The sequence below is a fragment of the Balaenoptera ricei genome, chromosome 1 (genome assembly GCF_028023285.1).
Source record: "Balaenoptera ricei isolate mBalRic1 chromosome 1, mBalRic1.hap2, whole genome shotgun sequence".
NCBI classification, from domain to species: Eukaryota; Metazoa; Chordata; class Mammalia; order Artiodactyla; family Balaenopteridae; genus Balaenoptera; species Balaenoptera ricei.
Window position 1 is genome coordinate 101813160 of NC_082639.1, and position 71547 is coordinate 101884706.

General features: G+C 47.2%; 1 protein-coding gene across 2 annotated transcripts; it reads right to left on the bottom strand.

Annotated features, from left to right (window-relative positions):
- Positions 1 to 6729: 6729 nt before the first annotated feature.
- Positions 6730 to 56752, bottom strand: NGF (nerve growth factor). 2 transcript variants are annotated; one of them, XM_059901254.1, is made up of 3 exons: positions 56731 to 56752; positions 14317 to 14440; positions 6730 to 7626 (listed from the first exon to the last, which is right to left on the bottom strand). In XM_059901254.1, exon 3 carries the CDS (start codon positions 7612 to 7614, stop codon positions 6889 to 6891), a length of 726 nt encoding a protein of 241 aa, XP_059757237.1. In that variant the 5' UTR covers positions 7615 to 7626; positions 14317 to 14440; positions 56731 to 56752; the 3' UTR covers positions 6730 to 6888. The 2 variants fall into 2 exon arrangements, with proteins under 2 accessions (XP_059757237.1, XP_059757227.1); XM_059901244.1 differs by lacking the exon at positions 56731 to 56752 and adding an exon at positions 56570 to 56640.
- Between the last annotated feature and the right edge of the window lie 14795 nt (positions 56753 to 71547).

Consider the following 71547-nt stretch of genomic DNA (forward strand, 5'->3'; position numbering starts at 1 on the left):
GTATTTGAGCCTGCTATCATGGGCTGTGTGTGTGTGGCTATAGATATATCTAGACTAAAAGCTGAAAGAAAGACCAAAATCCTCTATCCAGCCTCCAACTCAGACATAGAGTCCTGGAGGACTGGGGGCCCCATTTACCCTCTGTCTACTCAGGGCCTAGCAAGACACCTGTATGTCACTGATGTGCAGTTGATCTCTGTTCAACTGAATAAGTCCCCTCAGTCTCTCCTGTCAGTCACACAGCTTGGGTGATTATAGTGGAGAGGTGCCCCTGATTCTGCATTTCCCTCTGGAGTTTCCTGGTGAGATAAAGATATTTTGTTATCTTCTGTAGCAAAAATCACCCTGCTGGATCAGAGAGGAACCAGCATTGGATTCCTTGAGAGTCCAGGCAGTGGCCCAGAAGGCCCAGGCTCCCACCTGGGTGGTGACCCATCAACGTGCCAATTCTGCAAAAAGGAAAATAAGCCTGCTGATTCTTGCTATTATCACTGAAAAGTTCCTGCCTAGATGCCAAGTCCAGAGGCTTGCTGTGTACCTGGGAATCGTTACTGCCAGCCTCTGCAGAACCTCAGGAATGAGCTCTGCTTGCAGCAGTCTTCTCCTGGCAAGAGTTAATGCTAGGTGCAGCTGAAAGAATGTGAAGGCTGGAGAGCCAGCTCAGGGGATTGCTGTTGCAATCAGAAGACGGCCCAAGTCCGAGTTCCAGAGTCCTTTGAAGGGATGCCAGCTCGGACACGTGTTTCCAATTATCATATGCAACCTCTAGACAGTGTGCAAGTTGCATTTTCATTATGTCAAAGTGAAAGGAACGGTGAGGGCGAGATGAAGGGGAAAGAGGCTGCCAGGCCGGATGGAGACTGCACTTGGCCATGGCACCAAATGTCAGCCAGGGCGTTGAGCTGGCCTCCAACCCAAGTCTGTACCTGGAGCCAGCAGTGCATGGTGCCCACTCTGGGGACCTCTCTTTTTCCTACTTATTTTGAGTCATGGAAACCCAGCTGATAAGGCTGGAGGAAGCCCCATATTCACAAGCTGTTTGACCAGCTCTTCAGCATCTGGTTGAATACAAAGACTGTGTGGACAGCATACGGGGACCTTACGTCCACCCACGGGATTTCACACTGTTATTCTCTGAGTTTTCCCAAGGTCTGTGTTTGCAGGAGAAGCTGGTTCCTTTGCCAGTTTGTAGTTCAGAATGAGGTGAGAGCAGAGGGGCGGCTCTTCTTTCTCTCCCATCCAGAGCTGGGCAACCTCGTGTTTGGGTTTTACCTTGTTTGTAGATCTGGAAGAAGTCCCAGCGCAAACAATAATTTCACTCAACTTCTTTTTCCAAACAGTTCAGAGCTGTTTCCTTCAGAAAGTCTTCCCCGGTTTACTGTTTCCACCTGATTGCTTCTTATCACTGTGGCCATCGTTCAGAAGGTTTATTTGCACTGATTCGTCTGTTGCTCTGTGTTTTTAAGTCAGTGTGTGGGTGCGTGTGAGTGTGGAATGTATACGTCCTGGCTGCTTCATAGCTCTCGGGGGCTCTCTTTGTGCATGTATCTGTATATTGTGTCTATATGCGGGCATCGACGTATATATAGCTGTATGTGTATTTACCTAAGTTTTAAACACAATAATTTACTATGTGCCACACACTGGACTAAGTGCCTTTCAACTCAACAAAGTAGGTGCTATCGTCATCATCTGCATTTTCCATATAAGAAAACTGAAGTGCAGAGGGTGAAGGTAACTTGTCCGACATCACTCAGCCCAGCTAGTGGTGAGGCCTGGGTTTGACTGTGGCGGTCTGACTGTGCTCTTCATCATGACACCAACCTTGGAAAGCTGCTCGGATGACTCCCAGGCAGTGGCTTCAGGAAAGACCTTGCCTTCAACTCAGACCATTAACCCATTTACTGCTGACACAGGGCGGGCACAGATGGGGTGGGGTGGTGGTGGAGAAACAGACGGGAGCTAACTTCCATCTTAATTACCCTGGTTGAATGCCTGCCACAGGCAAGGTCGGGCCAGGTGCTGAGGGGACACAGCTGGAGCACTTCCTTGATTTTAAGGACTAGGCCTGGGTTGGAGGGATTCTCCTCAGGCCGCTGCTGTGGGAGGGCCCGCCCAGCTTCATCTTGGCCCTGGGGGCCCCTGAGCCATCTCCACAAACCCAGGTGAACTTTGAGAAGGTCAGAGCTTTCCAGTTGCAGACGCAAGTGGATTGGAGCAAAACAGAGCCCACGTGCTTGACACGTGGAAACTCTCAAAAGACAATGGTTTATAAACTTGCCAAGGGCTGGGGAAGTAAACACATCCCAGAGAGCCAGGGAGCAGTTCTCTGGCAGTGATGCGTGCAAACAGAAAGCACAGTCTTCCTTCTCCTTAAGGTGGTCTTGGTTTTAGAACGCAGAGGCTTGCTCAGAGCTAATCCACATGAACTGCTTAGTGCCGTGCTTGTGGAGAGCAAGCTCTTAGTAAATGTTGATGGTCGCTATCAGCATTGCTTGTCACAAAAGGAACCTGTGATACAGCTGTAAAGCTGTCTGTTCAGGGTGAGAGAGTGTCATGGACATATATACACTACCAAATGTAAAATAGATAACTAGTGGGAAGCAGCCGCATAGCACAGGGAGATCAGCTCGGTGCTTTGTGACCACCTAGAGGGGTGGGATAGGGAGGGTGGGAGGGAGGGAGATGCAAGAGGGAAGAGATATGGGAACATGTATATGTATAACTGATTCACTTAGTTATAAAGCAGAAACTAACACACCATTGTAAAGCAATTATACTTCAATAAAGATGTTTAAAAAAAAAAACAAAAAAAAAAACAAAAGCTGTCTGTTCACGAAACCTCCTTGCCCTGTTGAAAGCTGTCCACCCCATTCTAACAAACTTTCAGGGTTTCTCAGCCACCTCTACTTTTCAACACTAAAATTTATTATACACTTCTTAGGTGTATAACTATCTATCTATCTATCTACACACATATATATTACTATTATTATCCCCATTTGACAGATGAAAAATTGAAACTCAGAGAAGCAAAGCAACTTGCCTGAGGTCACACAGCCTAAGCAGAAGTACCTTGCTTGTCTGATTCCAAAAGCCCATGCTCTTAACCATTACACTAGAACCTCTAGAATCTAGGTGGCCTTCCCGAGCCCAGATTCAAGCAGAATCTGGGCTGAAGAGCTGCTGTTCTTGCTCTTACCCTTTGGGGCCTGGCTGTGCCACACCTGTATTCCATGATGTCCACGAGTCAGAAGATTTCCTTTACCCAATCTATATATCTGCCAACAAACATATCTTTAGTGAGTACTAGCATAATTGTCACTCTCCTACCATTAATTAACAGAGAAATTATTAAGTTCAGAGTAAATTACTTTGCCTTACCTTTGTATAGAACATGACTGTTTACTTTCAAATAGTTGGTTTTGCTTCATGCTCACAACTCTGGGATCTAGGAATGATTATTTTCATTTCACAGCTGCAGGAACTGAGGTCAAAGAGGAGCTTGCCAAAGTTGCACAGATTGGAATGGGGGAGCTGAGCCTAAAAGCTAGCTGACGCCAAGCCCAGTGTTCTGACCATCACACTGGGCTGCTTCCTCAGCACCAGGGCCCCGGGGGGTTCCCACTGCTCCAGTCAGGCCTGTGGAAGGAAGAGCGGGGTCACTGCTGCGTGGGCCCCTGTGCTCTCTATAGCCACGCTTCCACTCAGGTCTGCTCCAGTCAGGCCTGTGGAAGGAAGACCGGGCTCACTGCTGCGGGGGCCCCTGTGCTCTCGATAGCCACACTTCCACTCAGGTCTGCTCCCCAGCTTCACCGTCCCCTTCCTCCAAGGGGACGAGGACACCTGGCCCTTCCCTGTCCTCTGCGCTCCAGGTCTGGGCAGACCCTCTGCCCCTCATGCAGATTATGCTGAGGGGAAAGCGGTGAGATTTAGGAGGAGCATTCCTGTGTTTCATGGGAATGAAAATAGCCCTTCGGTTGTTGCTGAACAGCTGTATCCCCGCGGTAGGTTTCCCGGTAGGACGGAAGGCAGATCTAGGGCAGGCCGGTGCTGTGGTTGAGGGAGGGGGAAGTCACAGAGCCAGACTTGAAATATACACTAGAATCAGGCACCATATTGCTCTTGTCTCCCAGAACAAGGAGTCTTGCCTCAAGCTGAGGCTAGCACGGGCCCTGCTAGGAGGGCTGGGCTGTGTCAGGCTGTGTACGAGCCAGGGTCTGCACTCCTCTCTTGGGCGGGCGTGCTGGAGGGGAGAGGGAGCTGGGCTTTTGGGGACCCCGGGTAAGAAGACCTCAGTGAGGCAAGTGAAGGAAGAGTTTGCGGGATTTGCAGCTGCTGCTCTTCAGCAGAATATAACGGGCAGTTTTGAGCTGTTTTTCCAATGTGTTCGAGTGTCTGGGGCCCTGGTGACCTGGCCGGCCTCTGGGGGGCAGCCTGGGTGGGTCTGGAAGCCAGAGCTCCCCGCTGTGTTGGGGGCAGGGTACAAGCTAGAGAAGCCACCAGCTCCGGATTGTTTTTTGGTTCGTTCCGACTCTGTTCAGCCAAACTGATATTCCCTCACATTGTGTGAAAACTTTGGCTCCCACCCTGGGACTCCGGAGCTTGGGCTAGAGCAAATGTTGCCTTTGGGGCAGGCTGTGGTGTTGGTGGGGAGTGGGGGGACTTGGGGGGGGAGACCTCCTCTTACCCCACCCTCAGCCTCGGTGTTTCCTCAGCGGCTAGAGGCTGCCTTCCCTTTAGGAAGGCGGTGGGGTCCAGGTCACCCCAGTGTCCTGCAGGGCTGGCGGTGGTCCTCCAGACTCTCTGCGACGGTGTAGCTGCTCGCAAACATAGCCTCCCTTCCCCGCAGAAGCTTCCTGAATGCCTCCCTCAGCAGCCCTCTCTCCCCACATCTAGGACCCAGCAGGCTTGTCCAGCCCTCGGAGGAAGGGACCCCAGGACCTGTCTGTCGGAGGGGCCAGGAAGGCCAAGGCCACTGGCACTGGAGTCCAGGAAAAAGCCACAGACACAGGTCAGTGGGAGGGCTCCCTCCCTGCAGCCTTTATCTGAGCAAGTATCTTAGCACAGAATGTTCTGGTTGGTGTCTCTTGTACATAAATCTTTATTCCAATTGCAGTAGCTTTGATAGGAAAAACAGGGCCCATTTCGTCACGCTTTCACCTTAATCAAATGTCTCTCATGCCAAAGCTCTCTATGTTTCTAATTTGCCCTATTTGGATTGGATTTTGGGGCGGCAGGCTGTGGGACAGGGAGAGTTACAGATGAATGAATACCGCCATTTGCTTTTTTTGTCAGAGGGACAATTTGGGCCTGTTCTTACACAAACTAGATAGGCATTTTACCCTGGGGGGGAAGGGGAAGGGTAGGAAAGCAAAATTTCCATTTCAAGCTAAGTGCTCTAAGGGGGAAAATTTTTTGCCTTTGTGGAAAATACAAAAAACAAAACAAAATACAGACAAATAAAAGTTGCAGGGGAAGGTAGCAGCTGGAGAATGGGTAGAGCCCTGCTCCAGGCTGTACCCTGGAGTCCCTGTCGTCTCCAGCTATCTCTAAGACACTCCTGATGCAGTCAGTGACAATGAGCACATCCCCCGGCTTCAAAAACAACAAAACAAAACAAAAAGAGGAAACTACCCCGGGTGTTGGATTTCTTGGAAGCCTGGGGACCCTGATGCTGGTGAAGATGACACATCTTTCTCCTCTTTCTGCCCGTGCTCCCTGTCCTCACACCCCTCTCCTCCCTTGTCTCTCTCTCTTGTTTAGTGTCCTCTGTCAGGGAGGAGCAGAGAGTCGTGTTCCCTTCTGGCTTGGCCCACCTCTCCTCCACCCCTTTCCCGCTTATTTGTGTTGGTTCTCACTCATCTTTGTCTTTTCTCCCCACACCATCTTCTCTGCAGTTCCCATGACCCCATCCACCTTTGGTCACTTGTGGAAGTCACCCAATTAGGAATTAAAAAGTTTTTTTCAGGCCGGCATCTGGTTCCTCTGATTCTAGGCCGACGTTGGGGCCATTGGAAGTTGCTGTGGGGCCGTGAATGGGTGACAACAGCGTTGGAGGCCTTCATGTTTTCTTGGGTAATGGAGTCTTTCTGCAGGAAGCCACTGGGGGATAAATTGAGGGCCAGTCATTAGAACTAAGGCGATCTTAACATGAAATCAGATCTACCGTGACAGGCCTCCTGAGATTATTTCGTTACAAATCTTCCAGGGAGCTTTTCAGCAAACAGCAGATCTCCCCCTAAAAAAATGAGCCAGCCTTACGGGTCTTTGGTGCAAGTCTCCTCCTATCTACCTGGTGGGTCCCTGCAGGACCCAGCCTGGGCTCCTCTGAGGTCAGAGGCAGCCCTGTGCCCGGGCGGCGGGGATCTGCCTTCTGGTAAGGCTCCACAGATTTCCCCGAATGAAGCAATCAAGGCTCGGGAATCTGGGCCTGTGGGGTGGGTAATCCAAGGATTAGGTAGCTTTGGCTCTGGAATGCAGAACAAAGTTGCAATCCCAGCAGACTTCCCTTCCTAATTACGCCCGGCTTAGGCTAATTTAATCTGAACCCGGTTAGCCTTCCCTGAAGTGTGGCAAGGCGGGCTGGGGGTGCAATGGGAGAGTGAGGGTTACAGGTGGGTCTGAAGGAAAGCCAGGGGGTGCTGCGTACCTTTCTCCCTGCAGCTTCCATCCCAAGGTTTGCAGATGGTCACCCTGGGCAAAATGACTGGAGGGCCGGCACACAGGCTGCTTCCAAAAATTTAATAAATAATGGTTCTTTAAAACTGTATAAACTATAAATTACCATGCAGTCCTTATAATTTAAAATAATTTACAGGTTGAGGTAGGGAGGGGCGCCGGAGAGCGTGGAGGGGGAGCGGGGAGAGGCTGAGGGCCGTCGGCCGGTCAGGCTCTCCTCCCAGCTTTCCTGCTGAGCACACACACGCAGGCCGTGTCGATCCGGATGAACCGCCAGGCAGCCTGCTTGCCGTCCATGGTCAGCGCCTTGACGAAGGTGTGGGTCGTGGTACAATATGAGTTCCAGTGCTTCGAGTCGATGCCCCGGCATCCGCTGTCGACGGGATTGGGGTCCCGGCACTTGGTCTCAAAAAAGTACTGTTTGAATACACTGTTGTTGATGTTCACCTCTCCCAACACCATCACCTCCTTGCCCTTGATGTCCGTGGCGGTGGCCTTGTCCCCCACCCACACGCTGACGCTGTCGCACACCGAGAACTCCCCCCGGTGGAAGACAGGGTGGGACGACGACCGCTTGCTCCTGTGAGTCCTGTTGAAGGGGGCGGCCCCGCCGGCCTCCAAGTCCAGATCCTGAGCGTCCGCGGCCACAGGTGGGGGCTGGGTGCTAAACAGCACGCGGGGTGAACGCAGGCGCCGCTTTTTAAAAAGTTTGGGGTCCACGGTGATCTTGCGGGTCTGCCCTGCCACCCTGGCGGCTATCGCGGCTGCCGGGCCGCGGTGGGCTCTGCGCAGGGCTGCGTCAAGGGAGTGCTGAAGGTTAGTCCAGCGGGCTTGGGGGATGGCGTGTCCTGCTGGGACATTGCTCTGGGTGCGCGCTTCTGCCTGGACGCCGATCCAAAGAGCTGTGATCAGAGTGTAGAACAACATGGACATTACGCTGTGCACCTGGAATGAAACACAAATGGGGATTACTCCACGGAGCACTGGGTGGGGGGCAAGGGCAGTTTCTGGGTCCCTCGGAGTTGACCTCCCAAGAGGATGATGAGGAGGTTTCTCCTGGTGGCTGAAAGCAAAGAGACCCTGGAATTGACCATTCAAACTGAGACGCTTCTGAGAGTGAAGGGCGGTGCTACAACAGTTACACTGGGATGACAGGCTTAAACAGGGCTGGCTCCGACAACCTGGGTGTCTGGGCACCCCATCTGGGGGGTGCGCTTTCCCAGGAAGGGACGGAGCCCCTGAAATTCTGCCCTGTGGTGTGGTATGAACTCGGCGGTGCTGGTTACGGAATTCTTTGAGTTCTCTGCCTGCCAGCGAGACAGCCATGGGCAGGCGGTATGTGTGCACCTGCGTGCAACAGGATGGCTGGGGGTGAGTCTGACACCTCTCCCAGTGCTGTCTCCTGCCCAGCGGCTTGAGTCCCCTGGGAAGGCAGTGGGCAGGGCTGCTGGGGACTTGTCTTGAAGCCTCAGCACTGAACACACCCTCTTCAGACAGTAGCACCGGGTCAGCTCTGAGATCAGGTGACTGAAAGCCCACGAAGCACCATGTTTGGCAAAGAAAGTGAACATAGCTCTGGGACCATCTTAGCCAGTCCGTCTATTTAGTCACCAGCCATCTATTCGCATCTATAAACGTGATACTGGTAAAGGGTTTCTCTTGGCGTGAGTGATGTTTTTCAGCTTTTCAAATGCATTCGCTTCTAGTTTCTTATTAGTCTGTGAGTTAGGTTAGGATTTATCATCTCTCTTTCATATGCAAGGAAAGTGATCCACAGAAATTAACTAATAGGCCTACAGCTGCAAACAAAAACTGGACCAGAAATAGAATCCAAACATGACCCCTTACTAAGCCAGTCTACCCTTCCATCCTTCCTTCCTCCCCCACTTTCTCCTTCATTCTTAAGTGTCTCTTTTTAAAAATTATTTGATCTTATGTGAGAGTAGACCAAATGGCATAAGTCATCTGTCCCCAGAAGGCACTGCCAGCCCCTCTTAGGCATGTGCCAGATGGGGCTCTGCACTGCACTGTGCTGCTTCCCCGCCAGCAGCCACCCCCAGGCCAACTAGCTGTGAGACTAGCTCTGTTCTTGAGCTCACTTTCAGTGAGCTCCTGTGCACACCTGTACGTGTGTACCAGCCATCACCTCTGGAAAGCTTCCCCAGATCTTCCTGGTAGGGTAAGAGGCATCCCCTAGAGAGGGTGTTAAACTTGCAATTTGATCCCTCTCCATCTCTCTCCCCACAGGTCATTCTGCTCCCTGCCCACTCTTCCAGCCTGGCATGGGTACCACTTCCTCCTTGAGGTCTGCTCAGATCACCCCAGCGAAAAGCCGTCTCTTCCTGTTCTCAACTTCAGAAGTGTGTGTGTGTGTGTGTGTGTGTGCGCGTGCGTGTGTGTGTGTGTGTCTGTGTGTGTTCTCTCCTACTAAATCAGTGTAGTGGAAAGACCTCTGCACTGGATCTGGGGTCAGGAAACCTTGTTTGGATTCCTAGCCCTGATACTTGTTAGCAGAGGAAAGTCACTTAATCCTCCTGAGCCCTCATTTCCTCATTGATAAAAAGCAGGCAATAAACACTATTTCACAGAGTTGTTGTTAGGATTAAATAGGTGCTCACACACCTATTTAATTCTCAGTCATCCCAATGTCCTGCGGTCAAGGACTTTTTTTTCTTCAGTTATATTGCTGCTAATTCACTCTCAAAGCACACTCCATACACATCTTTTCCTAGCACATAGGTTTACCTCTGTCAGGCTTCTTCTCAAGACTAGTAGTTGAGCCTGTCTCCCCACTGGCCACAAGGTCCCGGAGGGCAGAGCCTGTCTCATCCACCTGCGCACTAGTCACTCCACCCCTTGCCTCCCATGGCGGTTTGTGCATAACCCTGCTGCCTCTCCGCATGCTGTGGGTAATCGTTTACATGTCTGTCTCCCTGAGAGCACTTTGGAAGCGGTGCAGTTTGAATTTACTGGGGCCATGTGCAGTGCCTGGCATGTAGTAGGTCCTCAGACTCTATAAGGAAAATGAATGAGAGGGTGAATGGGTATGGCCAGAGCACCTCACCATCTGCCTTCTTTCCACCATGATGCCTGGTTTCTTTTGGACTTTGTGCCTGTGACCACATGCTGCGTTCCTAATCTGTTTTAAAGTGATGCATTCTTCTCTGTAATGTGCTTCTATTCAGCTGGAAATAGACAGCTCTTTGGTGAGATACCAAGAATAAAACCACCAAATTCTTTTCTCTCTGGTTACTTGGAAAATTGTTTGTGTTTGCTCCAATCCTCCAGCCAGCCATGCAGAGGAAGCAGTGACACATCTGACTTTTCGACCATCACTGGTTGTGCTGGCTAATGGTCTTGCAGATGAGTGTCCAGCTGATTAGTCAACTGGCAGCTAATTCAAGCCCTTTGCTTTTGCTCCTTTCCTTGTTTCATTTCTTTCTGCCTCTCAGTACACATTATCTCTCATCAGGTAGATGAAGGGAGAAGAAATGAAATGGAAATTCACCCCTTTATATCCATGTTAGTAACACTTAGAATTTGGATAGGGAAATGAAAAAAAGATTAAAATGTAGGGTTTTGATGGTAGTAAGGGACATACTGCTCCCTATTTCCCATTACCAGAGGTTCCCACCTCATTCTGGAGTCCCCTCTTTGGTGAGCTCATCCTCTTCTAAGGAGTCAACTGAAGTTTCTGTGCAGTTGATGCCCATGCCAGGGTCTCTGGTCCAACTCCTCTTTTGAAAGCCAGTTCTGAATCCCCAGCTTCCTGATGGGCAACTCCCCATGGATGCTGACGTTTTAAATGCAAGACGTCCAAAACAAAAACCTTTGCTCTCATAATCCTCACTAGGATCATCATTCTCCCCTCCCTCCTCTCTACTCAACAGAAGCTGCCCCATTTGGGGCCACCTGATGATTTATGAATTAGTTCCACAGCTACTATCTCTTGTGAGCATCTCTCCCCATCCTCCTAAACATGTTTCTCTGCATTTCCTTTTTCTGTTACTGGAACCACCATTCCTTCATTCACCAGCTCCAAGCCTCAACTCATGACTGGACTCTGCTGTTTCCTCTCTGACCTCCATCCAGCCCTTTCTGTCTGCTTCAGTAGCATCTTTTTTTTTTTTTTTTTTGTATTTAAAAAAAATTTTTATTGGAGTATAGTTGGTTTACAATGTTGTGTTAGTTTCAGGTGTACAGCAAAGTGAATCAGTTATGCATATAGATATATCCACTCTTTTTTTTTTTTTTTTAGTAGCATCTCTTGAAACTATACTTTCTATTCTCACCTCTGTGTTCCCGGTTCAGGTCATGGAACAGTCTCCCAGCTGATGTCCTGCACCCTCATCTGTCTTCTTCCGATGCCTACCATCCCTGGCCGCCCCATTTAACTTCTTAAAGAACTGCTCTGATCACATCACCCTGCTCAAAGGATCCAGTGGTGAGTGGTTGTCTAGTATGCCACTAGGTTGCTCAGGCTGGCAGACAGACCCTGCTCTCCTTGTACTCCCTTCACATATTTTGCATTCCAGGCAAACAGAATTCCTCAGAGGCCGTGCCGGCTCTGTGCTTCCCCCCTGTTGCCCTCGGTTCAAACTCTTTTGTGCCAGGCATTCTTCCCTCTGTCCCTCCCTGTGTCTTTTCTGCTCTCCACCTCGGCTGGTCAGAGTCCTTCCTGTTGGCTTTAACACCCACCTTAATAGCTGCCTCCACTGGGGAGCTTTTCCTATTTCCAAAGAGACCAGTTCTCTCCCTTCTCCATCTCTAAAAGCATTTCCTTAATGCTCTTTTATGGCAACGTATTCTCCTCTTATCCTCCCACCTAGAGGGTAAAGTCCCTGGAGGCAGAAACGCATCCTGGCCATGTTTGTCGTGTGCACATGACCTAGCCCTCACAGGGAGCTCCACCTCTTAAGAGTCATTGAGTGTGTGAACAAGTCTCCTCCTTCTGTGTCCCTTAATTTCTCCATCTGAGTGGTGATGTTTAAGGTTATCTTCCAACTCTGACACTCTTTGGGTTTAAGCAATTATAAAATTTTCTGCTCTGCCTAGAGCTCTGCTTGTTCTACTCAACTGACTACAGAGTTCTTAAAGTCTAATGTGCTGTTTCTCATTGCACTGTCCAGATAACCTGTGGTACCTGGTAGCATTTGATCACAGTTGAGATTTGCATCGTGGAGAGATTGTTTTATTGTTTCATTGAGATTTAAAAATGTTGCAAATATATCTCTCATTTGGGACTTAGAGTAAAAGTTTTTTTTTTTTAATTGACTTACTCATAACAGAATGCCCCTATAATCTTTTTTCTTTAAAAAAAAAGCCTTTCGTTTAAAAAATCATGAGTGGATAAGAAAGAAAAGAAAATATTAGTGTGTTTTCTGTTCTAGTAATTGAAAGCACAAAGCACGGTCTACAAAAGTACATTCTCTCCTTGACGTGAACCAGGGGAGGAGCTTTATTTATTTATTTTTAAAAACAACCTTTGAAGCCTTTCTCCTGAAGAGATGACAGTCCTCACTGCAGCTTCACTAAGCAGAGACCTATGAGCGGAATGATTAGCTGGGGAAGATGCAGTTAGGGGCTCACATGATGGAACATGTTCTGTTTAATGTGTGAATGTTCTGTGTTTGTTCTGCTCCCACCAGAATGGAAGATAAATGACTAAAAGTTGAGGGACCTGTCAGGGGCCTTTTATCCATCTACTCAAGGTCCACCCAGCTTTCTTCACCCTCTCCCAGGATGAAGGTACATTCTGTGGCTTTCCAGTGGTTCACACACTCCAGTAATAAGAGAAATTTCCTGCACCAGGTGAATGATTTCACACAGATTCTGGCCTCACCTGAATAGGTGATGAAGCTGCTGGGCAGAGCTAAGCAACTGGTCTACTCTGTGGCCAGGACAGCTGATGGCGCTGGGGGGCCCGGCGACTGTGCCTTTGGAGGTGCATTGCAGAGGGAGAGAGAGAATTCCTGCCTTCGCGGGAGGAGTGTCTAGAGAGAGCTGTTAGTGATTCTCGGGCTAGAGATTAGATCAGTGAACCAGGGTCACTAAGCGTTAACAAGAGAGGAAATCCTCGTGGCTGAGGAAATCCAGCCTCCTCCTCCTCCTCCATCTCACTCGCCACATTACGAGTGCGGGTCAGGAATCATTTCTTGTTTTACACTTGGCCTCCACTTGCGATGTAAACTGGCTGCTGTCTTCAGACTGGGACTCTGTTGGGTGTTGGGGCCTGCGTGGAGTGAGCTTCCCAGGGAGAGAAATCCCTGAGGCTGCAGCACAGAAAGTCACTGACAGAATAAAATCCAGCTCCTCTGCAAGCATCTCCCAGGCTGAATTTATTAAGGGGAAGCATGAACTGGAAGGGACGTCAGAGTTGATCAAGTCCAGAGGTTCAGTGCATTAGAGTCACCTGGAGGGCTTGTTAAACCACAGACTGCCGAGCCCACCCCCAGAGTTTCTGATTCAGTAGTTCTGGGCTGGGGCCCGAAAATCTGCATTTCCCACAAGTTGCCAGGTGATACTGATGCTGCTGGTTTGGGGACCACATTTTGAGAACCACTCATCAAGTCCAATCCTTGAACCTTAGAGAAGAGACAAATGGGCCTTGGAGAGGCTCAGTGACCTGGGGTTATGCAGCTAGTGAGTGGCAGGCTCTGCATGTGGGCGCTTGGCATTGCTCAGCCTCAGCTGCTCTAGAGGCGAGAGGCCTGAGGCCACACACGGACTGTAATTGATGGGCCCTGGGCTGCGTTTACTCAACCTCCAACATCAAAATGAAAATTCTCTTCAACAGGTTGTAAGTTTTACCATCCTGAAGCCATAAATCCAGATTCCAGGGAATAGTTGGACACTTAATTGTTTTATATCTTGTTTATCAGGTTTCTAGACATCATGCAGACTTGATCCAAAAGCACTTAAAATGCCCACGATAGAAATATGCAGCCAGAAAGCACTAGCAGGTGCAGGCACCTGTGGATTTATTGTCTACTCCAGGATGGAATGGAAACAGAATCTACTGGTCTGAATTCTTAGAGACACATCTTAAAATGAATGAGGAGAGATCATAATTACATCACGATCAATTTAATTGTCTCATTACCCAGCACAACAAACCTAGCAGGTGGGTCTTATTCTTCCCATTTTACGGAAGAGGAAACAGAGACACAGTAAGAGTAAATAACTTGACCACAGGCAGGAGCCTGGTGGAAGTGGAACTCACCCCTGTCTTCACACCTGGAGCTCTCCCCACCCTCCACTCCACGGCCAAGGGCATGAAGAGTGATCAGGGACCTTTGATCTCATAAGATCACCTGCTCAGACAGACCAGGAGCTGTGTGGAGGGTCTGACGGGCACTGTCTATTTGAGACCCTGTGTTCTGTTCCTTTAGAGATGCATGGCTCAGACTCTTACCGTGTCCTTGGAAGCCATGGGGCCAGCCTGAGAGCATGGGCGACGTCCTCTCCAGGTGAGCTAGGAGGGCCACGTGTGCTGGGTCACTAGGAGCCACCCGGGTCCCTGCTGATTGACAGCTGGCACCGATGCCCCATCCTCAGCCTGGGGCTCATTTCCAGTTGTCCTGGCAGCTCTAGAACTAGGAACCTTGGTGAGACAGATGCCTCTCGGGTGCTTACCTCAGTGTGGCCAGGACAGAAAGCTGCTCCCTCGGAAAAGCTGTTATTGGGCCCAGACGCTGAGCTGAGCTTGGGTCCAGCATGCCATCCAGCCCCTTGGACTGCACGACCCCGGGCCAGGACTCTGTGGGAGGAGAGAGCTGGCATTAGATTGGCTCTTCACCACATTCTCTAGTAGACGGGTAGCTGTGTCCCAAGCAGGAGGGGAGGGAGGTGCCAACACAACAAACCCTGTTTTCTTTCTTTCTTTCTTATTTTTTAAATTAATTAACTTACTTATTTATTTATTTTGGCTGCATTGGGTCTTTGTTGCTGCGCGCAGGCTTTCTCTAGTTTTGGCGAGCGGGGGCTACTCTTCGTTGCAGTGCGCAGGCTTCTTACTGCGGTGGCTTCTCTTGTTGCAGAGCACAGGCTCTAGGCACGCGGGCTCAGTAGTTGTGGCTCGCGGGCTCTAGAGCGCAGGCTCAGTAGTCGTGGCGCACGGGCTTAGTTGCTCCGCGGCATGTGGGATCTTCCCGGGCCAGGGCTCGAATCCATGTCCCCTGCATTGGCAGGCGGATTCTTAACTACTGTGCCACCAGGGAAGTCCCAAACCCTGTTTTCTTGAGTGTTGGGACTTTGCCAGCATCAGGACCAAAGGAGAAGACAGAGCTCGGCTACCAAAATTGCCAGGGGCCTGAACTTGCACAGACCTGCGGCGGCACCTGCCTCTCACTCTTGTGCCAGAGCTCTTGGTTTCTGCCTGGACACAGTGTATGGCTGATCTTACATGCAGTGTCGGTGCTTCTAGTCCCACATCAGAGTCCGGCTCTAGCAGGCCCCTAATCCAGGATTGAAATGGAATTATTCTGTACATTATACCCACAGACACAGTAGACCCAACTCTGGACCAGCATAACTAAGGTAAATTACTCAGAAGAAAAAGTCCTGACAATTGAGAACACGTTGGTGTTTTGATGAGAATCTAGAACAAGTCATGGTGGCAAAGCAGGCAACCTGACCACTTGATAGATAACAGAGAGCTGTTACAGAACTAGGACGCCAATCTCAGAGTTCAAATTTTAGGAAAGTCACGTTTTACGAATCAGGAGCTAGGGAGCTGATGCAATGAGGAAAAAAATTCTATTCAGTTTTAGGTTGAAGTTCCTAGAAGCAATGGTAGGTGTCTATTCTTTTACTTCTATAAACCTTGTATATGTAGGTGTTTCATTCATTCATTCAACATTTCCTGAGCACGTATTTCTACTATGTGCCAAGTACTATCCTAGGTGCTAGGGACCCAGCAGTGAATAAGATCAACAAGGTCTCTGCTCTTGTGGAGTTTATAGTCTTGTGTAAATAAACATCTTCAGATTCTTCACATGCCCTGCAGGTAAGCAGGGTATGATGATAGAGGGTGATAGCAGGGTGTAGTGAGGGGCCATCGCAGACAGGGTGCTCAGTGGAGAGTTCTCCAAGGAAGTGGCCTTCAAGTTGATATCTGAAGGATGAGAAGGAATGGGGGAGAGAGCATCCCAGGCAGAAGGAACAGCAAGTGCAAAGGCTCTGGGGTAGAAACAAGTCAAAGATGCTGAGCATGTAGGGAAGAGACCTAAGAAATGAGTTGGAGAGGTAGAAGGATGTAGGGAGGAACTATGGTTTTACCCTATGGGCAGTGGGAAGGGAGTGGAAGGCTTTAAGCTGGAGGGTTACGTGACATTTTTTGTGAATGAATGAATGAATGGTTATGTCTATTGTAGAACTTGTCATAGGGTGGGGTAGCTCTCCCACCAAAAATGTTGTAGAATGACATCTTTATCCTTCCTGTCTAGATTGTCTTTTCAACTCCCAAACTCCTTTTCCCATCATGCCTCTTCCCAGTGGGGGGCTACCTCCGCCTCCTCATCTTCCTGCAACACCCCCTCTCATCTTGTGCTATGGAAGCAAATGTCAGTGAAACCACCATGGCCCCCAAGTCCCTGATCACACAGAGGAGCTGGAGGACAAGGAAGTAGAAAGGGCCTTGAGTGGTTTTCCTGCTGTTAGAAGTCATGAAATTAAGGACTATTAATGAGATGTTACTATTCCTCTTTCTGACCCACTTTACTCAGAATATCATTTTTCCTCTAGAAGTACCAGAAAAACCTTCAGGTACTCAACTGGGGTTTAGGCCTAGAGATGAACACTTACTCAAACACCCTAAAAAAAGTTAGATTCCGTAGCAAAGACCATTTTCAGGCTCCCTCAGGGTTGGATTGAGCACAGGAGAGGGAGGATAGCAGGTTCCCCACAGCAGGAGGTTAGTATTCTAGGGTCTTGTTGCATCACTCATGGGAAGAGGATCTGGTCCACAAACCCTTCAGCTGGGTGTTTGGCCAAACCCGACTGATCACCAGATTGGAATCTACAGAGCTGTGTCCTGGCCCATTTTGCTCTCATTTGTGGGTAAGTTGCCAAGTATCTTTAAGCATCTCTGAGGCTTCTCCATAGAATGAGGAACCAGCAGGGATGATAGCTAAGGTCTCCTCCAGCTCTGATCGCCTGTGATTCTATGGGCATTAGTGTTTCCAGCCTGCATCCTTACTGAGTGCTTAAGGAATGCTTTCCTGCCTGTCCAAACACTGGAATTTATTTATTTCATTAATTAAACACTAAACTTGGAGGCGCTGCACCAGCCACTGTGCTAGGTGCTGGGGAAGCGAAGAAGAATGAGACATAGCTCAACTTCAAAGAGCAAGTAAGCTAGAGGTAAGGAAAGCAAACACATGGACAGCATTTAAAGCACAATATGTTAAGTATGATAGATATCTGACATGATATGGAAAACATAGTGGAGGGAGGAGTTTGTTTTATTTGGCCAGATTAGCCAGAGACATATGTTCATAGAGGAAGGAACATTTGAGCAGGGTTCTTAAGGATGAATAGGAGAGCATCAGGGAAAAAGGGAAAGGCATCACAGAGCCCCAGAAGTCCAACATGGCTTAAGAGGGAGTCTTGGGGGAGGGTGAGAAAGGTATGTGATGGGCCTTATACAGCAGCAGGTACTTATGAGCTTGCAGAGCTCACTGCTGTGACCTATCTGCTGGCTGTAACTTCCTATGTGACACAAAAAGCCTACACTTTAATCTTTGGGACAATCAGGGAAGTAGGAGTGACTCTCTTTGAAAATATTCTATGTATTCCACTGTAAGCCAGGATGGCCTCCAATCCAGCTGATTAGAAGGAGAGAGAAGGTCGATCTAAATCAAACATTCCACAACTCCTAGGCAGACCTGCCTTCTTGGAGGATCAGCTCTAGACCGACCACAAAGGGTTCCCTGGCCGTATATCTGCAACCTCTGGGCCAAGCCAACTTTGCATACCAGGGTCCCCTGCCAACCACATCTAGATGCCTGATTGCTATACTTGAGATCCTGTGTCTTTGGCCTTCTCTTGTTCAGTGTAGGTACAGGTAGTTTACTACTGGAGAGAGCAATTTCCGGTCCAGAATCCTGAAACACTAAGTGATTTTCATAGATATTGTTGTCATTGTTTTTAGTCTTATGCTAGTGAAGGTTGGGGCTCTGAAATTAAATCCGATTTAAATATTACCAATTTCTAATGCAAAGATATTAGGAACAAGCAACCCAAATGCGTATCTATTCTTAAACTCAGGCGGTAATCACTTAGACAGTTTTCACACTTTTATAAAAGCATGGAAATAAATCCCAGCTCATCTCAGGACAGTGTTCTATTCCTTCTTACAGGGCATGAAAGAATGCTATTGAAATCTGGTGTACCCCTTCTAGACCAGGACAATGCTGGCCTGTCCTGGGTCTCAGGCTTTAAAGCAGTATTTCTCAAAGTGAGGTCTACCATAGTACTGGCAATATCTTGGAACTTGTTAGAAATGCAAATTCTTAGGCTCTACCATAGGCCTAGCAATGCTGAGTGAAACCCAGCAATCTGAGTTTTAATCCCTGCAGGTGATTCTTATGCACATCCAGATTTGAGAATCACTGTTTTGGAGGGTCCCATTCTGGTCCCCTTCCAACTGCAACCTCTCCCTTGGGTGAGGGATCCACGGCTGAGAGAGAGTGATAACCCTGGGTCAGCCTACTGCTGTGGGGTGCCTGCTTGACTATAACTTTCCATATCACGATCAACATTATGTCTAGAGTACGCCCCAGAACCCCTGACCAACCAGACTTGAGTCAGCTAGAGCTAAAGCGTCTTCTGTAGACCCCCTGAGGTTAAGTGTGTTTGTATGGCCCTCTCTGTTGACACTTGTCTCAGCCTCCCCTTCACTTGCATATGGTCTCAATGATCTTTTGGTCAATTTCAGAATACAAACTGTGTTTTGTAAAGCTCCCAAGGTGACCCCAGTGAAAAGCCAGGGCTGAGAATCACAGCTGTACAGGAGGAATGGGAAACTTGACACTGGCTTTGATGAGCTAGCAATTAAGAAAAATTATCAAGAAATTAATATATCTCAGAAAATATAAAGTGCAGGTATGATCACATCATAGGCAACAAGAAGGTGTGAGAATATAGCTTGCAGACTCTCGGGGGGATATTGCCCCTGTCTCCCCTTCCTACCTCCCCACCCCTGGCAATTGTCTAGATATAATTGACATTTGTGAGTTGGAAGGTTTTCTTTTTACTCCTGGCATGCCACTTAAAATGTTCTTTGGTGTTGGAGCTATGGTTAGCTTATTATTAAGTCCAATGATTATTTGCTGACATTTTTAGTACCAAAAACTGGGGGATGCTTGACCAAAAAGACTTCTTGGACCACTCATTCCTCGCAGGTGCCGGGACACAACGGCTAGTCCCAAGAGCAGTTTACACCACATCAAAGATGCTAGAGAAGCTGGCGTGAACTGCAACCTCCTTCCTCCTAGGTTCCACCTGCTGGAATTCTGTGGGCTGGGAAAAACTCACTAGAAAGGCTGGGCATTAAGAACGTGTTGCTGAGGGCATAATAATAACTGTTGGTGCTGTCGCTGTGGTTTTCACTGCTGTAACTGTTCCCCTTAATTCTCCCCTCTCTCTGTTAGTTCTTTCTCTAAGCCTATACACAAAGAAAATTTGAAATCTTTTACGTTGAAAGTCTGTTTTCCTAATTTTTAGCCTAACCAGACGTTTTCTAGTATGGAATATGACCGTGGGGTTTGCTGACTAGGAGCTTTTTTGGGGGGGAAAAAATTCAGTTTTGGCCATTTTGAGATCATTTGATGTGTTTTAACTGTTTAGTGGTTTTGGCACATCCAATAGGAAAATAGTGCATCTGGCAATAAGGACTTAGGAAGACATTAAGGTTCAGCAAAACCGCTATTCTTTTTGAAAGTTTCAATGCTGACAATTCTAAAGTACCTTGCCACTTTTCTCTAAAAGAGAAATGGTCCTGTGGCTCTTTTGGAGATTCTCAGATAAATTACAAACTCTTCCTAGCATTTCCCAGAGAGGCAGCTCAAGGAAGAAATCATCATGGTGTTGACCTTGAGCTTCAGAATCAAAGAGCATTTGCTACGAACGTGCGTGGCCTTCTGGGGTGTGTGGCGGGCCACAATTTGCATGGTATTTACCCGACTGGGTTCATGAGCTGTGGATTCATGAGCTGTGCAATGCCAACGCCACGGAGAGGTTTTTGTAATGTGGGTAATTACAACGACACGAATGTGGTAGAAGGTAAGGCATCTAAACACACAGTGGCCTTCCATTATAGAGTTGAGGGCAGTACATTTTTGCAAGAATATGCTAGTAAATAACAGTCCTTGTAGTGTAGCCCATCAGCTTAGTAATACTAATGATATATCTATAATCTACATTTGAGTGCCAAAAACAATCCAATAGTTTCAAACTTTTCTGCAACCCTAAGAAAACATCTCCTCAGTTCCAACTGGCTGATCCTTAAACCACAAGAAAAAGATCCATTTCAGTTCTGCATTGGGCCTTTCCTGGCTGTTGTTCCAATACTTGGGACTAAGAGGTATTGGAGGAAAGGGGGACTCTCAGGTTGGTTGGAATCAAAGTTTACATCCAACGATACCAGCGCCTACCGAGGCCCCCAGCCCACTGTAGACCGAGATGACCACCTGGGACAGAATACATGAATGGAAACAAAACATTGCCAGTGAATGCTAACTCAGATCCAAGCTCTTTATTCCATTTGCTTTATAGGATTAAATGTCCTCAGCTCTTCTTGAGCTAGCCGTTTCCTCTCAGTGTATGTTATGTTTTCCAAGCAACAGGTCAAGCAGTATTACAACACGTAAGTCTATAATGCAATTCAGATGTAACTTCAGAAATTAAGACAAGCTAAAGATCCATAGCCCTGAAAAAGACCCGGGAAAAATCCTGGCTAAACAGACACACAGTGTTCTAGGGCTTTTAAAAGGCAGGCAGTTCATCCTTCCATTAAAGAGGGATAAGGGACAAGCTGTGGGACTTGAATGTAAAGATCCCAGCAAAAAGCCACCCTTACTCAAAGTGTCCATGAGATGAGGCCATTTCTGTTTGAGCAGTTGGACTTCAATTTTACTGCAAAAACTGCTGCAACCCAACCACCCTGCATCAAAGGAAACATGGATCACAAGTAGCCAGCACCAAACACATCCTGGGGACACCGAGTCCCAAGGGCACGTCAGATGCCATCCTACTCCACACCTCCCCTGGAGTGACAACTCCCTCACTCTTCCGTGCTGACATTTCCTGGCTTGTCTGCTGACTTCACACCCAGAAAATGACTCAAGGTATGAAAGAGATAACTTGGCCCAGCTTTGCCCGGGCATGCAGCACATGTGAATCCTAGGTAACCGGAGGATTACCTAGATAAGAGCTGGAAATGAAGAATTTATTTCCCTGTGTGTGTTTGTCAGGGGGCTTTGGGCTGTTTTAGCTACTTCCTGTGTATGGCTTTAACTATCCCAGCCCCAAGTGGGCGCCTACTACACAGATCATATACGCCTGATGGGGAATGTCGGAATGTCAGCGGGCTGGTTAACTGTAATGAGGGGCTATTTGATGGGCATTTTAAAGCTCACTTTAAAGAGTTTCATCTAGCTCCTTCATTACCTCAGGAGGAAAGGTCAGAGGAGATGAAAACCTGCTGTCCTCCTAAAGTCACTTGATTCTCATACAATCATATTTCAGAACATTCTCAAACTTCTAGCGTTTCTTCTTTTAGGCTTTATTTGACCGTGACATCATGAACAAAAGCAAAACCCTACACTGGGAAAATTTACTCCAGAGCTAACAAGGGACCCACAGAGTGCATCGTCTCCAGGGACCCAGAACATTGTGGGTAATTAGAAATTCCAAAGATGAAAACAGACAGTTTTCCCTGCTCCATCACCCCCCGCCCCCCTGACACACACAGAGAAAGAAACCAGGCACTCAGCCACTCAAGAGGTAAGTTTAGACGTTTAAGATTCAAAGAAATAAAAACTATTTATTTTAGAATCTCAGTTGTTATTTTACAGAATTATAGGCTGCTAGAGCTGTAAAGAAAAGGCCACTAGTGACTCTGCACTTCCCTTGATGGCCACATCAAACAAGGCCCTGAGGCCTGGGGCTGGTTGCATTTTAGCCCCACCACTTATCAGCTGTGTGACCTTTAGCAAGTGACTTAACCTCTCTGTGCCTCAGTGTCTCCTCTCAAAGGTCAGAATAATTATACCTTCTACCTTGAGTTGTTGAGAGGCTTAAATAGAATAAGCATTTAGCCCAGTGGCTGGCATCTACCTGGTGCTACATAAATGTTAGCTATTCTTATTAATTCCGTTAAAGACATTCAGCTATAATCAGGCAGTGGGTTACTGGCAGGCTTGGTGCAGAACAGAAGGCAATGCCTCCTGTCCATCCCATGCCCTGGTCTGGCTGTCTCTGGCAGGAAGAAATCCTGTTTGTGTTACAGTTGTTGTCTGTATCCCAGTCATTTTGGAATGGCTGGTCAGGCACATGCTCAGATGCCCCGTCTGAGCAAGTGTGGAACACAGTCAGTCGGCAGCTGCAGGATGATTATCTGCAATCATGTGCTGACAAAGATGCTGAGTAACGAACTGAGACATTTGTTTTTGAAATGATCCATTTTCTTCAGCCTTGTCGTAGTCAGGGGCAGGAAGCTACTCCAGCTATGACTAAAACTTGTCAGGCCCTGTACAGTTAATAGCATCTTTGCTTAGAGTAATTGCTGCCTAACAGGGAAAATGGATCACAAGAAGAATAAAACAGGGAGGTATCTTCATGGTCAAATTTATGCTCAGTTATCCAGGGATTTGGGACAGATTTAGGTATCTGCTGGATCGTTAACTTTTTGAGGTCTTGGGTGTTTTTCTCTCCATGGGGCAGTCGAAGAGGTTAGGCCCTTAATGAATGTTTATTGAACAGAATGGAAAACTCTTCCCACAGCTGCACCAGTTTATTCAAAGTAAATAATTTTTTCATACTATAGTGGTAAATAACAAGTGGTCCCAAGTTATATTCCTGGATAACTGGGTAAGCCCCCCTTTTACTTTGGCGATGTGGTGTTTTATTTAAGAAGGAGAATGCCCCATTGCTGGGCTGATAGGTGCACTGCTGAGGAACCGAGTGTCTTAGCTCTCAGCAGCCCCTCATTCCGACTTCATTACAAGCACTAAAAAACACACAGGTGTTGGGCAAAACAAACTCCTCATTTCCAGCTTGCTTATTTTTCTTGTTCAGAATTTCTTCGGAGAAAGCTATGCTCCAATCCAGCCACTGGTTATGTTGTGCAATCCACTGGGATGGCAATCACCTCATTGTTTAGTTACAACCCATGAAAAGATGAAGCAAAGAAAGAAAAAAGCAGAGCACACACATAGGGAATGAGGGTGGAGGCTGCACGATGATAATGAAAACCATTTGTTAACATTTCACTCCTTTCTTTGTGAATCAGCCGAGTTCCTGGCACCAGGCCTCTGTCTGTGAAACAGAGCTGCCCTTCCAAGGCCTTCCAGGGGCTCATCCCGCCATATCTGGTCTAGAGTGTCACCCTTTGTCCCCAGGAAGGCGGGTGCTTGACTGGCTGCCCCAGCTCCCTCTGGGCCTGGCTCTGGCCCTCACCTTCTGTCCCAGGGCACCTACCCATCCTGTGTGAATGTGCCCGGCCTCGGTGACTTTTAAGCCCTGCCTGAACCAGATTTGGTGCACTTTGTGTATGCAGGGCTCTCCTCTTTGCCTGCATTGTGTCCACCCGTCTGTGTCCAGGACTTGCAGCCCCAGCTTATTTTTTTAACTATTTCTACTTTTCTTTCTTTCAGCAGACCTGATTTCTCTATTCCCAAAATACAGACTGAAACATTTTTAAGGATTAAAAACCAAAAATAAATAAAAATTTAAAAATAAAACATAAAACAAGCAAAAACCTTTCAACAAACCCCCCCCGCCCCCAAATTTACAGCCAGTAGAACAGTATATGTCTGCCTAAGCATCTCTGTTTTGCTTGCATTGTCCCCAAGAGAGGAAGCACCTCGAAATGCACATGTTGTAGTTACAGGCAGAGACCAGCACCACATGCTCTGTGCACTTGTGCTCATGAAGTCCTAGTACCTAAGTGCCCCACCGCTCTCTGCCTACTTCTCGAATCTATTACAGCATTTATACAAGTCTCTTATTCAGATCCATAGAGCATGGCAGCATTATCGTCAACCATCACCACTACCACCACTATCTCCACCACCATGCCTGTCATTTCCACCACCTTGGCTGCCTGCATCGCCATGACCACCACCGCCTCCTCCATCCTATCATCACCCATCACCACCACCGGCATCACCACTTCCACCATTTTACCGTCACCATTACCACACCCCCACTATCAGTACCACCATCGCCATTACTACCATCACCAGCATCACCACTACCACCACCACTAAAGGATTAAAGAACTTTTTGGAGTCAGGCAGGGAAGTCTGACCAGTGTTCCTCAAGGCCTCCTCTTAGGCTGAGCCAGAAGACGGTCAAGACTGGGGGTCATTTAGTCTCTTCCAAGTAGTTAAGTGAATTGTTTACGTTCCATGTAACTCAACTGAGTGGTGAACAGAGCTGGGTCTAGAAATGCAATATTCCTGCTTTCCATCTGTGTATTCCATCATACTATTTTCCAGCACCCATTCTGGAAGTTGTATTTTTTTCTTTCTTTTTCCCGAGTTTTGTTATTGTTGTTAACTTTGTATTTCCAGTAATGTAGATGACATTATCTAGTTTAGATTTGATAAAATGATCTCCAAAGAGGAGTATCTATGACTATTCAAGGACATTATATATAAACACACATATACTTCAAAAGGTAAAGAAGGAATTAGGTACCTCGTCCTCCAAAACGAGGCCGGTTCTTCCATTTGCCCGTGCAATGTTTGAGGATCACTGCACCATTGTTGCCGGCCATCTTTGAGCTTTTCTATTTGTTCATAATCTGAAGACAATCTGACTTTGTGTTTAGGCCCCTGCAGGAGGGAAAGCTCCCCCAGAGCCCTCCCCTCAGCTTCCAGGAGGTACTCCTCAGACTAGTGGGACTTCACGCAGTGACTGGCTCCCACTTGAAAGAGGGGAGTTCCCTGGGAGTTAAAGGCCAGCCCGAGCATGGCTCTCTACTGGCCCCTCTGTTCCAGCCAGAGAAGGGCCGCCAGTGTCCCAGGAGAAGGTTAGCTCCCTGGCGTGCTTCTTCCTTACCCACTTGTTCAGACACTGGAAGTTTGAGTTTAGGCTTGTGGGGCAAAAGGGCGGGGCTGGGATAGAAGTCCCCCAAAGAGCCCCCTTAAGCCCCTCCCTTAGGCTGCCTGAGAGGCGTCAAAAAGGATGGAATTACCTATATTTTAGGTATAAAATTAAATGTGGTATGATATGATGCATTAAAATATGATAAGTACTTCACTAGCATAAACCATGGGTTAAAAGTGAATACAATTACTACCACTAATAATAAATAACAAGTATTGTGTATTATGTGCCAGATACTCTACTAAGGGCTTTCTAGAGATTATCTTTTTAAGTACTTATTAAAAGTACTTATTAAAGCCAGGCCCATAGTACTTAGTTCATTATTTAAGTACTTATTATCTCTTTAAGTACTTATTCTGAGATCAGTATTATCCCCAGTTTGCAGATAAGGAAACTTCCATTCAGCGTGAAGTGGGGAAGTGCAAGTGCTTAGTGGGTGTGTGAAGGACAAGAGCACAGGGCTCCTGCTCTGTGGTCACTCCTCGTCGCTGTTCTCCAGACTGCTCACAAATCTGACTGTTCAAAGGAGCAACAGCTCTGTCCTCTGGGCTTTGTATTGAGGGCCAATTTCTGCTTCTGTGATATGGATAATGCATAGGTGGGATCCTGCATATTTTCTATTCTTGAATTTACCTAATTGCTTTTAAAAATCGAATGGTGATCTCCTATTTATAGAATACCTTGACTTCTCCACTTCTCTGTCATGAGACTCTCCTTGTTTACAACCTTGAGGGAGCCCACAGACACTGAAATGCCCTCCTCGCTGGAATACTCTAACCACCAAGGAACAGATTCTGGATGGACCCACTATTCTGACAGTAATGTAGGTACAGAAGACAGATGCTTAGAATGTGCAGTTGTTTCTTACTGAGCAATTTATAGACATGGGAATGTGTCTATTCCATGTACTCTCATACATTTTCTGGATAAGATTTACTCTTAAGTGTGAGACTGAAAAAAACGAAAAACAAAAAAAACACAGCAAGACCGGCACTCCTCACTCTGGACTGGGTTGTGATTCTCTGTTGGTTGGCTTTTTGGGTGTGAAGACCAAGCCAGAGACTGATGGAGCCAAGCGGAGTCTGTTAAATATTTCCATTCATGGACATGCAATAGAAAACCATCTCATACATTTAGAGGAAAACATCACATATAATATCTTTGTTGTGCTTAATCAGAACCAGAGTAAAATTCCAGTCACCAAGAATAGAAACTTACCCTAATGATTTCATTTTTAGTCCAAAATATACAGTGTTTTCTCTGCCTGCTCTGTTTGTCACTTTCTAAAACAAGAAATTACCAAGCTATGACTTTGGTTTGAGGGATGGGGGAAAGCAGTAAACACTGAACAGAAATAAAGGGAGATCGAAAGACAAGGGTCCTTGGTGGATGAGCATCCAGAAGTGGATTCAGTTTGTGGATTGTTGACTTTATTTCCCAGAACTGTGTGAATTACTCAATCGGGGTTCAACTGTCCATCCAGGCTTCAGGCTCTCAACAGTGGGTACTTCATATATATAGAATCGGAGTGAATCAAAGGCAAAGAAGAGGTTGAGTGAGTTACCACCAGTGGCGTGTATGTTGGTTTTTTTTTTCTTTTTAAGGAAGACATGGTTGTTTTCACTGTTAGTAAATGAAATGGTCTTTTCCAAGAAGACTGAGAATCTCATGCTATGAAAAACAGATAGGACACCTAGGCAGAAGAGAAGCACTTCCTTCTGATTTGCCACATTGAATTACATTGAACTGAGTAAATGGTTTAATATTAGGAATCATGCTGCTCTGTGTGCAGCAGATTAATGGTTTTTATTTTAAGCTCTGGGGTGAAAATCTGGCAGCTTCTTTAGCCCACCAGCCTACAGCCTTCAGAAACTCTCTTTGAAAGAGACAGGATTGCTGTCTTCTAATGTCTCAAGAATCGTGTGAGCAGGAAGAGTGCAAATCCTAAGAAGGCTCTTCACCAGCGAGCAATAGCTGTCACCTACAGGCTGACAGTGACACTTTGGCAGACGCACCAGAAGGGCAGACATTGGCCATGAGTTATGCGGCTTGGCCCCGTCCGCACTGGGCACCATGGGGGATCTGTGTAATGCTGGCACTGAGGATGGCCCTGGCTCTGATGCAGGATCTGCAGCTTTCAGTTAGGGGCCAGCCTGGGGCTGCGTCCAGGTCAGGGACAGGGAGAAACGCCTTTCTCGTTTCCCATCAGCTTGGAGCTTGAAGAGTGTTTGTGGCATGAATGAATGAGTTCTGAACAGATGGAATCAGACCAGCCCAATGCCTGCAGGCACTGGGACAAACTCAGTGAGCTGGGGTTCGCCCTGCCCTTAGGAAATCTGATGTCATCATAGAGGGAAACTGAAGACAGGGAATGAGAAAGATGGAACTATAGTAAGAAGCACTTGAGAGAGGAGGAGAGTGGGGGTGGGGGGAAGTACAAGGGCAGTAAAAGAGAGGAGAGAGAGGGCAAGAAAATGACGGAGGGCAGTGGGCAAAGTGAAAGAAGGTGAAGAGGGGGACCCAAAGGGCAAAGCAAGGAGAGGGGAACCAGAGGGAGAAGGAAATGGAAGAAAGACACACAGATTGAGAGAAGACTTTGAAGATGGCCTTGGCCTCAGCTCCAGTGAGGGGGAAGAAATCCCCGCACAAATCACAAACAGACACACGCTTCAGCCTGTGCTGGTGAGATGTGATCCCTAGATTTCCCTGGAGAAATAGCCCAAGCAAAAGGTAATCAGAGCCGTTTATAATTAGCAACTCCCCCCAAAGAACCCAGATTTCACTGAACTGTCTTCTGGTGACTGTACAAGATAATTCTGATGATGTTTCAATTAACAGTCAATGAGAATATGATTTTTGCTGGAAAAATTCCAAATTTGAGCCCAAACCCAATGGTAGCATTGCCTTGGCAGAACGACACAGAGATCTTGTTCCATAGGTTAGGGTAAGGCCATATCCTAGGGTACACAGCGACTTCAACACAGAAGTCCTTCATCACAGAGCTGCCATGCTGGGTGTGCCAGACCGGCCCTTAAAATAAATGTGATTGAGTGACCTCACAACTATCAGAGTCAGAGAAAATGCCTTGGAAGAGAAACTGTGAGTGAAAAGGACTAAAGGACAACATCAGGGGAATTGGGGCTTCCCACTGATGCATAGATCCAGCTGGACTTGGTTATAGTGTAAACTTTGTTTAATCAAATCCTCTGTCATTAATAAAACCCCTAACCAAATCCAAACACAGATAAATGATGATGTACTTGGATTTCACATTGGGCTCGCATCGCTGCTTCACCAGGTGCCATCCATAAATCTGGGATGCAAGCTGCTGGGGCTGGAGCTGCAGAGAGGCTGTCTTGGAGGTGTGCTTCCGTCACTCCGTTTATGGCACTGCCATTCCCTTGTTACTGCTGCTCAGCCAGTCAGCGAAGGAGCTGAGGGAAACCACGGGCTCTGCCCAAGACCCACGATCCTTCTCTTCTCAGTGAGGCAAACGTTAAAGGCAAACCAGGAGGGTGGGGCATCTGGAAACCACCCCATAATAAAAATGGATGAAGTAGGGATGTCACAAATTCAGGAAAGCTTCCACAGGGAGGGGAGAAGAGCTGCCCTCCATCGTTTCAGGGGACGCAACTGGGACGAAAGCACAGAAACGGAAGAGAAGCGGGTCCTACCTCAACACTAGGTTGCCAACGATATCCAGCAAAGGGAAACGGCTGCCTGCTGAGGTAGAATTCCCTGTCACGAGCCATGTTCAATTCAGGCTGAATAAATATAATAGCCTCTCATTATAAGAGTATTAAGCTTGTGTAAATTATCAGCAATTAGAACAAATAAAAGGAGGGAGGGAGAAAAGGAGGGAAGAAGGAAGGAAGGAAAGGAGAGAAAGAGAGAAAATGAATAACAATGTAAATAGTGAGAGTGAGTCTTTCTGTAGTCCCACCAAACCGGCACAGGAGGTGGAGATACAATTCTTCCATCAGTGTCAGTTCCCATCCACCTCTCCTTCTGTGAGCCTGGGCAGATTTGGTCTCAAAGATTCGTCTGTTTTAAACAATATGGCCTCTTTGCAAGCCAGCGACATCCGGGGCTCCACTGAAGAAAGAGCTGTCTGTTCCCATACTGGAGGAAAAATCAGCTGGTTAAACTTATTGGGAGGCATTGTTATACTTCAGCATGGAGACTTCCTAAGGGGCTTTTGAAGGTAAATTTGGCTATACTTCTCTGCTCTCTTATACACTGACTTTAGAACACAGCCCTGCTGGAGGGCAGGTAGATGGTCTTTAACAGAAGGTGGGTGAGGTGGAGGAGTCCACAGGAGTCCTAAAGAGACCATGGTAGCCCCCAGCCATTTCTTTGCACTTTCACAAGACCCCTTGCTATGCTGACTAGAATTACTCATCTGACTGTCTTAGTTGAGGCTAGTACCATATATAGCTGCTCATTTAGTAAGCCTAATATTGGTGATATTAAAATAAAACAAATTTTACATAGAGGCAAATATTAAAGATGGACACAGGGAAAAAAGACTGAAGGGAAACACAGCAAATGTTAGCAGTAGTCAAGTTAAAGGATTATGGGTGAGTGAGTTTTATTCTTTTTTGTGGCATGGGGGATCTTAGTTCCTAGACCAGGGATTGAACCCGGGCCCCCCTGCAATGGAAGCGTGGTGTTTTAACCACTGGACCACCAGGGAAGTCCCATGTTTTATTCTTTACACTTTTCTGTATTCTCTAAATATTTTGCCATGAGCCATAAAGAGCTTTTACAATCAGAATAACATATTTTAAAACAATTTGACAATTGTATATTTAAAACTGTAGAAATGTCCATAGATTTCACCTATTAATCCCACTTTTGAGACTTTATCCCACAAAAATAATCCTAAGAAGGAAAAAGCTATACTCATGACTTTTTCCCTAAATTATTTACAATTGAAAAATCAGAAGCCAAGGTTCTTCAATAGTGGGATAGTTCATTAGTTACCTGGCAGAAAATCTTTTTCTAGAACTTCTGTGTAGTCATTAAATATGAAAACTGTGAAGGCAATAAGAACAAGGAGAAATGCTTGTAATCTAGTGTGGAATGGCAGTGGGGGGACAAGTTAGGGAAGACCGTGTATGAGATCGTTGCAGCCAAGGGAAATCACACATGCACAGGAACCAGGCCTGGAAGTAAATATCTAAAATGAAAACAGTTGTATTGAGTGTTAGAACTTTGGGTATCTCCTCCCCTTCTCCCCCATTTTCCAAATGGTTCATAATGTCATTATAATGCCTTTATAATGAAAATAAGGTCCATAAACCTTTCCATATGTTCTTTCTGTAAACCCTTCTGGTTTCAGGTGATACCAGATTTGTTTCTGTGTTCGTGTTCCCCTCAAGGTTGGCCGAGCCTGGGCTTCTGCATTCTGCAGTGGAGCAGTCGGTGTTCCTGACTAAGCCACCAGGTTTATTTTTTGACTTTGGGTGGCTGCAGGTGGGAGACATGCCCAGTCTGTGAGCAGCCTCCTTGTTTACTCAAGCTACAGTTTTATTGCATTGAACACAGAATAAGAAACTGATGAATGGTTTCTATGTCTGTGGACACGCTCTCTATGCTTGGAAGTTCTTGGACACGTATGCAAATGGTTGGGAACTCGGATTCTCCTTCATCTATTGTTGACTTAGGCAGTTCCGTTCCCCCAAAGCTCACATAAGGTTTGGATATAATGGCAGCTCCTGATTACCTGTTCTATGGAAGGAAAAAATTGGAAACAAACCACCAAGCTATTTGTAGGGCATATCATTTGGTTGTGTTCACCCCAGGCTTGGGGGAAGGGGGCTGGGGGGAAGAGGGGTAGGAGGATTGGGGGGAGGAGAAGGAGGAGGGTAGCACTAACATTGAACACATGCCTGCCCCTCTCCAGGAATAACACTAGAGGCTTATTAGTGTGTGGCTCACTTGCACGTCCCAGACAGACAAGGGAACTGAGACTCTGAGAGGTTGGGTAATTTGTCCCAGGCCACACAGTCTAGAAAAAAGGAATTATCTAGTTCTAAAGCACAGTAAGCATTGATTTCCATGCTCTGGGCACATACTAACAGATAATCCACAAAATGAAAAAAAAAAAAAAGTCTGGAACTGACTTTAATCACCAGGGGTTCTTTTGTAGTCAGTGGTTCTCAAGCAAGGGTGATTGTGACCCACCAACCCCACCCCAGCAGATATTTGGCAACATCTGGAGACATTTTTGGCGTCACAATGGAGTGGGAAATTGCTACTGGCATCTCACAGGTAAAGGCCATGGATGTTGCTAAACATCCCATAGTGTTTGGGACCACCTACCACAATGAAGAATCATCTGGGCTGACACGTTAATAGTGTTGAGGTTGAGAAAACTTGCTCTATCATAATAGAACCCAATGTAACTTATCCCCACTACATTCACTTATGAAATTAAGTTACTGTGCTTCTGAACAATTCTCAAATATATAAAGCATCTGAGGTGCTGTCTTCTTACTGATCCTGTGATGAGGAACCACTCAGCATACGTAAATCAAATAAATGTGCATCTAGATGACAATGCCAAGTTCAAATCTGAAATTTATGAAGGGAGTTTACAGTGAAATTGCCAGCAAGAAATTAACAACTCCCCTAGTGTTACCAATTGTGGCTAACCCTAATCTGTATTAAATTCTACAATGAATAGCTAAACATTCTTCTGAGTCTCAGGATTCCCACATGTAAAGTCAGAAACTTGGCTGTTCTCTGATAACAAGGTCAATCACTAAGATTTAACACTTAAGCTATGTCTGTAAGAGGAGTAAATTGCTTTGGTTTGCTGTGCCTTGCCTATTTGGAGGGCCAGCACACATTAATTTTGTTACTTCTATGGCATCAAGACAGCCCCTGGATAACTAGAGCTAATGAATTATTCAATACTTTTGTGGTTCACCATAATTTTGCAGGCATAGGATTGTACCGATATTTGAGAAAGACTCTTAGAAACTCTGCAAAACTAAAAAGGACTCAGGGATCGTCTAGTTTAGTCTTTAATCAATCAAGTAGTATTCCCTGGATGACCTACTATGTGTCCAATTCCATGCTCAGTATCAGAGAGAATACTAGACAAGCATAAAGCACGAGCTTAGCCCTCAAGTAATAAACAGTACAGGGGAGGAGATGAGACAAGAGCACAGGAAATATTTAGTGAATAACTTGGGTTCTAAATTGTGTTGTACGGACTGTTAGCAATGATGGGGTTCAGAGAAGCCTCAATCACATGGAATTGTTGATATTTGTTCACGTGTTTACCTCTCCCATTACACTTACAGCTACCAAGAGTGCAGGGACCTTGACACTTTCTTCTTTGTGTCTGTCTTGGTGTCTAGACAGAGCCTGGTCTGTAGAAGCCAACAAATTAATGTGCATTTAATAAGTGAATGAATGATCTCAATAGGAAGTGGACCTTGATCTTGGCCTTGAAATCACAGGAATGTCTAAATCAGTGTTTCCCACCCCTGGGATGTCAAAAGAGATTTGATAAAACAAGGGTTCCATGGTCAAATGCATTTGGGAATTGTTGGGTTAGAAACAGCTTTCTTTAATCAGAGCTTTCCATATGCTAGTATGCATTGGGAATCTCTAGAAGGATTCACTTATCTGAGGTCAAACTTATTTGATCATGGAAACATTTTTTACTGAAGATTTGGTGACATCAATTTGAATCAATACATTAAGAAATTCACTTTGAGACTAGTTAGTTTAAGTTATCCAAAGAAAATCGTTTCTTGGATTGATCAGTGCTTCGAACACAGTATAATGGAGCCCATAAAATTGTGATTTGGGGATTTTCAAGAGAGAAGAAAAAAGAAGTTCTGTCCCTCTAAGCCAAGCTGTGTGAAGGAAAGACCAGAATACATTTTATGCTGTCCCTGAGCAGTTCTCATAAGTGGCCTCTTTGCCTCTCTGGTTTAGAATGTCCTGCTTTGGCCTGATGTAATGGCTTAAGCCTTGGATGGACATTTTTAAAAATTTTGGATGAGTCTTTTCTTAATATTCCCAGTGGGCTTGTACTTTTCTTTTTTTTAATGTCTTTTGCCCTGAACTGCTCAACTGGGCTTGATAAATTCTCAGCAGACTGCTGGCCCCAGAGCCCTAGATGATCTGGGACAGCTGCTGTTTGTTTTTTGTAAATCTGCACTTGCTTTGATTTTGGTGGGTTTCCTTACATAGTTTCCAATTATAAGGATCACTTATGGGCACCAATCCACTAAAAAGGTAAAAGCAAAAATTCCTATTATGTTGTTCCTTTACCTTATTAAAAGTTTCTTTTTTTTTAACTTTAATATATCTTTCAAATGTACAGTTGTTTTTCCTTTTCTAATCAACTTTTGAAACAAGTCTTCCAGATCCCAAAGGGTTTTTATTAAAAGACAAAGCAGTTTAAAAATAATTGATGGTGAACTGGGGAGTTGAGTAATATTCTATTGCCATTGGGAGAAAATACAAGCAGACAGTGACACATTTTGTGAATTATTTCTGTTTAAACATCTGAGCCTGAGGTTACAGTTGAAGGCAGAGTTAAATCCATTTCTGCAAGTAGCTTTGCTTTTAAGATAAATTTGTAAAACGATTCCTAGTACATTGTGTCATGTTCTAGCCCAGCATATAGCCTTGAATTTTGTACCTGGATTCCTTCCAAAGGAGAGGGTTGTTGGGAATGGGCCTCATTACAGTACATCCTCATCTGTATCAGGGCTTGGGGGCATGGGTCCAGAGGATGACACTGCAGGAAGACCCTGGGTCATACCACAAACAAATGGATGCAATTCCCAAGTTGAGGCGCAAAGTTGTCAAGTCCTGTAGAAGTGTAGCAGAATCAGACAGGAGCAAAAATCCTGGTGTGTCTGACGCACCAAGGTTTGTGTACATGGTTCTGTGGAGGATATATGGTATACCCTTCCCCTCTAAGACAGACCCTTGACCCTGGTGGCTCTGGGCCAGTCAGCCCTCTGGTCACATTTGCTTCTGTTGCTTTTCCCAGAGCTTGGCTTGGGAGGCTCGCTCTGCTGTGACTGCACCTCTGTTTTCTCCAGCACACAAAGCTCCATTTGTGCCGCTCCTTCGCCCCAGAGTTGCTGCCTAAGTTCTAAAGAAACACTGGGACCATCTCTCAGAAAAATTAACAAACCCTTTGGGCACAGCGCCCCTTATAGATGACATGAACTGGATTTAAGTCACATAATTTGTGGCTAGTGCTTAGCAGTTGTTCAGTTTAAGTCAACACACATGTGATGAGCTCCTGTTCCATGCAGGTACACCATGCTGGGGATTGCAGGAATTACAGAGGGGAATAGGACTGGTCTAGTTGGAGTAACGAGATAAGTACACAAACGGCTAAACTGAAACACAGAATGACAGCATATTGTTAATTCACTTGTTTAGCAAATACACAGAGAACCTACTACCTGCCAAGGCCCTATTTTAGATATGGGGATACAGTAGTGGACAAGGTGAAAAAGTTCCCTGCTTTAAGGGACCTTAAATTCTAGTGGATATGGACAGAAAATAAAGGACAAATAACCAACAAAATGTCAGTTGGTGATAACTGCTAGAAAAAACAAAGCATGATAAGGGTTTGGGAATTACAAATTGGGGACGTGCTAGTTTGTGACAGGAAGGTCTTTCCGATGAGCTGACGTTTACAGAGATCTGAATAAAGTGTGGCAGAGAGCTATGCAGAAATGTGGGAGAAACATTCTAGGCAGAGAGAATGGCCAGTGTAAAGGTCCTGAGGCAGGAACGTGTTCGGCTGAAGAGAGCAAACATTCCCCTGCGGCTGGGGCAGAGTGATCCCTGGGGAGAGTGGCAGAAGATGAGATCTGAGAGGCGGCTGGGACAGCTCTTTTAGGGCATTATGGACCTTGGTGAGGGCTTCGGACTTTATTCTGAAGGAGAGAGGAAGCCATTAGAAGGCTTTGGGCAGGAAAGTGACCTGATCTGATATATTCTACAAGGAGCACTCTGGCTGAGCTTGCACAGTGGGGACCAAGAGTAGAAGCAGGAAAATCAGTGAGGCGGCTCCTATAATAATCCGGCAAGAGGTGGTAGTGGTCAGGGCTAGCATGGCAGTGGGAAGACGCTGTGAGTGGGATCTATTGAAGGAACAGAGTGAACGGGATTCCCGAATGGATGGTGGTATGGAGGAGTGAGGAAGAGGAGAATCAAGAATGCCTCCAAGGTTTTAGCATCCAGCAGGATGGAGCTGTGATTTCCTGTGATAGAGAACACCGGGGAAGGAGCAGATTTCAAGGGCAGAATCAAGAGTTTGGTATGGACATGGTAAATCTGAGATCCCTATTGGACAAGAGTGCAAGTAAGCGGCTAATATGGAAATCTGGAGTTAAAGGAGAGAGGTCAAGAGCTGTAAATGTAAATTTTGGAAATCCTGAGATTTGGAGTTTTTCTGGGATAAGGAGCCCGGAGAACTAACTCACTGAGGTTTATTACGTGATTCAATTTCTGACCTTCATTTTTCTGTAGATGAAATTAAACAAGTCTTCCTGCTCTGAGACCCCCTCCCCCTCGTCCCCTTCTGTGCCTTCCCTGGTCAATCTCTGGAAGCTTCTCAAAAGCAGTCACTCTGTCTTATTTAGCTTCCTATCCTTTATACTGTCCAGCATACACCTGGCATATCAGAGGCTGCAAACTTGCTGTTGAGTTGTATTGAGCAAACCATTTATCAAATACCTGCTATACATCCAGGGCTATGCTATGTGTTGGGTGATATTATGAGTAGTATAGGGCACCAGTGGGGAGTCAGTATCCTTACACATCAACCACTAGAGAAACCAAGAAGCCATCTGTCAGAGTGAAAAGAGATGCACAAACAGTCAGGGGCCTAGGGTCTGGTCTGGTCTTTGTTACTCAGTGACATCCGGTAAGTCATCACACATCCGGGCTCAGTCTCCTCATCTGTAAAATGATCTGGACCAATTATCTCTAAGATTCCTTTCAGTCCTAAATTTCTGCCTCACCAAATTATGCATTATTTATAGGAGTAACTGGGACGAGATCTAAGACCTGATGGAGGCTGGAAGACTTGAGTTGGGCCCTAGATATTTGTTTCACACTCATGTATCTCAGATAAATTCAAAAAAGAAAACAGTTGATATCTGCTCATTGCCTACCTATTTTTTTTTTTTTTCAAATCTTGGTGTCATCTTTAAAAGAAAATTACATATATATATATATATATATATATATATATATATATATATATGGCTAATGATAGCTAAAATTTATCAAATATCTTACATGTGCCAGCTATTGTGGTAAATACTTTAAATGGATTATCTCACTTAATGCTCATAATATCTCTATGAGTAGAGTTGTTTGTTTTTGTACAGAGGAGGAAACCAGAGTATATATATTTGCTTAGGTTAATCTCAAAAATCAACCAACCAACCAACAAACTCACTCTAACAAACAATGTTTTACTCAGATTACGTAATTTTAACCTAGAAACTCTCAAAGAGAGCCAATACAATTTTGATTAAACTTTTAAATCTTAGAGCAACTGAAATAGTTTATTAACTAACTAGCATTTTAAGATGTATTTTTCTCAAATGACATTGCATATTAAGAGAAAAGATTTCCCCATAACCTCAGGATTTGTTTGTAACAAGTGGAATATTATTTGGGGACTGAGTGTAATTTTCTCGAACAAGTATGCACAATTCCCGATATGCCATCCTGCTTTTTATTCCAATCCCACTACTCAGAGATAACCAATGTTAACATTTTGGTCACATCCTGCAGCACTGTCTTTGGTACTCAAATTTTCATACCACTTTAGCTACCTAGAAGTACTTTAGTTTGACATGGGCCTGGCCCCTCGGAGTGTGTAATGGAGGAGGGAAGGCCTTTCTCTTGCCCAGTTGGTAAAAATGGAGTCTTGCACGGGGGTGAGGAGGTGGAGTCATGGCTCCTGTAATTTTCCGATGTGATGGCGCTTGCCTGGAGCCATCATGTGTTTGCAGGGCAGCTCTGAGGGCTGGGCATCTGATTTCAATAAGCCCGGAGAGCAACTCCATCCCACAGTGCATTAGCAGGAAGACACATCTGCTCTGTCTCCACACTCCGCAAGCCAACAGAAAGTTGCTCTTGTGGAGCCTGTGGTCCGGCTTGACAACCGAAGAGAGTAGTTGCTGTTGGAGCCTGTCCAATCCCTGTGGAGGTCAAGTTTTGACCCAGAGCCTTTCGGAGCTTAGAAGCCAGGCTGGTATTGTTCTTTATCGTTAGTCGTGTTGTCTCAATTAGAAACAAAAAAATCTATGAAGTCTGGATGCAGACTTCTCAAGTCTGGAATTCCTCCCACATATGGAAAACAAGACTCACTCAAGGAAACAATGCCACTGTGTTTGTCACCCACATACTTTGGGATCTGAACACAGAGAATAACTTGCACTTTACCCGAGCTCTCTTCACCTGGGACTGATAAAGAGATTCCACTGAGCAGAGCTGCAGTCAGGAGACCCCATTCAAGTGACTATGTGCAGCAAAGTAAACGCTTGGCTCTCACTGTCGAACTGGAATCCCATCCCTGCCACTGGCAGGAGTCCCGTGTCACTGAAATGTTTGGGTAATTATTGGCAATAAGATGTTTTATTTAACAATATTTAGACAATGCACATGATAACATAAACTCGTTAGTTATTTCAATGTTAATAAAGAAAATATCCCTTGATCTTCAGACTGTGTGGCTTTCGGTGGAGTAAACAGATAACCCTGTGCTGCTCTAGGAGATGGAAGCAGGCAGCATCAGTCTTCACCTTTCCCTCCCACAAAGGCTGCCCCTCCCCTGGCCCCACGGTACACGACTTCCCCCTTCTCTGGGCTTCCCATCCTCTCTCGTGGCCTCTCTTCCAGGACCCAGGGTGGCTTCCCAGGGGCAGGCTGCAGCCAGATCCTGTGGAGCCTTTGTGTGAATCAGTGGAAGGTGCCCTTCCATCAGCAGAGCTCCCACTCACCCCCTCGGCCGGATACCCGATACAGGACACAACCTGCACAACTGCCGTGGAGAATGGGGACCGTCCACAGTCCCTCTACGGATGGCTGGACGGGGCTGTCCTCTGGACTGCCTCACTGACTCACGGGATCTGGGCCAGGACCCTGGAATTACGGCGCATTGCCAGAAGGGTCAGTAGGTACCCCTGGACTCCAAGGCAGTGTCAGCAGAGGAACAGGGAGGGGATGTAGCTTCTCCGCACAGCAGCCGGGGGATGTAGCTTCTCCGCACAGCAGCCGGGGGCTGTCACCACATCCACCCGCCTCTCGTCTGCATTACTGTGGGCAGCTCACCTGTGCCAACCTCCTTTGGCACATCTTCTGTGACCTCCAGCCACCCTCTCTCTTTCATCATCTCCTCTGTGCTCTAAATACAGAGCACCTACACACAGCAACCGCTGCGGCATCAGCATGTCCGACCACTCTGGCGACCCACCTGCTGGTCTCCCCCCACATCCCCTTTGGGCAGCCTCTGTCCCTCAGCACATCCACTGCCACCCTGCGTGTGCAGTTTGATAATCCGAGAATCTAATTCAAGAGTAGGTGTTAGTAATGCTGCCCTGATCACTTTGGGTTTTGCTTTTAAGGGAAGCCATCTGGAGACTCAACAGTCCACCTAAGGGGTGGTGCCCAGAGTGCGCTATGGGCAGATAACGTTGGGTGGCTTCACAGGACCCCCTAAATTATTCCCTGCATACCCATGCCTGGCTCTAACTGAAAATCCTGGCTGGGAGGCTTGCTGGTTGGTGTCACCCAGCTTTTAAATCTGATTAGAGGTTAAGCTAGTAAATGGTTGAGTTTCCATAGCACAGCGGGTGCCTTCCCCAGGGTGAGCCAAGTGTGAGTATCACGGGCTCCCATCTGGGAGCTGGGAGGTGATCAGAGGGAATCATCTAGAGTGTCCAGCTTCTCTTCCCAACCAGACCCCTTGGCTGGTCTTTTCCTTCAAGATTCTCCATCTCACAGCCCTGCTGACTGCCTCGTCTGTGCCTGCACCATCATCCAGAGCCCAGATTCTGTGTGCACAGCAGACACCACACAGACACACACAAACACACACACACACACACAGGTGCACACACGCCCTGGAAACAAAGGTACTTCCATTGTGAAGCACCACCTCTGCTATGTCCACCTGCTTTGCTTCCTGTCAGTCTTTGTAAGAACTCAAAACTCACTCTTTCTTTTGGCAAATCCCTTTAGAAAACTGGGAGGACAGGGAGGGTGCAAGGATAGTAGAATCAGTTGTTTTTAAAACTTGACCAAATCATATATATTGTGAACTCTGACCTGTGCTCACCTGGTGTTTCCTGTGCCTAGAAACAGACTGGCAAAAACAGTAGTGGTGCCATCTCCTAATCTCGTGCCCTCGGCTGGGCTTTCAGCCCCTGGTTCTTGTGCCCCGAGCAGCCCGAGTTATATTAAGGAAGAACAATGTCAGCCTAGCAGCCTCAGCCAGGCCCTGAATTCCTGAGGGGTCAAAGCCTGACTGGAGATCTGCCTGACCAAGTGTCTCATAGAGGTGGTTGATAAATATCATTAGATGGCAAGGGGGTGACGAAGACCACAAGAACGGGCTCTTTCTTAGAAGCCAGATGGCCCAGGGTGTGACATAAACAGCCCCAAGGCCCCAGTCACTTGTTGACAGTGCCTTTCTGGGAATAGACTCTTGGAAGAGTCTCTGCAGGAAGAGGACAGGCATTTGGCTTAAAGGGCAGCGTCTGTGCTGTCCACAGCAGGAAGCAGGTGGAACGTAGTTGGAGCCCATGGTGTGTTGGTAAAGACGGTTCTCCAAAGTGGGAAGGACCTTGATCTGTAGCATCTGCTGCTTTCTGGGGTGTAAATACTCCCACCGTGGCCAATTTCAAGCTACCAGCGTGACCTCACCGAGTGTGGAGCTGGGAAGAGAAGCTCGCGGTGGAGCAGATGAGAGCCTGTCCGAGCCCGCTCCAGCACACCACTGTCGGAAATATCTTCCTGGGTGAGGAAGGGAGGCTTCCCTTTATCTGGAGAGCATCTCTCCTTCTCCTCCTGCCTACCTTTCCGCTCTCAAATGAATCATGCCTTCCTCCAGGAACCATCCCTGCCCCCCTAGGACCCCCTCTCCAACGGCATGTGGATCTCTCACATGGAGCACTTCTCAGAGTGGAAACCGCCCATGCCTTTGTGTGATTCTTGCCACTGTCTTCCCAACTAGTCTGTAAGCCCTGTGAGGGAGGAACTTTGTACGTTTTTGTCCACCTTGTATCAAGGGTGCCTGGTATGGCTCCTGGCACAAAATTGGTGCTTGTGAAATAGCTGATGAAAGAGTGAAAAAAAGAAATGACCTGAGACCTGAGCTGGGCTTGGTTGATAACCCTGATTTTAGACAGGGCACTTCAATTGCTACCTTTTTGTCCTTCTTTTTCAAAATTTATATCTATATCTCTATATAAAGACTGAATGATTTCGCATGATTCTTTCAATGCTAAGATTCTATGGATATTTGAGTCAGGAAGGTAATGCAAGTTTTGACTGCTTGCAGCTGCTTCAGCAATGTCTTCACTTTTTCGTGCGGGGTGTGTGGGTGTGTGTATGTCTGTATATGTGCGTGTGGTTATAAGTGCCTGTGCATGTGTGTGCGTGTGTGTGTGTGGTGTGGAGAGTAGACGGGGCAGACGGCGGAAACATGAGGAAGGGGGGAAGAAAATCTCATAATGAAATGTTTTCATTTCCTTTTCATGTCCAAGGCCACCGGGTCATAGAAGAATCCATCTGACAGCCAGCCCTGTGGTATTAGATTCATCCCAGTGATTCTTTTTCCCAAAAGGCTAAAGGCTTCATTGGAATTAAAATGAAGTAAGAACTGCCAGTCAGTTCCTAAGTCCCTTGTGGGCAGGTCCAAGTCTTAAACGTCCTTATATCCTGCTAAAGCCCAGAACAGTGCAGTGAGAAGCCAGTGACACCTGCTGAATAGTTAGCTTTAAGACAGACCTCGCCTTGGCAGTAGGAGTTAGTCCTAATCACCAGTTTTGTTGGAACCAAAATATTCCTCCATTTTTATAGGTTTACTTAGGAACACATGGGCAGAAACATCCTCAGAACATTTTATAAATTTTGGTAGCTTTGATCACAAATCAGGCAACCTACAATTTACTTCTCCTTGAGTCCAAGGAAGCTAGAGGACCCTTCTCTCTGGGATTGCTTTTCTGTCCCAGTCCAGCACTTTCTGGCAAGACCAATGGCAAAAGCTAAGTTCTGGGCCCCTTTTCCTTTTACCTATTGCTGCATAAAGTCATTTCAAGGGCCATGGTTCCCTTGCCTTTGTGACCATCCCAGGAAGGAGGGGTGAGAGCCAAGTGAGACCACCACCAAACCCCTTGTAAGAAAGGAAAGGAACTGTCCCCTGTCTGTGCATAGCATGACATTGCCTTTCCACATGACAAAGCCACATGGAGGCAGCAAGGAGTAGATCCCAGAAATCTGTGGGAGTAATTCTTAGCTGGCTGTAAGTGCTCTGCGACATGGACAGACCCTTGCAGGTGGGGGAGAGGTGCTCTAGCCTAAATCCTGGAATAGTGCTTAGGAAGCTAGGTTGCACTTTCTACATGGAAGCTTGACCTGAGTAAAGAGTTGCAAGAGGACCTGGCACGGGGAAGACAGGTTGTGATAACAACCATGACAAAAAGAACCCTAAACTTTTCCAGGCTTACGTGCGTGGTGCTACGTTAACCATCCATAGGCATTATTATATTTAATCATCATAGCAACCTTATTCTTACTGCCATTTGACAGATGGCTTAACTGAGGCTCACCCCACAATTGAACGGTAATCACAGGGACACCGTGACGTTGAACTTCTGCCTTCCTCAGCTAGGGATTTCCTCCCAGTGTTTTAAACTCCATTCCCTTTCCCTCTCACTTCACAAAGACCTTAAGCTCCAAAATATTTCCATGAGTCATTGACTGATGTCTGAAATTTTACTTTCCAAGATTTTAATAACGAATAGCAAATAGCTGCCATTACAGCTTTTTATGTGCCAAGTACTGTGACATATATGCTCTCATTTAACCACTGCTTTATAAAGGAGGTATTATTTTTATTATTATTATTCCAATTTTACAGTTCAGGAAACTGAAAATCAAAGGGAGTTTTTATAATATATGTAAAGTCACACAATCAGTAGGAAGGAAGGACCAGGGCCAGCCTTTTGCTTGCTCTGTTGCCTCTGAGTGGTTCACTGCCTTCTGACCGAGGGAATTTGATGGCTGCTGAGAGCATTTGCCCCTGCGATAAGCATCTGTCTGAGCCTTTGTCAGCCACGTATTTCTTAGTATGAACGAAGGGTCAAAGATCAGCCTTTGATGGAGTAGAAGTTTGAGAGCATCAAATCTCTGTATACCAAGGAGACCTAATGATGGAAGGGGGATCCAGTGACAAGTGGCAGACAGGTTTTGTGACCAAAAAGTCAAAGTGAGTGTCAGCGGCTCTCTGAGGAAGCAGCAAAGAGATGGTTAGTTCAGGGGTGTCTTATGGCTTTTGAGGATGTGTGACAGACGGATTCATCACCTTAGCTCTACGAGGCACACGGGGCCCAGGCAGCTATGAGACTATGTCTGCGGGGAAATCCATATTTCTATGGACTGAGTCAGGACTAAATTAGACATTGGGGTAATGTAACGCATCTGAATTTCACGACCATTATATCATTCTTTAGACCTTGTAAATGTTCATGATGATATTTTTGGTAGGTTGGAGCAAGCTGTCTACATCTGAGGTGTATTACTTTAAACCTACATTAACAGACTAATAAAATAGGGTGTTGGTCAGCTAATCCCCTATAGTCATATCCTCAGAAGTATCCAGGCAGCAAAATGAACCAGAGTTGTGAGTAAGTGTTCTGAGGTGGCTGTGAGGGCACAGACCCTGACCATACGTGTCACTTGGAGGAGATGTTGGGATGAGTGGAGCTATGTCCCTGGGACAAGGCATTCCCCTCCCATGGGGGGCTCCATGATCTACAAACTCTGGAATCCTGAGACCTTGGAAAAATCCATGATGTGAACCCAACCCTCCTCAAGAACTGGACATTTACATCCTATTGTGAGGGGGCATGGGGGGCTGACCTGGGGCGGGGGGGGCACCCACTCATCAGCTGGCATGTGCTGCACGTGGACTACATACACATTGTCACATGTGGCATTATGGGAGTTGCTTTTTTAAACTGAAGCACAGGACCAATGTTTGGCAATGGCTCAGAGTGCTTGAAATCAAGACTATCCTGGAACCACATTTTCATAATTATCTCATGTAATACCAACTAGATATGGGTCAGTATGTCTATTCAGGACACAGTCTCTGCCTGGCTACGTGAAAGGTCTGATTTTACCCTTTGCTGGCCTTTCTAGTGGCCCAAGTCCAACTCACAGTCGTCTCACTTGGCTCCTGGAAAACTTAGAAGAACCCCCAGTTCCTTCTCCAGGAACTACTATCAGCCCTTCAGGATGAGCTACCCAGAGATTTTCCCTGGAGATGGCTTCTCTTCCATCCCAGACCCCTCCCTCCCTCCATACTGAGCTCTGCTCCTGATCTGAACCAACTGGAGCCTAGATTTTTCCTTCCTGCTCCTGCTTTTCTCCCACTCGCCTCTCTTTCCTGGCTCCTCTCTTCAATCACGCGTCTTAGACCCCTGAGCTCTCCAGCTCTGCTCTCCACCCTATTGAATATTAAAGTCCACAGCTGGCTCTAATCTACCAGAGGTGCCCCCAGGTACATTCAGGCTTCAGAGGATGCCACAGCCCTGCTCCATATGGGGCCACCTTAGCTGAAGGGGTGAGGGCTGCACAAACTTGCAAAGCAGCCCATGTCACACCTCCTCCAGGAAGCCTTCCCCTACATGCTGGATCCCACTGATGGTCTCCTTTCCTAACCTTCTGTAGTAATCCCTGTCTGTGCCATATTTACCAACCATTTATTCATTCAACAAATACTTTTTGAGCTCCTATATGTGATGCAGCCCTTGATGAACACAACAAAAAGTCCCTGTCCCCATTCTTACATTCCTGTGGAGGAGAAGGATAATAAACAAGAAAACAAATAATAGAACTAAGTACTGTGAAATAAAGAAAGTAGGGTAAGGGAACAGAACCTACCATGGCAGGGTTTGGTCGAGTGGGGATAGACATTAAATTACGGTGTTCAAGAGGTGACATCTGAGCAGACCTAAACGATGAGCAAAAGCTAACCATGTGAAGAAGACCTGTGGGTAGAAGTGTCCCCAACCAAGGAAATAGCAAGTACAAAGGCCTAAGATAGTAGCAAGAGTGATATGTTGAAGATATAGCAAGAATGTCAGAGAGGCTGCCACATAGCAGGCGATTGGAGGAGTGATACAGGACACGGGAAGGAGGGTCAGGGTCCAGATCACATAAAGGCATTCTCCGCCTCACCCTGCTGACGTTTTGAGCCAGATAATTCTTTGTTGTTGAGGGCTGTCCTGTGCCCTGCAGGATGTTTAGCTGCATCCCAGACTCCACCAACTGGATGCTGGTATCACCCCACCCCCAGCCCCCTCCACGTGTGACAATCAAAAATGTATGATGAAAAAAAAAAATGTATGATGCCAAATGTCCACTGGGTTAAGAACCATTGAAATGAGGCCATGGCAAGGGTATGGATTTTATTCTCTGTGTAATTGGAGGGTTGAGAGCTAAGAAATAACGTGACATGATTTACATCTTTAAAAGGGCATTGTGACTGCTGTTGGGTTAAAAGGCTGTGGGAAACAAGAGTGGAGGCAGGGAATCCAGGAGGAGGTCCCCGTGTCGTCTGGCTGAGAGGTGACAGTGGTTGGGACTAAGAGGCAGTAGTGGGATGCTGAGAAGGGACTGGGTTCAGAACTTATTTGGAAACCAGCAAGACTTGCTGGTGGATTGAATACAAAAGGTGATGAGGAAGGTCCAGTCAAGGATGATTTCTAGATTTTGGGTCTGAGCAACTGGGCATAATGATGTCATTGTCTAAAATGGGGAAGACTAAAATAAGACTTGGAGAAAAGTAGTTCAGGGGTCAAAAATTCTCAACTTGAGATGTCCATTAGATCTCCAAGTGGCCGTGACAGTAGAACAGAAGAGCCTGGAGCCCAGGGGAGAGTCCAGATTGGAAATAGACATCCAGAAGTTGTAGCTCATCTTTAATGCCTGGGGGAAAGAAAGGACCCTGGACTGAGCTCCAGGCACTCCAATATTTAGAGGTCAGAAGAAGGAAAAGCCAGCAAAGGAGACAGAGAAGAGGGCCAGTGAGAGAGAGGGGACATTAGGAGAGCTTCGCATCCCCGAGGCTTCCTGGTCTGGCAACCTCATCTGCCTTGGACTGTCCTCAGCCAGGTCACTGCCTAAGCGGGGAGCCCCTTGGGCGCTCATTTGTGATCAACACCAAGGACCACTATAAAACTGGGTTTTGGACAACCCAAGGACCTGGCAGGGGTCACCTTGTTTAATCTTTGCACTAAGGAGTAAGTGCTACTAGTTCCATAACACAGCTGAGGAGACTGGAAATCAGAGAGCTGCAGTAATTCGCCCTCGATCACATGTGTTTTTCAACCCCACTCCTGGGCCTGGAGCCCTGGAGAGTCTGATTCCACGTTCACACTTTTTCCATGGTACCCTTGGCCTCAGTCTCTCAGGGGCCCACACAATGCCTGGCACAGGCCTCCATTCCCACCATGGTAGGAACGGCTTGTTTCTGCCTAGGCTTACATGAAGTGCTTTCACTTCTGCTGCTGCATTTGAGACGGGCAGGTGGGAGCTGGGATGGCTCATGCAGGGTAGGTGACTGTCAAGGTCCCTCACCCAACTACGGGCAGAGCCAGCACTGACGCCGGGAGTCTCACGGTGCTTGTCCAGGGCTCTCACGTCTTACCTCTTATACCTACAGTCAAGGTATCTTCCCAGCTGGCAACCATATTCAAGGCAGCAGCCCCATCTGGTAATGCAGGGGTAATATTATCATTCTCATTTTACTGATTAAGAAACAGAGGCTCAGAGGGGTTCTGTGATTTGCCCAAGTTACACAGCTAGAAAGAAGCTGAGCCAGAAATAAATCCCCAGTCTCCTAGCTCTCAGTATTACTGAGTTGAAATAAATAACCTATATCTGACTTAACCATTTTTCTTTCTTACATAACAACTTTCCCAATCCATAAAAGAAATAAGCTTCAGACAGGTTTGTGAAATGTTCCCAAGCACAAGTGTTGCCGGTCAGAATTCTGCAATAGGTCCATAATCATTTAAGAAGTGGAAATGAGTAGAAGGAGGACATTCTGTACACTGTGCCAACTTAAAATTCCTTTTTTTCCCCTTAATCATAAAGGTGCTTTAAAAATAATCTTTGAAACATATTTGTTGCTTTATTAAGCCTTCTACTTTCTGACATGTCCCACTCATTTTTAGAAAAAATCAAAACAATACTGAAAAGCCCCACTCCCTAAATATTTTCTTTCATTTCCAAGATACAGAGATGCTGACACATGGGCATGAAATCTGGAGTCAGGCTTTGGTGTCTGACCTCCTGAAAAAGAAAATGAAAACATTTCTAAGTGTTCACACTTTCCCTGTGAGAGGACAGACACAGTACTCTTGAACCCAGATGAAAAGAAAGGTAATTCGTTTCATGCATAAGAAATATTCTTGGTGGTATGTCATGTTCTGGGACAATTGATTCCATTTGTCATTGCAAGTTTCAGAAAGGGTGGAAATATGCTTTTTGTCCTCCCCCCCCCCCGCCTTTTGGGCACAGAAAATGTTAAGTCAGCATTCACTTTTTCTTAAAAACAAAACAAAACAAAACAAAAAACCCAGGTGCAACAGTGATGGATTTAAACAGCCTCTTAGCTGCTTTACTTATGGTCCAATCAAGCTCCCGGTGCTTGGCTCAATATAACCCACCTGCTTAAGGAGAAAGGAGCTGGGTATGATGTCACAAATGTCTCTCTTCTGCTATAAATGTTATTTAAAATGTGCAACTGGCCTGGTGACATTAGTTTTACAGGGAATAGTGGGATGAGTGGTGGAAAAGCACGGAGACTCTTACAGAGATGAAAATTATACGAGAACCACGTCTGCCTTCTCCCCTTAGGCCCCCTGCCCTGCAACCTCAAATAGAGATGTCTTAACTGCCTAGAAAGGAGCGTTAAACCTTTGGTCTGGATAGGAATTCAGCATTTGAGGAGATGTCACTAATAATCCTCTTTGAATCTGAGTGGTGAAAATGGGGCCCAGGGGGAGGGCATTTTACAAGAAAAGAGTTGGAATGAGCCCCAGGCGAGCACGGGAAACAGAGGAGGGAGAAAGGTGAAGCTTCCCTCTGAACAAAGAGGCAGCAGTTTGTCATCCTTGATCTGCCTTCAGGGGCTGCGTTAGCCAGGTTCTCAGGAAAACTGGGGCATGCCATCTTTGTGGCCCCTGGTGTGGGTCACTCTTCCACACTTCCAGCTGGAAAGGGGTGGTCTGGGGTCAGTGACACATTAGGGCCAGGTTGAGGACCGGAGTCAGGATTAGGGTTTGGTTTACCTGAAGCTGTCAGCTCCAGGGCCCACGCCAGGAGCCTTTAGGCTGTTTATACCAGGAGCGAAACTGAAACCCTCCACGTTGGGGCTGCCTGGAGCCTCGCTCACGAGAAAATGTTAGGCTCTCTGCTCTGGGCAGGAACTTCTTAAGAATTTGACAATGTCAACATTTTAACGGTATCTTAGCCCTGTTGCCCTTACAAAAATATACTGAGAAGGAAGGATGTGATTTGTGGGAACACAAGCTCCATACAGAGTCACTATACCACCACATTAGGACCAAAGCATTCATCCCGGTCACAAGGCCAGGGAAGGCTGGGATAACCCTCTGATGGTTCTTAGTGACAGGGAGGAGGATGTCTTGGGCCCCTTGGACAATTACTGTCATGATCATGTCTGGGGAACAGAATCACAGAAAGATGGCTATGCAAACGTGAAATAGGAGAAAGACGGTAGAGGAAGGTAGGGACAAAGATGAGATATGATTGCCGTTGTTTCTTCGCTGGGTTGGCCAGAGAAACAGCCAACCTCAGGGATAGAAACATCTAGGGAAGTCATGGTTCTGATGAGGTTGATTAGTCTCAAAGAAGAAGATAAAGAAGGAAGAGGAGGAGGAGGGGGTGGGGGAAGGAGAAGACAGATGATGCCAGTGGCTCTTGCTTACTGAGGCCTCCTTGGTGCCAGGCACAGTACCAGGCACTTTATACATCTTTGTCACTTAATCTACACAACAGCCCTATGAGGAAGCAATTAGTCTGACCTTACAGATGAGGACACTGATCCTTAGAGTATTAAGTTACCCAAGATCACACAACTAGGAATCACAGAGCTGGGATTTAACCCCAGGTTTGCCTGGCTTCAGAGCGATGCCCTTTTCCGTACAACGCTGCTGTCTGTGCCAGTAGCTTTTAAACTTTTTTAACCGTGACTCACAGTGAAAAAAATATATATTTTCCATCATGATCCGGTATGCACACATATTGTGCAAATGTATATACAACTAAAATAAAAGTTTCATGAATACTTTCCCTTTCTCCATGCAATGCATATTGATTTTTTAAAAAATTTACTCTACTTCTTTCTTTAAAAAAAAAAGAGAGAGAGAGAGTTGTACTACTTGATTTCGCATCCCCCTAATGGGTCTGTAGTTTGAAAACCATTTTCCTTTCCTTTACTCTATGGCAGAGTAACATTTGAAATGTTTTTCAACTTCCTGCTTGATCTTGTGGCATGCTGGGGAGCATCTTTGCTTTGGAGGCAGGCTGCTAATTATGCACCCTGGACCATCCCTCTGATGAGGGGACATCATTAATCAAATATTTCAGAAATTACAAATATCTGACAAAGCCGTTCACTTGGAAAAGAGTCAGTCCAGGAAACCATCCAGAAAACATAATCGCTGATCTCAGGCACCGACTAGTAATATTTTAAGCAGTTGATGCATGCTTTCGCAAAAGAAACTATTTTCTCTGCCTTCAGAACCTAAAGGACACATCTGCTCTGACGGGGCAGTGCAGTCACCGTCTAACAATAAATGCCCAAGGAAAAGAACAATGCAAGGGGTTGCTGAGACTCTATCACTCCACCATCAAGAATAACGTTGTCTTTCTCAGTTTTTGGTGAGTACACCCAGGATCTGAAATTAGACCGCTTTGCAGTGCAGTGTGTACGTCTCCACCCTGGTTTAGGATTTGGGGGTGATTTTGTTTCGGCAGCTAGGCGCAGGGACAGGGTTGGCTGAATCAGATTTAGATCATGGAAAGTGAGGTCCAGATCAGGTGGCTTCAGCACAAGTCAGCCCTGAGGAGCCGCGGACTCAGTGACTTCACTCCAAGCAATGTGTATGCTAATTGAGAAAACATGTTCCTGTGATGGCCTCATGCAAAAATCCAGATTTATGAATTTTTTTTTTTTATTCCTAAGAATTCCTTGAATATTTGCCGTGCGTGTCTATACAGCCTCCCGGAGTACTTTTCCTTCTTATGGAGTCGAGTTGTGTTTTTCTGCTGTTGGCCCAGGTCAGGTTTTTAAAGGGTGGGATTCTGACAGAGCAAGCGGGCACATGGTCTCAGGCAGTGGGGAGAAGCAGGAAGAGGTCAGGAGGGGAGAAGAATAGCCTACACCTTCTGTCCTTCTCTTGGGGCAGGAAAAGCAGTTGAGGCTCAAGTCCTCAAAAAGCAACTGTTCACAAAGCTCAGTGAGGGGCCCTTCTTTGTGCCTCTGGCCCTTTAATGCCCTCTGGACTGGCTAAACCCCACCCACCCAGCATTAAGACAGGACTCAGGCTCGCTGGGCACTGCCAGTATTCCAGGCTCTGGGCTAAGTAAGGGCTTTCCTGCCCTCCCTCCTCTCATCCTCGCAACCGTCCCCCGAGATCAGCATTATGAGTCCCTTTTACAGATGAGGAAACTGAAGCTTAGAGGGATTAAGTAATGTGGTTATAGAGCCAACGAGAGGCAGAGCTTGCCTCTGAAGCTAGTTCTATCTTGTGCCAGGGCTGCTTTTATACAATCCTACCCGCCTGCAGGACAACCCCTCCCTCAGGAAGCCTCTCGAGAAAGCACCGCGCCATTCAGGCCTCTCTGAGAGCCACACAGCTCGCACTTCTTCAACTAGTTTCCATTTTGATATTGGTCTCAATTGCTCCAAGTGTGTTCATCTAGATGACAACATAAAAGAAGCTGCAGACAGATTTTGTTTGGTCTGCACAGGTGTTTTGAAAAGTGAAGACACTGTACATTCAAACTCAAAGTTTTGACTCTTTTGGAAAAGTTGGAAGATCTGGCCACACTGGACCTACAAACCTGCAAAGCAACAGACGGCCTGTCCCCTTCTGATGGGCATAACCTCTCTAGTTTACTGCAGTCCCCATGGGCTCATGGCCTTACCTCATTTACATTATCTGATGAGCCTCTCTGAAGCCATTTAAATGTTCACTCTAGAGCCAGCTCCTTGGGCAGGATCATGATTTATATGTATTATGATTCTCCACAGTGCCCAGGCCCCTGGTTAGCATATTAATCAAGATGCTAATTGAGAGAAGGAAAATCAGTCCAGTGGCCTGATGTCCAGTGAGCCTGCCTCCCCCGGGGGTGAGGACTGTTCCCCCTTTAACCACAGGTTATACGCTATTCAGCAACAGCTGCCCAGACACTGACCCTTGGGGTGGGAGAGCACAAATGCCCGCCTGGCTGCCAAAGAAAAATTCACCTCCTCCTCTTCCTTCTCTTGTAAACTTGATAAGATACATAAAATCCTAAGGAAACAAGTTGTTGGAGGAGGAGGAGTTGGTTATGCGGGGTAAGGAACTGAAACACTCTTAAAGCTGCCAGTACAAATGGCCATTCGCAAGAAATGCCTTATTTAGAGAGCATTACATAACATCTCTGAGATACAAGTCTGAGGAGAAGTTTGCCTCTGAAAGAAAATTGCAGGAGAATATCCATGAGTTTCCTTTTACTCAGATATCATGAGGCCAAGGTAGTTCAGAAGGTGAAATGTTTGGTTAAAATTCTATCAAAATGAGAATGTTAATGACAGAAGGTCAAAATATAGGTGGGTAGATTCCTAGAGAAGCTTCAGTGCTTCCAGAAAGATTTCTTCTCCTAGTGCAGCAAAGCTTTACACATACAGAGGCATAAAAAATGCAAAGATGATGTTGTCCGATCTGAAGTGAAAAGCACAAAAGGAGGACTCCCTCAGATCAGTACCACGGAGGGAGGACACGGGGGAAGGGAACTCGTGTTTGTCGAGTGCCTGCTCAACTGTGGGCCAGGCCTGTGCTGGTGTCCCATCAGTATCATCCCACTTGATGTGCACAACAGCCCAACAGAGCAGGTCCTACTGTTCTCTCTGTTTCACAGAAGAGGAACACTGGGTACAAGGGACGCCCTCCTGCATCTCTGGTCTCCTGGTGCTCACCTCCTTCCTCCCTGCTCACTTAGTCCAGCTGCCTTCCGGCCGTTAGAGCCCAGCATGACTGCTCCTTCCTTCGAAATCACAATTCAAAGGGAGCCCGCCTCTCTTGGCATCTCTCATACAATGTGGGAGTTCATCGTATGGTTATTGACAAGGATGAGGTGGCTGACCTCCAAGCCAGGCCTGGTCAGGTCCAAACATGGGACGGCACTTCTCCAGACCGGACAAGTGAGAAATGCAAGTCACTTTAACCTCACATCAGATCCACGGTGATGGGGGGCAGAGACAGGACCTCCCTCCCCCAACCCGGGCTGAGCTCTCATGGCTTCCAGCGAACGGCCCTCCCTGGGCTCACTCGGGAACAGCGTGCCGCATGCAGACAGATGATATATTCCGCCATCCCTGGCTACCGAAGGAACAGCCAAAGGAAATGGGAAAATCAGCCCATCTGTACCAAACAACAAATACTTTGTGGCTATTGGGAGACGATTCCAGTAGTAGTGGATTGTAACTGCCCTCGATGTGGAATAGCTTCTGTGGGAAGCTTGGGCTGTTCATTCCCACTGACTTCGGAGCTAGATCGTTCCACTTGCAGAGCTCTCCACCTGCAGAGGCCCCCACGGGCAATGCCAAAACATCTCCCTCTGCTTACCCCAGTGGGGAATTTTCAGGGAAACCCTGACTGTCTGACTGACTAATACTGCCACTAATAAAAAGACGCTCCGTGTGTGAAAGAGGCTGGCCAAACCTGGCAATTCAAAAAGCACTGTTGCTAGTCCCACTTGACAGATTGCATCATCAGACCGGTCTCAACCTCATTTGGGAATCTCCTTAAGTCTCCAGTGTCCATTTTTTGGGGCCTCATTAGGAATCAAATTCAAACTCTGGCAGTTCTACTGCTTTGGTAGTTTTCTCTCTTCTACTGCTTGGGGGTGAGTAGCAAGCAATTATATCCTCCAAAGTCATTGTTCGTTTTAGCCGTTTGCACTATGAATAACCAAATGGTCCTATTTTTTGTCCTCCAGTGAGACCCTGGGGCAGAGGAAAGGATAAGTGAGAATAAACCCAGTGCTACAAGCACCATCCCTCCAGCGCAGTAGCATTGCTAGCCTACTTTTTCAATCAAATGTCACATTATTGATTCCCATTTATTCTCACAGCTTGGGCACTGTTGTATTAATTTGCTATCAACATGTGCCCATGTTGTATGAAGTGATGTCAGGGCTGGGGAAGGTTCTGCTTCCTTGTTCTCTCATTCAGAGCAGGGACCTCCTGGTGCCAGAGTGTGATCCATTTAGTAAAGGAGAGAAGGATTTCCTCCCAGTGCTGTGGACACCCGGGGCAGGCAGTCTGCCTGTGTTTTTAATAGCATATGGCAGAAAAGGAAGCTGCCATGCTCTAATACCACCCATCCCTTCTCCCCACTCTTTCTGGTTTTCTTTTCATGTGGGTCATTTGTAGTCACACTCTACTGACAAAAGCAAAAGATGATGCCCAGCGGGACCACAGCCCTGCCAGTGGCTTCCTGGAGCCTGATATGCTGGCTCCTGGAGGATAGAGCCCAGGGCTGGACCTCTGAAGCCCCAATTCAATGATTAAATAATAGATGACTGGAACATAGGGCCTGAAAGAAAAGCCCTTATTGGTAATTGCCAAGGGAGTTCTCAACCGGGAGCAGTATTATCCTTTTAATAAGCATTTAGCCATATATGGGGGGAGGGGATTTGGGGTTGCCACCATTTCTGTCATTTTAGTAGGTGAGGTAGGGATACTAAACTTCCTGCATTACATAAATAGGTCATCCTCAACCAAGAATCATCCCCAAATGCCAATAGCCCCATTGAGAAACACTGGTAACCCACTACCCTTCTCCTGTAGATTGGGAGAGTGAAGGCTGGGAAGTTTAGTGACTAGCTCAAGGTCACAAAGCTACTTCCCTCCTGTCTTACAATTCAGGAAACTACCACAGGAAGTTTCCCCAAAATACAGGAGAAAAATATCAAGAGATCATTTCAGTGTGATTCCTATTGAGGCCAATAACCTATAGAAACTCCTCCAAAACCTATAGAAACTCCTCCAAAACATGGAAAGTAACCCATAGAAGAGTAATGAAAAAATCTACAACGCTTTTTTATTGTATGTTTTCATTATTCTCGTCTTGGCCAAATTTTGTGGCTCAAGGTCTGTCATCTCAGCTTAAATGGTGACAATTCCATCCTTGTGCACAACCAACCAAAAGGTCAATGACCTCAAAGCCTCAGCTTCTCCAGCTGCATTTCTGCCTCAGGGCCACCCCAATTTCACTGCTATTTGGAGTTAGGATGTTAACAGTCTCCCCACTGCCAGGAAGCAAGATCCCTAGTAAAGGGTTGGGGAAGGGTCTTTCATCTCCATTTACTTACTAGAGACCACCATATGCTGTTCTGTGAAACTGGTCCATCACAGAGTTGATTTCTCAGGACCGGCTGAGCCTGGGAGCTGTCAGTTTAGCTGATGGTTCGCAAGATCAGAGGTGCCAGTCAAAGAAAGAGAAGCCTTCTGAGGACATGGGTTATTTGCTCAGAGATATAGAGACTATATGTGAGTCCTCAGCAAGCTTTCCACTGCCTGCTGAGAGCAGAGAGTGGTTTTCCTGCGGCTCCAATGCAGTTGCCACTGAAATAAGGCACTCCACGAATGTGAAGCAGTCGTGTTCAGCACTCATTTAAAAGTAAAGTGTGCGATTTTCTCATCAGTTTAATCTCAGTAATGATGAGAAACTTCCCTCGGGCTGCAGCCTTGCCCTGCCATGCCCTACCCTCCCTGCTGATGTCGGCAGCTGGGGCCCCCTTCCTGGCCACCGCGCAGATTTTTCCATGGAAGAGGAGAGTGTGAAGCCTCATCCCTTGCTCCCTCTGGCCCTCCGGGTGGGGGAGACGTGTGGTGGGTGATAGGAGAAGGTGGGAACCTCACTCCTTGACAAAGGTTAAGGGTATGGAAAGAGTCACCAGGCTGCCCTGAGTAGACCCAATTTTCCAATTCTCTAGTGGGTCTGGGCTGCTTTGGGGTAAGATGACTGTCCAGGGATGACATGGCACCGGCATCTGGCTGTAAAACCCTCTGAGGTGATCCTACAGTTGTGTCAAAACATGTCTCCCTGGGCCCCAGAGACCTTGGTTTCCCATTCGTGGTGCCTCCTAACATTTTTCCCTTCAAGACTGCCCTTTTTCCCACCTGCGCAAAAACACTGGGAAAAGCGTATGGGGGAGGAGTTGACAGCATGTGATGTTAACCCCAAACCCCTTCAACGACCCAAGTATGAGGAGAGTTCATTTCCTCTGTGAGTCAACGCCAGCAGGGCCAGTCTCAGCCCCCAGACCACTCTCACTCACCCCGCACCCCCAGTCCTCAGTTGCCTCTGAACCTCTGGGAACATGGCCCATAGTGGATTGACATTTGGGTTGCCCAGGCTGACATACAACTTCTTCCACAGAAGAGACCCTTCCACATCTAATGTAGTCTTTCTTAAGTAGCTCTTCAGAAGGGGAAAGTTTCAGACATTCGATAGGAAATTGTAAACACTGCACAAGAAGAGCTGGCAGGGCCCAACCGCTGCTGCCTTTCTGTATGCTCTGAGAGGGAGAAATAGTCCCCTCCAGCAGACTTAACTGACAGCTTCAAGAGTTTGAAGGCCCTGGAGAGGAGATACTGGTGGGCCCTCCACTTCCATCTCTGAATTTAAGAATGCAGCTGGCCGTGCATGTGTTGGGGGAGGAGGGGGCTGGCTGGCAATGGGTGCGCCCAGAGGATGGAGCCAAGACCATTAATCAAGTGCCCTTTCTCCAGGACAATTAATCAAGTGCCTTTTCTCCAGGACTTCCACTGGCCTCAGAAGACAGAGGGGGCAGAGATACCCAGGAGAGCCCTATTTTGGTTTCCAGCTGGGAACGTGCACTGAGTTTTCCTTAATACCCCTAGCACCCAAAGGCTTTGCAGTAATACACTTTAATGCATGAAACACCCATAAATTATCCTACAAACTGTTACAACTTCCAACCTGGAACAACTTGGAAAAACCAGCCTAGCAAGCAGGCTCTTTTTTAATCTCTCAAGTCACAAGAGAAGAGAAAGTTCAAGCAGAATACACCTTCCACGAGAATGTCAGAGGTTTTTGGGTTTTTGTCTTATTTTTTGGAAAGAGAAAGGAGAGTTGAAATCAGAATGAAGCTGCTTGTTTCCGATGGCTCAGAGATGCCGCTCCTTGACCCCAAGTCTTCTCCCTCCCCTGGGTCTTTACCGCTTGGACCCAAGGCGCTGCCCGCCCCACCCCTCCATGCCAGCTTCTCCCACACCTGGCGGCAGACAGCTGGAGGTGAGGCGTGAGACCCACGTAGCAGGACCTTCCATGGAGGTCCCTTGGCGAGCAGGCTTCCCCTATCAACCCCTGGGGCCCTCACTCGAGACTCCCAGCCCTCCGGCGACCCGCGGAGGAGCCCAGAGACCCTTGCTCCATTCCCTGCAGCAGGTCCAGAGCCCCCTGCCCCCCTCGTCCCCTTACCTGGGGACAGCGTAGCGCTCGCGCGGGACTCGGCGCACCCCCCAGCCCGCGCGCGCCGTGCACTAGCCCTCCGCGGCGCAGCCCACCACTCCTGCGGCCCCAGCGCGCTCGCAGCCCGCGCATCCCTCTCGCCACGCTCCTTCGCTCTCCCTCACTTGCGCGCTGTCCCCGTCTAGCAAGTCCCTGGTACCGCGGCGCGGCAACTGCAGGCGCCAGGGTTGCCTCCCGGACTTCGGGCCATCGGGGGATCGGGAACTCCAAGACCTGAGAGAGCGCTGCTCCCCACGACTCGCCCGCCCGCCGAGGCTCCCGCGCTCCCGCACCCACTGGGGACGCTCCTCTCATGGCCGCACTTCAGCCCGCGGAAGCCTCGGGGGGTGCCCGGAGATCTCGCCAGAGCGGGATCCATGCATACTCTCCCCAGGCGCCCAGCCACGCCGGCCCGCGCCCGTGCCCGCGCTGCGCCCCTCTCGGGCTGGGCTCGGGGCAGCCTGACTCACCGCTGCGCTCCCCTCCGGCTCCCAGCGCTCTCTGCTGTGCCGGAGCGCCGAGCTGCTCTAACACAGGCTTCTTGAATTCTTAGCCCCTCCTCCCGGACTCCTGAGTCACCCACTCCAAATCCTTTCTCCCACTCCAACCCTCCCCGGCCCCAGCCCCGCACCTGCTCTGGCCAGGCGGAGGTGCCCGCCAGTAGGGGATCCTGGGGACGAGAGATCGATCTTTCCCGGGAGGGCCGGCTCGGCCCAGCCAAGAAGGGGTTCAAACCTCCAGAGGTCAAAAGGAAACGCACGGGGGTTGGAGGGGCTGCGCGCAAAGCCCGGCTGGCCAGGGATTTTCTGGGGCACCAGCAGTGGGTGCTGATCTCGGTTGCCAACGGGCCGACAAGCTGGGGGTGGGCTGAACCGCCCGGCCCTCCCCGCACCTCCCCGCCTTTCCCTCCAGCGTTGCCTGCAGCCAGCGACTGGAGCAGGGGGCGGGAGTGTCTGCCCGGCGTCACCCTCCGTGCCCTAGGCTTCGGCTGCTCCTGCTGCTGGCAGCCAAGAGAGAAAAGCCCAGAGACCTCTTTCTCCCGGGACACCTCCCGTCACCCTGGGAGAAAAGAGCACCCAGGGGAGCTCCTGGAGATACCGGTGCCGGGGCTTCTCTGACACGAGGGAGGACTGTGGCTCCAAGAACCAGAACCAGCTGGAAGACCCTGGGGGTAGGGGCAAGTCCTGCGTAGGGACGAGGGGCAGAGGACTTAGGCATCAGCACCTAGAATCAGAGCATTAACTTGAGGCCCTGACTCTGGAAGTTTCCATCCTGGGGCCCCCCATCCTCCTGAAATTGTAGGCAAATTTGTCTGGCTGTGTGTGACGTGTGCACTTTTCTGGGTAGAGGGTCGGCAGCTTTCATCAATTTTGCAAGAGTTCTGTGACTCTAAAGTCACCTAGGCAGAGAGCCTTCTGCTTCACCCCAAGCCCTACCTAAATTCTGCTTTTCCTCCACCATCCATACTTTCAGTGAGGTGGGATCTCCTAGATTGCCCTCCAAGATTTCTTGGGTTCCATGGATACAGACCTTGATGGGGGAACTTGTCTGACCCATGGCCCATACTAGCAAGGCAGAAATACCCCTTAAGTCAGATTTCTACCAAGTATGCCTCATTAATTGTAATAATGTTCTGGGGGATTCGTGGGTCTTTGAAAATTCATACCACCATCCCCTCTGGTGTTGAGCTTGTAGATGTTTTTCTTCACTTCTTCCTTGAGCAAATTGCCTGCTGAACCCCTACGCTGTGCCTGAGTCTACAAGGGAAGAAGGCATGTAGGGAGAGAGACAGAGAGAGGGAGCGGCAGAGTCTCCCTTTATGGGTGAAGCCATGCCAGCACAATTAAGGTGAAGGTCACTCTCAGGTGCCGGGATTTAGTGAAGCACAGGAGTTCCTGCTCTAAGTCCAAGGGTGGCCCTTGTCCCCCAGTGGAGGGCACTTGAACAAGGTGAGGCCCTGCTTAGACACAGATTGGGCTGAGGTTTCTGCCTCTTTCTTTTTTTTTTTTTTTTTTAAATTTTATTTATTTATTTATTTATTTATGGCTGTGTTGGGTCTTCGTTTCTGTGCGAGGGCTTTCTGTAGTTGTGGCAAGTGGGGGCCACTCTTCATCGCGGTGCGCGGGCCTCTCACTATCGCGGCCTCTCTTGTTGCGGAGCACGGGCTCCAGACGCGCAGGCTCAGTAATTGTGGCTCACGGGCCTAGTTGCTCCGCGGCATGTGGGATCTTCCCAGACCAGGGCTCGAACCCGTGTCCCCTGCATTGGCAGGCAGATTCTCAACCACTGCGCCACCAGGGAAGCCCTCTGCTTCTTTCTGTTTTCATCTTTGCTCCCATACCTAAGTTCACCCCCTTATGTATGCTCTGAGAAGGATGAGGTGGGAAGAAAGCCCCAGACTTGGAAGGGAGCTTTAGCTTTGATATGACCTCGTTATTTCCCAGCAAAGCCTCATCTGCTTGAGTTGTTGAGATACAAACTGGTAGAGGAACACACTTCGGAGGTGAGTGTAAGTGACCAGAGCCACCATGAATGGCCCTTTCTATATAGAAAGGCATCAGAGTCAGGGTGATCAATTAGGAAATTTATCATCGTCAGTGAAACAAAGGAATTTCCAGACCATAGGACAAATTCATTCATCAATCATGTTACGTATAAACTTGTTTGAAAGCACCAGCCCTAAGCCTTACATAATAGCTGTCCAAGAATTTAGGGATGAAGTTGAAAATTTTAGAATAACAGAGTATTTGGTTGTTGAATACAGAGCTTTTATATGTGTCCTTGTGATATCACCCGGAAGGATAAAAGGATTTGGGGCACTTGTGGTTCTTTTTCATGAAGTATGTAAGAGGGAAATTTAAAAGTGATGTAAGCAGGATATAAGCCTGGATACCCCCCCGCCCCAAATTGTTGATCACATTCTGATGGCACATGTTGGTTTAATAAGTGCTCCTTTCCATCCCTGAATAGCTCTGTTTCTGTCCCTGAGCTTTTAGGATCTTGAGTAAATTATAACACGTAAATAACAAACATACACTCCAAAGACTGATTATTGGGCGCCTACTATGTGCCAGGCCCTGTAACATGGCCATGGTACCTGACCAGAGAGCTTGCGTTTTCGTGGCAGCTGGATTATTAGATCCTGGCCATGTTTATCACCATCTCTCCTGGTCCTAGCACAAGGCCTGGTGCACAGTAGGTGTTCGGTGAATGCTTGTTGAATCCAAAAATGGTCAGAGCCATTTGTGGCTGTCAGACAACCCATCCACACTGGATTGGTTTCCAGCAGGTTCCAGGTCAGACTGGCCTTGGCACAGAGACGCATAGCCAGGTGTCTCTTCTCTTGCTTCTTCCACATTCACGAAGGGCCCAAACAGAAATGTCTTCCTCCTGGGTCATTGAGACAAGGACTTTAAAGCCTGGACCAGCTACATTTATAGGAATGAAAACAGCTGAGAGGGCAGCGGGCAGAAGGAATGGTGCAGACAAGCAGAGGGTAAGACTGTTTTCTGTACTAGATTTTCTCGAAAGCTTTTTATCCAGAGTATCAAAATAACCAGCAGCTGATGCATTTGCTGCCTTGGAGGACAGATTTTGGCATGCGCAGTAATTGTTGTTATTTCTGAGGATTCAGAAGCCTGCAGCCATTGAGTGCCTCATCAACAGCAACACTCACCCTAGCACAAAGCTCCTGCCTCTCCCTTGCTTCATTCCAGAAGGCCAGGACAAAGTGCACATGCTATTTAAAACACCAGGAGGCTCAGCAGCGATCTGCCAGTACTGATGGAATCACCGGATCTGCTCGCAATACGTGTGAAGCAGAAATATTGTCCCAATTGCTGGAGGAAGTGATAGCTTCAGTTCAAAGATTTTTTTGTCCCCCTTTCTTCTAATCAGAGTGGAGAAAAACTTCAGAAGAGGAAATGTTTTATAAAGCTTAGTGAGGTGACATGGTTACAAAATCACAGAGAGGGTCACTCATTTATGCAGGAGGACGCAGTTCAGGAAGGACAAGGGCGCAGCCAAGTACAAATGGCCAGGGTCAGGACCAGAATTCAGGCCTCTTGACTTCTAGGCAAGTCTTCTTGACACCACACTTTCTGAAAGCGGCTGAGGGAAAGACCTCCCATCCCCGGCCTAAGCAGGGAGGCTGGTAAAGGAGTGAAGGAAGGCCGGGTGCAGAGAACACTGCAGTTGGGGGGGGGGGTTCCCCTTCTCTTCTGGGGGACCAACCCTGCATACTCATGGGGCCTCTCTCTGATATCTCCTTTCTCCCTCTCTGATATCTTCAATTGCCCCATCTCTGCAGGTCCCTTTCCTTTTGCTTGTGAGCACTCACTTGCCTTTTCTCTCCTAAAGAAACCACTGGCCCTCCTGCTGCCGAACCAGTGGATTCTCGACTTCATTCACTACCAAATTCCTCAGCAAAGTCACACCGTCTCCTTGGTTCCCCTTAACTTCCTGCAATCTGGTTCCCATCTTCTTCCCCTTCCCTTCCCTTCCCCCTACTGAACTGGTATTTTCTTCTTCAGGGTCACCAGTTGCAATAATAACACCGCCACCAATATAATAATGGCAGCATTTATTGAGCGCATCCCTAGTTTCAGGTCCTGGACAAGGCCTCCTCTGGCCCAATCGGTAGGTATCATCTGTTTGTAAATAAGGAAGCTGAGGACCTAAGAGGTAAGTCTCTTGCTCAGTATAAGTCAATGGCTGAGCAGAGATTTGACCCAAGCCTGTGGTGCTCTTGCTGTTAGACACCATGCCTCTTCCTCCTTTAGCCAAGTTCAGCAGACTTTGCCAGTCCTTGGCTTCCTCTCCGATGACCTCCAGCATCATCACTTTCCTTTCTAGGCTTCTGTGACTGCGTCCTGGCTTAACATCTACCTCCCTGATTTCTCCGTCTGCCCTCAGAATGCACATGCCTCCCATGGCTCAGTCCTGGACTTACATTCTTTCCCATGCATCCCCTTCCAGGTGTTCCCTCCTTGTTTTATGATTCCACCCCTACTTCACCTCTGACCTCTCACACATGCCCCTCAGTCACTGACATTTTGAGTGTCGCTATGTGCCAAGTGCTACCTGGGTTCTTGTTTTTGACCACATGCACGGGCGCTAGCAAGGACCCTGTTGCCATTCCCCCTCCACCCCAAGTCTTTGTTCTTAACTCAACCTGCAGCAGCCTGGAGGATCTCATCCTTGGAACCAGTCCGAGAACCTAGCTGGGCTCAGAGCAGTTCGGCTCTTCTCCAGCGGGGGCACAGCAGTCCAGGAAAGCTACCAGCTTGGAACTGGGAAGATTTAACTCCTCGAAGGTCGTGAGACCTTGGGAGAAAGATCTATCCTCTTTGAGCCATAATAAGTATAATTACTTATAATTATATAATTAAATATATTAAAGTAATTTCTGAGCACCTTCTATGGGCCAGTCCTGTTCTAGGTGCCGGGGATTCAGCAAGTGAACGAAATAGCCTCTAGTCACATGGAACTGAATTTCTAGAAAGCTGCTTCACCCACCATTAACTAGTTATTTAATATACAATATATACCAGGCCTGTAAAAATAAAATTGTGATTTAGTTGAGCTTGACTTGGAAAGAAGGGTGAGACAGAGGAAACAGGCACTGATCTCCTTAGGTGCAAAGTCTAGTGAACCTCCTAGCGGCTCGGAGTCTCTCCTCTGCTCTCCTGATGCAAACAGCCTTGAGCCTCCAACTTCCCAGACTGGTCCAGCTCTGTCCGTACAAGGGCCTCCAATGACCCTATGGCCACCACGTGGACAGCCCGGATCTCGTCTTCGTGGGTGCTGTGTTCAGACAGCTCTGAGGCTCTCCCCTTCTCTCCCACTAGGACAGGTCCTCAGTGCTACTCAGGAGCCCCCGCAGTACTGCTGCTGCCCCGGAGTCCTCATTCCGCAGCCCCCACCAACCCTGGCATCAGGCATTCCTACTGGGGCCACTGCAGAGATGCCCCCGGGGCAGGGCCCCCTAAAGATCAAATTCTGTCTGTAGAGCATCACGGCTGCTCTGTCCCGTCACGTGGTGCCATGTTGACAATTAGTGATCTGTGCTACTGAGGCCCAGGCAGGAGCCTCATGCCCTCTTTGTAATGCTCCTATAGAGGAGTCTGGGCTGGGTGGCTCTAGGTCACCTCAGTCGTCCAACTCAATGCATTTATTACAGTCCTGGGCAGGATCTGTGTTAGGTACAAGGAAACGAAGATCAAGAAGAAGTGTTTCCTGCCATATAGAAACTTGCCATCCAGTGGGGAAGCAGAATGTAAACTGATAAGATACATCCCAGGGAAGATATGGAAGCTCAGGGGATGGAGCATTTGACTAACTTGGAGCTTCAGAGACTCTTCACTGTTGTCCATTGCAGTAGCATAAATTCCATATTCCTTAAAGCCTTGTGTCATCTGGCCCCTTGTGCCTCTTCATCTTCCCCTCTTGCAACTTCCTTTACTTTTCTACAGCTCCAGCCTTAGTGACTTTTTTTCAGTTCATTTAATAAGCTGTGCTGGCACCTCTGGACCCCATATTCCTTTTTCAGTGCTTCAAAAACTATCACTCCCCAAGCTCCATCTTGCCCATTTCGCTTCCTGTGAGACTCATCTCTCAGAATCTTAGATGACATTTCTAATGGGGTGCTTTCCTTGATCCCCCAAGTCAAGACCGGGGGCCCTTTCTAGGTACTTCTGAGGCATTCTGTATTGCACAGAGCAAATGCTTAAATATATGTAAATGAGCTAAGCTTTGAGGCATGAGTCAGAGCCAGGGAAGAATGTTGGGAAGCACATCATTTCAGACAGAGGGAAAACTTGAACTAAGGTGTGCAAGTGTGAAACAGCATGGTGCGTGCAGGAAGCTGCAGTCGGTTCAGAATTAATGGGGCACGAAGTGGCAGGAGATTAAGTCGGAGGAGTCACAGGTCAGGTCAAGGAGATTGTGGATTATGGAGAGTAAGACTAAGTGCAGGGAGGCCCCCCCGGGGTCTGTAGTCATTCCCAGGCAAAATGGTCATTCCTCAGTGTCATCTGTCATGAAGAGGGAGGGAGCTGGGGTATTTACCCTCCAACCTCCATTCAAAATTGGTTGAAGGCTATTTTGGGGGAGGGGAGAATAGTCCCCCACCACTAGTAGTTTGCCTCCTTTACTCATTTGAACACACTCTTGCAGCCAGAGAAAGCCCCCACGTACTTGTAGAAAAAGACCATAAGCATGCACCTCGATAGTGAGATCTGAGGCACTGACGGCACCAGTACCTTATGCTACACATTCTTAGCCTGATGCTCCAAAGTCTTCCATTTCTCTCCTCCCAGTCTGCTCTACTTGGATTGAAACATAAGTTCATATCCAAGTGAACAACAACGATGACGCCTGAGCAGGGCACTGGGAGCTAAGCATGGACAGGAGACACGTTCAAAATAAATGCAGGGGTAAGTTTGTCAGGACGTGGGAATGGTTGGATGAGGGGATGAGGGAGAGAAAGGGGTGTCCTGGATGTCCCCTGGCTTCCTTATTTGCCTGACCAGGTAAATGTTTGTGCCAACTATGGAGATGGTGTCAATGATGGAGGCTGTGGGTGGCTGGGAAGCAGAGATCTTCAGTTTAGGATTTGGGGGGACCTGTGGAACATTGAGGGGCATCTGTGCAACATGAAAGTCTGGAAGTCAGGAAAGATGTCAGGGCTAGCAGTCTCTGCCCATTGCATGCAGGCTGAACGGAGCCAGAGGCATTATTCCAAAGTCTCTACTGAGGACTCCCTCCCTCAATGCCATACTCTCATTCCTCTACCATATTGGCACCAAACCAACTCTGGGGCATCTCCCAGAGCCCTGAGCCCAGGGAAATAGGCCACTTGCTCCAATATTCTCTGGTTCTTTCCTACCCGTTTCTCACCGCCACCTTTAGGAGCAGGCCCGAGAGTGAGGGAAAATGAGGACCCTGGCCAATGATCCCCTGGCCTGGCCTGTCTTTCTCCTGCCCATCCTCCTCTGCTGGGCTGAAGGGAAGTGCTTTTTCCTCCTCCTTTCCTCAGCCAGACCTCCTCTTAGGTTACGCTCTGGACTCTCCCCTACTTAGGCCTATAGTGAAACTCTGTGATCAAGAGCTCCAAGTCTGGCTCTTGATATTTTAATGGGAGCTTAAGGAATTCAGAGACCACCCCGCACCCTGCTTTTTTGACTCTGAGAATGCTTGGCTTTCAAAACCATTTTCTTGCTATGAACTCAAAAATCCTATTCTGGATGTGGAAAGCTGAACATTGACTCTTTCTTTCTCTTTGCATCCCAGCTGCAACCATCCCAAAAGTCTCCTATGAAAACCACAGGCCTCTGGAAGAATAGGGGGAGGTTGAATACTGGGAATGCAAAAGAGAGTATATACACACATCCTTGTTACAGTCATACAATAGGCAAGAGTCTACCATCCCCACTAAACTATAAAATCCTAGGAACTGTCAATTCCTAGTACCCATCATAACACCTGGAGTGTAGTAGGTCCTCAACAAATGCATATTATTGAATGAATCCATTGAAACTCAGAGTCTGAATAACCAGACAGAGGTCACACAGCTAGCAAGTAACTAACCTAGTGTGTGGGCTCCAAGACCCATGCCCTCAGCATTGCACCTTACTGACTAGTATTTGGAAAAATTCTTAAAGAACCAAGACTTAGGTATTTAAAATCATGTTTTGTCAGCATGGTAGAAGCTAAGAAGACTGTAGACCATTCAGGTGTGCTGGCTCACTTAACAGTTTAATCCCACCATGACCCTGGCCATGCTCCCTTAGCCCCACTTAGTCTCGGGCTGTATTCCTGTTAAGTAAGCAGCAGTTTGGGAGCAGCAGGGAGTTCCTGGGATCCGTTTCCGGTACTGATGGCGTGCCTGCTGAGATGCCGGATGCAGCAGATGGGGGACACGCATCACCCCTGCAGGTAGCACCTTTTTTTTTTTAAAATTAATTTATTTACTTATTTATTTTTGGCTGCGTTGGGTCTTCGTTACTGTGCGCAGGTTTTCTCTAGTTGCGGCGAGCGGGGGCTACTCTTCGTTGCGGTGCATGGGCTTCTCATTGCAGTGGCTTCTCTTGTTGCGGAGCACAGGCTCTAGGTGCGCGGGCTTCAGTAGTTGTGGCACGTGGGCTCAGTAGTTGTGGCTCACTGGCTCTAGAGCGCAGGCTCAGTAGTTGTGGCACACGGGCTTAGTTGCTCCGCAGCATGTGGGATCTTCCCGGACCAGGGCTCGAACACATGTCTATGCATTGACAGGCAGATTCTTAACCACTGTGCCACCAGGGAAGTCCAGGTAGCACCTTTTTGACAAGGGTCTTGGTGCCAGCAGGACTTCACTTCTGCCAGACTGTGAGCCTGGCAAAACTTGCATCCATCTGAGGGACCAGTGATCACCCTTAGGTTTCCATTCTGCTCTCAGGAAATGGCCTGGGATAGTCACTGGCCCTGAGCTTAAAGGGACTGAAATTCATTGGTTATCTCAGGGGTATCTGCATTTCAGTGGGCAACAGAGCTGGCTCAAGACATGGCAGAGCTAACTTGTAAATTGGATGAAGGGGACATTTGAAGGAACACAGGATCTGGGGGGTGCGGGGCACTGAAATAATTTCTCATTTGTTCATGGACAGATGTATTGACATCCATGGATCATGCTTTCTCTGGTATCTGGGCCTTTGCACATGGTCTTTCCTCTTCCTGGGACATTTTCCCTGCTCTGTGTCCCCTCCACTAGGCTGACCCTGCCTTGTCTCTGAGGCCTCAGCGCAGATGTGACTTTGGAGGCAGCCTGACTCCCCAAGTGTGGGGTAGGGTCCTCCCCTGTGGCCCCATCACCCCCTCTGATTGTGCCTCTGCAGCGTCTGCACTGGATTACAAAGGCCTGCCTGCCTGTTGGTCTCCCTTCTCTCTCCCTCAACAAGCTTCTCTTGGCGGTGGCAGGGGCCGTGCCATCACCAGCACCTACCACAGTGCCTGCACACAGTAGACGCCCCATTCTTCATTGTTACTTAACTGCATGTTTACACACATGCTTCTCAATTCTTCATTTGCCTTTCTGTGGATGTAAGTGAAACACGCGTAACCACAGTTTCTTTCTTAGCTTATACCTTTCCCCAAGAGAAGCAAAAAAAGCCTAGGCTTTAGAACCCAAAAGATCTGGGTTCACAATTCCAGTTCCTTCACTTATCAAGACCCACACATGTAAATTAAAATGAGGCCCACCTATAAGGCATAGGAGGGGCTCTGTTTAGCAGGTGCTCAACACAGACTTGGGTGCATCGCCCCCTGCACCGCGCCCGCGTGCACACATGCCCCGTGCAGACGTGTCCCACGCAGGCACCCCCCACGTACCCTGTCATGGGCTGAGCTGGATGGATCGTATCAGTACGTGCGGGAGACCAAGGGAGGTTTGAGTGACCACCACAGGGTTAGAGAAGGAGGGGCTGCCAGATGCTACAGGACAGCGAGGGGCTAGGATGCAGACCGGAACTCTTCTTCTCCAGGCTCCTTGCTCCTCTGGGCGGTGGAATGTCCTCAAGCTGTCTTTCCTCCCTCATTCTGCAAACCTGCAGAAGTTTTTTTTTTTTTTTTTTTTCCAGGGTGGAGATTCATTTATCGGCATTCTAATTTTAAAAGTTCCCCATGTGCAGAGCTGACTTTGATCTTCAGCAGGAGTTTATTTCTTCCTATTAGCATCACATTATACAATCTCTGACAGATCAATCACAGCTATTGTTGTACTGTTTATTCTACACACTGGATAATTTTACTTTCAAAATGTTATTTTAATTAAGAAGGAAGTACATGAGGGGAAGGCATTTTCCTGACAGACAGGCTTCTGTGACCCCACAGAGCAGGTGTATACCTGCAATGCAGTGTCTCCAGCAAGGACTTCAGGTCTCAGCCCCAGGGAGGAAGTCAGTCCTGGGCTTATAGGATGTCAGGGGAGGACTGGGAAGATCTTGCTTCGATATTTTTCTGAGAAAAAAATATCTAACCAAGGTAAGATATTTAAGCTGAGTTAGATATTTTTCTAAGAAATTTTCTTCTTTGTCTTTTTTGGATAGTTTGCCTTTGTGTTATGTAAAATAAAGAATGTGATTGACTTAATAGAAGACTGTATTGGCATAAGGGTTGGGCCTGTGGCCTTCAAAGTTCCTTTATCCTAGGACGGAGTCCAGCCTGCCTCAGCCACTTACTACCTCTGTGACCTTGGGTGAGTTTCTTAGCCTCTCTCAGCATCAGATTCATCAGAGGAGGAAGAGAAGGAGGGCACATGGGAACACTGGGAGGTTTAAACAAGACAATGGAGGGAAGGCACTTTGGGATGTTCCTTGGCACAGAGTGAGTACTCGGTGAAGCGACCATTATTTGATTCCACAGGTACATTTCCTTCTTCTCAGATGAAGCTGGGATGAGAGAGGGGGGAGACGCAGACTTCGCCAACTTGACTGTTTTTCAGAGGGCCCCCCCTGGTTTGGAAAGAGTAGCCACTTGGAAACCACAGAATCCAGAAACACATTTCAACCTCACCATTTACCCTCAAGTTCTGGACCTAGAGCCAGATACCAAGCGGGTTGGAGCAGCAAGTTCCTTTTTTTCAAAAAGGAAAGCATTTTGTGGTAAGGGGAAAAATACTTGCACAAGAGGCCCGAGAAGAAAGGCTCTGATGCGTGAAGTCGTCCCTCTGGATTGAGATGAAATAAAGAGCTACTTTGCTACCAAGGTCTTAGGATGGAGCAAAGAGCTGGTTTAAACTCTGCATCTGATGTGTGCTTTGGTGAAGCTAAATCCTCGTTAAGTCATGCAGTGTCAATGCCAACATCATACTGTCACACCTGATTGGTGTGATTAAGGTGACGAGGAGGCCTCCTTAGCCCCCTTGGAAATGAGCCTACGTTGTCACAGAGGAACGACAGTTGCTGAAGGACTCTTATCCCCGTGATAGAACCTGGGAGCCATCAGGGCCTGGACCAAAAAGCTACAGAAATGAAAAAAAAAGAAAAAAAAAAAAAACCCCTAAAATCTCTACAGGATAAAACCATCTTTCCCACGTGGAATTCTATATTAGGTCCCATCAGAATAAAGTTCAAGGGGCAACCACACTTCTTTTGCCGTGTTAGAATCTTGTCATTTCAAATATTGAGCCCTCTGAGATCAGGTATTCAGCGTTTTTCATCTCTGCACCATTGGCAGATCTGAGTACTCACAGTACCTGGCAGAAATTGAATTCAGTAAAATTATTCCAAGAAATGGGCCATCGTTTGGGGTCATATGCTATTGAAAAATCTTTGTTGTAATGGGACTTAAATACTGTTCTTTAATAACAGCTGGGGTCTGTTGGGGGGGGAATAAAGGTATAAATGAGGTAGAAACTGAAGACAGCACATACGGCATTGTCATTAGTGGGATTTAGAATGCAGTTAATAAATGAAACAGGCCGTGTGTCCAGAAGCAGCACATGAAGTCACATCGCTCCATGTGTGGCTTTAGCGATCTTTCCAAAGTCCTTGCACATCTGCAGGGAAAGACAAAATTGGTTTGCATTGGAAGAAAGGGAAGTTTACCCAGGACATCAAGTGCAGTATTGTAGATCTCTCAACAGAGGAATGAGGCACAGATTATGCCTTTTTATGGGGATATTTCTTTTCCAATGAAAGCAAAATCATTGGAAACACTGTCTTAGTTAGCCTTATTTTTATAGGCTTTCATGTACTTTTCAGCACTTTTATATAATACAGATATTCATTTAAACTTCAGAAGGAAAAGTTAACACGATTTCAGTTTATTCTACACAGTTTTCTTCAGTACTGGGCTTGATAAACATTACAAACTGTCCCTCGGCTGCCAATGGCTCTGAGAGTTGCTATTTGGCATCTAAAGCTGTGAATCTCTTCTGCAATGTTTTTCTCTTTAGGTTATTCTTTACTTTCTTCTTAGAAGAGGAGATTCTGGTCCATACCTCCTTGTTGCCTCTCGCCACTCTGCCATGCGTGGGAAATTGCTGATCACTAACTACCTAAAAAGGTGGTTTGGCTTCCCTAGACACCAAAGTAGGTCTAAGACAAAAGTCACTAAAAATGGCCATTGTCCAAGGTTTGCAAAAGTCAGAGAAGAGTTTCAGTGGTAATGGTTTCAAATAGCTGTTTTAAAAGATACAACAAATAATAAAAATCTAATAAAAATTATAGTCAGGCACTTTGCAAATTTAAAGCCTGACATAAAAATGCAGAATCAAATGATTCTAGTTAGTGTGCCAGGATGCAATGTGCCAGGATATGAGGAGGAGAGGAGTGTTGGCGCTGTCTGTTTTTAGCTGTGCCTGACCCATGGAGAGCAGCACAAAGAATGCTTTGCAAGAAGAGTGGCACAAAGCTGGCAGGGCAGGAAAACACCAAACAAGACAGAGGGAGGAAGGGACTTGAACGTGCTCCATGCTTGCCAAGTGTCAGACGCTCACACACAAAGTTGAACAGGATGTATTCTTTTCAGTTCCTTTTCATAAGTTTTCTTCTCAGGTTTGGTCTTTGGCTTAGGGCCAGTGAAGCCAAGGTTAGTGTGATGGAAGGATTTGCAACCTTGAAGGAAGATGCTCCTGAGTTCTGCTTAGGACTGGTCCACACAGGATAGTGAAGGAGGCACTGCTTCTTTTACATGGCTCCCCCTCTCCTCCCTGCATTCCTTCCAAGGCCCATGCACAGCCAGGAGCCCCCTACTCAGGCTGGACAAGAGGGAGGGGGGAAAGCAATGCCCTAGGAGTCAGGAGTCCTTCTCTTTGGATCTCAACTCAATTCTAATTTTCTACATGACGTTGGGCAAGATCATTTATCTCTCTGGACCTCAATTTCTTCAAATGAAATAAGAGGCTTGGACTAGATGATTTCAAGGGTGTCTCTGAGTTGCTAAAATAAATCAATCCACATTAAAGAACCTCTCTAGTGGGTATTTTCATTTTGAAATAAGCTGCCTGCAAAGGGCAATGCTTATCCAAGAAGAATGACTCTTTAAAATGGTGAAATTTCAGGCATTTTGCCTGCCAAATGAAAAATAGAGTTCGTTTTTTGAAACGATGTGTGTGTGTGTTGTCTCTATCGTCTCTAACGATGTCTCTATGTGTGTGGGGGGCGGGGGGTGGGTGTGTGTTGCATGAAGGGGGTGGTTTAGAGGATTGAGAGCTTTCTTGTCTTTCTAGTTGCCAACAGCATACACCTTGGGGTCATCGTCGACTGCTTTCTTCCCCCCCCAGCCCCGCCCAATATCCAATTCATTAGCAAATCCTAGTGGTTCAATTTAATGTATTTAGAATATGATCACTTTTCATTATTTCCAATATTACTGATGATCAGTAGACCATCATGTGCATCTCTCACCTAGGTGATAGCAATACTCTCTTAACTGCTTTCTCTGCTTCTAACCTTGTCTCTGAATACCAGCTGCTGCCAGAATGATCCTGCCAAAACGTCTCTTCCCAAAACCCCCTTTTGGAATCTGTATTAGTCAGTTTGGGCCAGATTATGCTGAGGTAACAGACACCACCAAAATCTAAGTGGCTTAACCTAATAAAGCGTACTTCTTATTCAAAGTGACTACACCGCCTCTGCTCCCATTCTGTTGACTGAGCAAGGCACATGGCTACACATAGCTTCAAAGGGACAAAGAAGAGCAATCCTATCCTGAGGTCAGACAGGAAATATTTGGCAGAAAGCATAACGGCTGCCACAACTCCCATCTCACTCAGAAAATATCCCCAGTCCTCGTCACGCCCTCCAGGGCCCTGCGTGGTATGACTTCCCAACCCCGTACCTCTGTCTCGGCTCCTTCTACTTTCTCTCTCCTTCTACTTCAGCTGCTTCACGCTCCAGGCAGGTTCCCTGTGACACTGTGACTTATAATAAGAAATGTATATAGGATCCTTGACCCATTTGTGGCACGGAACCCCTCAAACCATTAGAATTGCCTGTGACGAAAGCCATGAAGGTGTCTCCTGTTTTGTTAATGAGATGACTTTTGGATCACACCTAAGGATGGAAGCTGGTTACCAGCAGAATCAACCTCATGATTGGAGGGTTGGGACTTTCAGTCCCACCCCCTGACCTCTGCAGAGGGGAGAGAAGCTGGAGGAATCAATTTCCAATGGCCAGGGACTTAATGTCATGTCTATATAATGAAGCCTCCACGGAAACCCAAAAGGATGGGCTCAGAGAGCTTCTAGGTGTGAACATGGGGAGATGGGGGAGAGTGGTGCCCTAGGAGACGGCATGGAAGCTCGGTGCCCTTTCTTTATACCTTGCCCTGTGCATCTCTTCTAACTGGCTGTTCCTGAGTTATATGCTTTTATAATAAACCAGTAATCCATAGGTAAAATGTCTCTCAGAGTTTTGTGAGCTGCTCTAGCAAATTAATCCAACCCAAAGAGGGGGTCAGAGGAAGCATAGGT

Bases quoted from the DNA above. Each gene is read 5' to 3' on its own strand.
- NGF (XM_059901254.1), bottom strand. From the start codon at position 7,614: ATGTCCATGTTGTTCTACACTCTGATCACAGCTCTTTGGATCGGCGTC.